Source organism: Lagopus muta, chromosome 4, assembly GCF_023343835.1.
Source record: "Lagopus muta isolate bLagMut1 chromosome 4, bLagMut1 primary, whole genome shotgun sequence".
NCBI classification, from domain to species: domain Eukaryota; kingdom Metazoa; phylum Chordata; class Aves; order Galliformes; family Phasianidae; genus Lagopus; species Lagopus muta.
The window spans coordinates 38261146-38333234 of record NC_064436.1 but is presented as its reverse complement, the minus strand read 5'-3'; the positions used below and the strand labels follow the sequence as shown (position 1 = coordinate 38333234).

Here is a 72089-nt window from a genome sequence, read left to right as displayed (position 1 = left end):
AGCAGAAACAAGGACAGGAGAATTTGACACTGAAGCCTGAAAAACAGCTGAGTATCCAAACTGTTTTCTTTCCTTATGTAATGTGTCAATCTGCCTCTTTGAAAATACTGTCATGTAGCTGATAACCCCCATGCATTTGGTCAGCTGAAGTAACTGGGTGAAGCACACAGGCATATCACCACTCACTGCAGTTGAGTTCAGCAGCAAAGCACTCATGGAGTCAGACTGCAGGCTGCAGCTGAGAGCTGACCTCTTCTGAAATATATCCCATTGTGTTCATAGAATCATAGAATCACTCAGGTTGGAAAAAACCTTAAGAATCATCGAGTCCAACCATGACCTAACCAAACTACCCTATCGACCCTCTACTAAATCATGTCCCTGAGCACCACATCCAAACGCTTTTTAAACACATCCAGGGATGGTGAGTCAATCACCTCACTGGGGAGCCTATTTCAGTGCTTTCTATACCCTTTCTATAAAAAAGTTTTTCCTGATATCCAGCCTGAACTTATCCTCGTGCAACTTGAGGCCATTTCTTCTCATCCTGTCACCTGTCACCACTGAGAAGAGACCAACCCCGCTCTCGCTGTAAGCACCTTTCAGGTATTGGAAGAGAACAACAAGGTCTCACCTCAGCCTCCTTTTTCCCGGACTAAACAGCCCCAGTTCCTTCAGTCTCTCCTTGTAGGACATATTCTCCAAGCCCTTCACAAGCCTTGTTGCCCTTCTTTGCATCTGCCCCAACACCTCAATGTCCTTTCTTTACTGAGGTGCCCAAAACCGAACACATTACTCAAGGTGAGGCCAGGGGAAGGATTACTTCCTAGTCCTGCTCACCACACAATTCCTGATACAAGCCAGGATGACATTGGCCTTCTTGGCCACCTAAGCACACTGCTGGCTCATATTCAGCCGACTGTCCATCAGTACACCAAGGTCCCTTTCCATCAGGCAGCTTTCCAGACACTCCTTTCCAAGCCTGTAGGGTTGCCTGGGGTTGTTGTGAACAAAACGCAGGACCTGACACTTGGCCCTATTGAAACTCATGCAGTTTGCCTTGGCCCATCAATCCAGTCTATCCAGGTCCCTTTGTAGTGCCCTTCTCCCCTCAGGCAGATCAACACCCCCTCCCAGCTTGGTGTCATCTGCAAACTTACTGAGGGTACCCAATCCCTCATCAAGATTGTTAATAAAGATATTAAATAGAAGCAGCCCCAGTACCGAGCCCTGGCGGACACCGCCCATGACAGGCCACCAACTGGATTTAACTCTATTGACCACAATTCTTTTGGCCTGGACATCCAGCCAGTGTTTCACCCAGAGGATCATACGCCCATCCAAACCACGGGCAGCCAGCTTCTCCACAAGAATGTTGTCCGGGGCAATGTCAGTAGTGATACAGAAATGCAAGCATGGGCTGTGCCTGTTTAGGAGTACAGACAGGATCCTCTGTATTTGTTTACATTGTCACTTGCAGGGTGAGGAAGTTATGGTTCTAAGTTCATGAAAAGAAAGCAAAACTCAGAGAAAAATATGTCAGTGCACACAGACCTGACAGCAGGTATGTGCATACAGTACACTGGACTGGAATCTGTTTCATCTATTCCTGGCTATAAAAACTGGCCAAACAGCAAACACTTTTCCTTTTTTTTATTGTCCTTCCATATTTGTATGTCAGAACAAACAGCTTTTTAAAGGCAGGAGATCCATGAGCTCTAAAGCCTTTAAAGTAGGCTTTTCCACTTCCCATGTTAAACGCAGCACTTCATTCCTGCCTCAAAAACTTGCTAGCACAGCTGAGAAAAAATGTTTGATAGAAAGGCATAAGCTCTAAAGATGGGATCAGCACAAAGCATATGGGACAGAATTAAGAAAAAAAAGCTTCTAAAAATATTTAAGGGAGACTCTTTTTCACTTTTCTATAAATGCCAGTTGCGAGCCTTTTTTTTTTTCTTGTTTATTTTGTTTGCATTTCTTTCATTAATTACATCTTTCCATCATTTAAATGGCTGCTATGTTCCACATTATTTGAGCACCTTTTCCTCTTTCTATCCACCTAATTTTTCTTATTTCATTTCCACAGTGTCCTTGCATTTTCAGATGTCCTTAAGACTCCTTAGGACTGCTCACACCCTGAAATGTTCCTGCCAGCCTCCTGCCCTGGGGGAATGGGGGGGGAGAGGAGGGAGGATGGATTTCCTTCTCTCCTCCCAGCTTCCCAACAGATGCAGACAGTGGTGGGTGAATCCTTCCTCATTTCCTTCTCCCCATTATTTGGTCATTGCTCACATGCCATTTACTGGTAAAAGCACCCTCACTTTGGCACTGACAGTATGGACACTTCCACTCACAGATGGTGAGAGAAAAAAGCCAAGCCACAGAGGGATTAGAAGTACTGTTTCTTACATAATTATTTTGAGATTTGAGCAGTTGGTGCAGCAAGAAATCAGCCACATGACCCCTTGCCTGTTGTTTTCCAAAGGGGCTTCTGCCTGGGTGCTGAGCACAACAACCTTATCTTCAAGCAGGAGCCTGGATTGTCAAGTTTCAGTGGGAAAAAATAAATATCTACCTTCTGTGTCCTTGACTGTAAAATAACAGTGTTTTGCAGGGCTAGGTGCAGAAACAGGCAGCCACTGAGTGGCTCTGTTTGTGGGACAACAGACAGCTCTTCCAGACACTCAGACCCTCTCAGCACATGCAGAAATACCTATAGGCTAGCATCACTCTCAGTGACATACAGCAAATGCCTTTACACAGCAAGTGTTGAACAGTGTGTTATGCAATGTGACATCGCACACATGCCTGGTAGAAGGGGTGAAAGCAAAAACAACATTGCAGCTGGGGCTTGTTTCAGCTGAAGTGGCAGAGAAGTGTGATTGGCAGTTCTCCCTGATGTGGCTGGGCAGGGACTGCTTGTCATTCTTACAGCTGGTGAGATGAACTCCTGTGATACCTCTTACTGAGGGACAGGTACCACACCTCAAGTAACATGCAGCTCTCCCTCTGATCAGATATTGTTATCATATTATGTAGATATGGATGTATCAGGCTGGACCAGGCTCTGAGCAACCTAATCTAGCTGGGAGGGAGGGAGTTGGACTAGATGATCTTCAAATGTCCCTTCCAGTTCAAACAGGGTTGGTTGATTCTCAGCTGAACATGAGCCAGTAGAGTTCCCAGGTGGCTAAGAAGGCCAATGGCATCCGAGCTTGTATCAGAAATAGTGCAGTCAGCAGGACTATACAGATGGTTGTCCTTCTGTATGCAGCACTGGTGAGGCCACACCTTGAGTACTGTGTTCAGTTTTGCACCCTTCTCTACAAGAAAGACATTGAGGCCCTGGAGTGTTCAGAGAAGGGCAACAAAACTGGTGAGGGGTCTGGAGCACAAGTCTCAGGCAGACGGCTGAGGGACCTGAGATTGTTCAGTCTGTAGAAGAGGAGGCCCAGAGGGAACCTTATCACTCTCTACCATGACCTGAAGAGAGGTGGTAGAGAGGTGGGTTCAGCATCTTCTCCCAGGTAGCAGTGATAGGACAAGAGGGAACATCCTCAAGTTGTGAGAACTTCAAGGGGAGGTTCAGCTTGGATTTTTGAAAGAATTTATTCTCAAAAAGAGTGGTGAGGTACTGGAACAGGCTGTCCACAGATGTGGTGGAATCTCCATTCCTGGAAGTGTTTAAGAAAAAGAGTAGGTTTAGTACTTAGGGACATGGTTTAGCAGGCAATACTGATGGTAGGTGGACAGCTGGACTAGAGGAATCTTAGAGGTCTCTTTCAACCGTAATGATTCTATGGTTCTCACCCATCTTTCCATCAGCTTAATTTCCCCATTGGTATCACCTGGGGACTTCTTCCTCACAGAGGCATATATCTTAGATCTGGAAGAAGTCTTAAAGTTAAAATTATGTTATGTATGCACTGTAGAGGTGGGGTTGAAATAAAAGTAGTCAGCCCAGAAATCCTACATGCTATCTTAACCCACACTTTCCAGTTAGTAGGAAGCAGCACTGTACATTATTGTAACAGTAAAAGGATAGGAAAAATTCAGAGTGGAATAAAAGCTCAGGAAACAGGCCAGCAAACAGATTCTTATTTTAAAGTTGTTCCAAGGTGTGCATACTGGGCTATATAATATTTGGTATAGCATCATGCAATGGGGTGTGCACTGAACTCCTTCCAGGCTGTGCTAGCACTCCATTACTAGTAGGTTTTACATGTTGATAAAGACAAATATACTCTGCAGTGATGACCTCTTGAACTAAGCAATGTTCAGTGGGCAGGACTGCGTTGGCACAAGGCAATTGTCAAAATGTTTCTCTGTCCTCAGCTGTCTAATTGCGCTCAGGGAACTGACAAAAAGGACAACTCTCATCAGCTGCTTTCTACCTAGCACAGAGCAGGCCTTCTCTCACCTGATAATTCTTGGTCTGTCTGGGGAAAATTAATTACATGAAATAATTACAATTCTACAAATCTCACCATTCACAGTTGTTTCTGCTGTGCTAGAACTCTAGAGTACCAGGCTTTGGGCAAATGCTGCACAGGAGAGGAACTGTCATCATGCCAAGCGAAGAATGTGCTTTATACCATCTCCAAAACTGAGAGTCATAAAACCAGCAGGAGACAAAGACTCACAGTTAAAATTAGGGCATTTACACATGCTTTGAAGTTCAGATGCACATTTGAAAAACTTAAGAACCCCTAAGTTCATCAGTTAATTCTTCATCCTTAATTCCTATTACATATGGAATATTGTTTGGTTTTGTTTTTTTTTTGAAAGCTCTCTACTTTGTAAACACAGATAAATCCGAAGTTACCCCACAGAAACTCCATTAGCGTCCAAACCCTTTTGAATCTCAGAAATTTCCAGTTGTACCACTTCATCTTTGTCTCTACAACTCATTAAAACCTGTCTTTATTTTCCTGAGAGTCAGGTTGATTTCCTTTCTCCTGTGAGTTACATACCAACAACCAGATTTGAGAGAAAGACTGAATTGTGGTCAGAATCTGCCTGGGACTCTGGAAATCAGCATTTCTGTTCTGCTTTACTAAAGGTGAGCTTTGTGATGTTGGGCAGATCATTTACTATTTCTCTGACCCATTTTCCTTCTCAAACCTGATGAAAATAATATTTCCATGCTTCACAGAAGAGTTATGAGCATAAATTAATTCATATTTATGAGGTACTAAAGGAATTCTGATGAGTACCATAAAAACGCTGACTTACAAATAAAGACCTCTCTGTGTTCTGGCTGTCCACTGATATAGCTGTTTTTCTCCACTTCTTAAAGTAAGGACTTCTTTTCCCAGAGTAATATTTTTCACTTGTGACACTTCTTGATTTTACCTCAGAACAATGAGTACTTGTACACTGCAGTTGCAGTGATTATTTTTATGCATGATGTGCTATATATGAAGTTTCGGTGTCCTTTATAGCCAAATAGAACAGAAGAGTTTCTTTTTAAGATTTATTTTTAAAGCCTGTGAAAAAGCAGCAGACTTGCAGCTGACAAGGGCGAAGCATGGCACCTTAATACAAAAAAGCAGAGGGAGGATGGGAAACAGAAAAGAGCACTGCTTATGATTGCCATTCAATCCTAGGGAGACTCCCATGATCCAGGATGTATAAAGTGCCCCTTCTTACTCTATCTGGAAGGCAGGTCTTTAGTGGGCTTCTGTAGTCCTTTACCAACTTTGTTGGTGACAACAACAACAAATAAATAAACCAGAGTGAGGAAGCAGAGAAAAGCAGTCTTACATTCTTTCCCTTTCATAGATGAACTTGAACCCCGTTGTTGGCACACAAGGTAGGAAATCTTTAGCAGAATCTACAATGCATACATTGCACCATAGTGCTTCCAGTAATTTGTGCAGTCCTACCTAAAGAAGGGCTGTTCCTATGGGGAATGAGCAGCAGTGCTGTCACAGCCTCCTCAAACCTGTGCAGTGCTTGGATCAATCCCATTTTCTATGCCTTGCCACAGGGAAAAGAGCAACGTCTGCTTATTGCTATGAAATCTGACTAAGGCCTATTGCAGTCGTGTTGAGTCAAGTCAGCAGAAAGGCTTGGGAAGGCTTACAGTAATGCAAAAAGTTTATCTTTCTCTCTCAAAAAACAGAACAAAGTAACAGTTTTAACATCAGCTTCCCAAAGGATATCACATATGCGAATTAAGATTTTCGTTGCTTGAATGCACTTATTTCTCAATGTATATTTATGTTAACATGCAAGTACTGTATAGGAGTTAGCTATACCATGCTATTTTGAAGTCTGCATGGCTAAAAGGAAGTCAGTATATGCGGGGAAAGAAGTTTCCCACTGTGCAAAGCAGCTTTAAAATGTCTTGAAAAAAGAAAGTGATTGAAAATCCTTCTCCCTATGCTTGAGCAGCATTAGGAATAATAGGAAGCTGTGGGGCATCATTCAGAAAAGAAGACTGTTGTGTAAGTAAGACCCTGGTAACAGGATTCAGACAGCCCTTTGAGTATTCTTGCCTTTGAATCTCCTCAAGCTGGGCGAGAGGAAGTAGACAGCATTTTAAGCCATATACTGCCACTTGCAGGTCAAACTAAGTTCACATCAGCTACACATGGCACAGATAGAAGCCCATAAATGCATATACATGTAGTTCAGGCTTTCAGAGAGGGATCTGACAGATGCACTAGAATTTGACATCCTCTCCAGACAGTAAATTTGAATGAAGCTTGCTTTTGCACCTGTGAGGAAGCCTTTAGAGGCAAACATCTCAATAAGTTGGATTGCATGCATGAGTTACTGGCGGAGGAGCAGAATCCCTAGATTTTCACAACATTGACATTAATGCATATTGAGAAAATGCTCTTGAACAGCCAAACCAATTGATATTATTACATGCAGCCAGTTCAGGACTGCATCAGTGTGAGTCCTGGTCTGGGGAAAAGCACTCGTGCTTTCACACCATCTCTGCCTCACGTCAGAGCACTTCTTGCACTTGGTGCACACCCATGCTGCCATTGGAAAGCTCTGCACTGCTCCAAGCAGCTACTTTTCTGAAAGAAACAACCGTGAGGCTACCTGTGCCAAGGGCTTGGCCAGAGGAGATGCAGCAGTTCAGGCTGTGGGCATTATCCAGGCACTGTTCATGTAGCAAGCACTGGATAGTGAGCAATCAGAGGGGAAGGAGGGCAGCAGACCTGTCACTCCCAGAGCATCATGCTGCTAAGAGATTTCAAAGCTGGCAGAAGGAGCCAGGACAGAGCCAGAGTGACACTAGTTCAGTATGTCCCAGTTGGCACGGACCCCAGGCTGAGGTTCAGAAGTGTCACCTTGAACAGCACTTTAAAGCCACTGGCTGAATTTGAAGGATGGAGGATTGGTGCTCTTCAGGGCCTAAGAAACAAAACACAGCAATGCTTGCCTCAAAGTCTTCAAGCCAATGTACATTTGAAGAGAATTCAAAGAGTTGGACCTAAGTGATCTTTGAGGTCCCTTCCAAACAAAGCCATCCTATGATTCTAAGGTTTTCGAGGGAGTCGCAGAGAAAATTAGGTTCAATGCAATGTATGTAAGAGGTGGCCCCCATCTCGGAGTAGAGGTGCATTCCTGTTGGTATTTTAAATTTGTAATTCATCAGCAGAGCCTAAATTACCCTGTAAAGATCATATTACCGCACAGCCATATTATGCCCGCATGACTTCATCACAATAACATCCCAGTCATAATTTGGGCTGCTGTAAAAAGTAAAAAAGTGTGAGATTATGAAAACATTAATTGCTTTTCAGGCAGCAGAGTGACCAAGCTCTGCACTCTTGACAATACGGGATCTGTTCTCTTGTTAGTGCACTGCTGTACTCTTACATGCTCCAACAGTTGGGAAAGAATTCTGTTAACCTGTGAAAGGGTGACTGAACCTGCTCATCTTTGGATTTGGAGTACACAGACAGCTTATATAGGGAAGAAATAGATATGTCTGCTGTTCCCACTAAGCAGTTTGAACAGCTGAAAAGCAAGGAAGCTTAAATAGCTGCACTCAGCAAATTAAGCGGCAGTGAGAAAACTGCTCTGGAATTAATTGGTTGTGGTAACTGAACATGCTCCTTGATGTAAAACTTAATTGCTCCACTTTCAATATATTATATGCATTTCACTGGACTTAAGCTCAAAGTCATTACTCCTTTCTTTCAGATCATTTCATTCTTGCATTTTTGTAATTAGGGATTTTGTCTGAAGCATCTTAAAGTAGTTAAAACTTGTTTACATTTGTACAGGCTGCTCCCTGACAAGTTTTAGTAAAAGGTTTTGCTAATTTGTACCACAGGCTAGGGGAAAAAAAAAAAGCACCTATTTTTCCTAGGAAAAAGACAAAAACAAAACAACACAGAAAAAAACTCATCTGTGAAAATATATGTATAGAAGTGTGTTATATGCATACAAATACATAGGTCGCTCTGAAAGTTATGCCTCATTTATTTCCATGTAAAATATAACAGATACAAAGAGCACAATAACACTATTGGATGGTGTAAATTCTCAGCTACAAAACACTGTTTTTTAAGCCTCTGCTTACACAATTCCACATCAGACATTAATCTGTCAGACTGCCCCTCTGCTGCCATCTGTCGCACAGTAACAATATGCAACGAAACAGTGTTGGGAAGGTTCAACTGCTGCTGCTGGACCAACAACATCCACCTCCGATGTCTTGGGCCAACATAATAAAACAAGGGGCATTAGTTTCTCAGCAGCTCTCATACATTTTATTCATTTAATGTGATTGTAGTATAGTATTCATATTTCTAAGTGTTTTGGCAAACTTATATTAGCAGAAGAATTAGCAGAATTAGCATTACAGCATCTAAACCTAAATAGTAGCATTAGTAACCTAAGCTTGGGTTCTTGATTTTCTACATTTAGTTCTTCTACAAATATATATATATATATATCCTTGGAATCTAGTGGGACAAATGTATTAAGCTGTTTAAAAAAATGAACAAACAAAAAACCCACAACATTTTAAGAGCACAGGAAAAGGATATTTGAATTTAAAAGCTTATGTATTTTTAATCTAGACCTTACACTCTGTTTATTCCTTCAAGTCTGTCAGCCCCTCAAAGGTTGAAACATCTGTAACTCAGTCAACTAAGGGAAAGACTGGAGCATCCTCATTGTAACTCATTGTAACAAAAAGTGCTGTATGCAGTATCTCTGATTAAGAGGGACACAAATTATGTAACCATAGTTGCTCAGCACACCACAAAGTTCCATTAGTGAGCTTTGGTTGCTTTTAGGAATCTCAGATCATGTCTGGTTTGATGTCACAGGTAGTGGAACAGAGTCTGATTTCCATGACCAAAGGAAAATGACAACAGGGTTAATTAAAACAAATCTTGCTCTGTAACCTGAGGATAAGTTTGCTTCCTGGTGCATGACTGAAGAATTTATTTCTCTAGAACCTGAAATTTCTGAAACTGTTTTTTACTTTTCTCCTCTTAAAACTTATTTTTTCTCAATCTGTTATTTCAGAGTCTAATACTGGGTGGCATTAATGAAGCAAAAGGAAAAATTTATAAGACAGAAACTGAAGGATTTTGAATCTTACAGTGATATGCGATTGAGGAAGTTTTAGGATCATATGAGGAGCCCTGAACACCTGGAAATCTTCTTTAATGTCCTTTGGTTGCTTATATAAATCAGGCACAACCAATCAGAAGAGGTTTATTTCTAAGGTTCCAGTAGAACAGACACATTTTTGAAAGATACACTGTGTGCACCTCAGTCTGTCACCTGCCATATTTCATCTGACCTCAGGTCCTGTTCAGCTCCCCACCCTTAGCACGGAGTCAACTGTTAACCTTCAAGGACACATCAGAGTTTGCAAGAACTCATAATTACAAGCTTCGGGTTTTGTGCCATTCATTCTCTCATCTCTAGCTTCAGACACTGCATAGAAAATACTCTACCTCAGTAGCCCTGTAACCTTGGAGCCATATATTTCTGTGAAGTTAAATTTCACAGGATTTTTGTGCCATGGAAGGAGGGGCTGCCACTGACTAGAGAATCTGAAGCACATGCACGCAGAACAAAATAACGTGTTGAACAGATTTTTGACAGAGGTTTTCCCTCAAAACAGACAGACAAACAAACGAACAAACAAAGGAACACCCAGGTATATGCTCCCATTTGTTACATAGATAAGTAAAATACAATATTTTTTTATAAAGTGGAAGAAATGCAGAGATTTAACATCAGAGTTCCCATTTGAACTACAGAGGCCACAAATCAAAACAGTGGATTCACCCTTAAAATTTTCTTAAATTCAGACCAAAATTATAAATATCAATCTGATCTAACATGCTCAAATTACATAAATGAAGGCTAGTGCCAAATAAAGATGCAAATAGGACATGCATTAAGAAAAAAATGTTTCTGAAGGAAGGTTTCAAAATTTCAATAAAATAGGCTACTTGGGTGAATATGCAAACAAAGGAGAAACGTCTTAGCCTCAGGGAAATGTTTCAGAGGCAATTCTTATGGATAATACATAATTTCATGGGCACTGTTTAAAAGTAATTAAAAAAAAATTGTGTAGCATGCAAGTGACATGAGAACTTAAAACCCTGGTTACCCGAGACTAGGAAGAACTATGGAACTCTTCCTAGATAGGTTAGGAGAAATATAATTCGTTCCTGTACAGAAAAGATCTAATGATTCCCTCTAGTTTTCAGTGGCTATAATAAGGTATCTGCATTTGTTGAACGAAAGAGCCACAAAAGGTAGGAACAGGTTTGGGTCAAGGAACAGCTTCATCCTTCTCTGCTCAATACAAAGACATTCTCACAGTTTGGTTACTCATTTCTTGGACATTTTAAGTTAGTTGTTTTACATCAGTTGTTACTTTGAAGACCAGTGTTTGGAACAATTAAAGAATTATGTTTTTCACAAGCAGTTCAATGGCAAAGAAGCATTCACAGTTGATAACTATCACACCTCCTGTGTTAGTAGGGCAAGGCTTTTTGATAAATATCTTCGACTTTCCAGTCAAAAATTTCATTAGTGTGTCAAGACAGAAGAGTAGAAAAAGTATTCCAGGACTGAGCAGGGTCGTTATGCATGCGGTGCTGGTCTTACTTCAAGGCTCACAAATGTGCTAGTGTACCAGCTCTTGCTAACAGGAATGTCAAGTTCAGTTGTAGTTTTTCTTGTTCAAGGGACATGTCTGGAATTTCATGTGCATACAGAAGTGTCTAAAGATGAAGAGAACATATCTTAAAATACTCGACTTTTTTGTGCAGTTTGGAACCTGACCCCTGGTATTTGAATGCTTTATTCTTCTGGATAATTCATGTAATTCATCTTCCTTGTAAGATTCTTCTGCAATGTTCAGAGGGCTTCCTGTACCCAGCAGAACAACAAAGCTGAGTTCAGGCAACACCTACTTGGAGAAGGGAAGAGCCAACTCCTCTGGATTATCCTCTTTTCAGTGAACATAAACACAGAGCAAAGACAAAGATATCTAATCACTCTGCACACTGAACCACGCTGAACCCAGCTGGATCTGTGTTGGCTTCTGAAGAGCCCATTAGGTACAACTCCACCACATCACTCTGGGTTTGCAATTACAGTCTCTAAGTCTGCTTTGGACCAATGTATCTTCATTCAGTAGCTGATAAGGATCAACTAGTTCCAACCTCTGCCTAGGCAAGATTGTCAGCCACCAGATGAGGCTACCTAGGATCCCATCCAACCTGGCCTTGAATGCCACCAGGGATGGGACAGACACAACCTCTCTAGGCAGCCTTTTCCAGCATCTCACTACCCTCTGTGTAAAAAAATTTCTTCCTAACATCTAACCTAAACCTCTCCTCTTTTAGTTTAAACCCATTACTCCTTGTCCTACCACTATCAGATCATGTAAAAAGTCACCCCCCCTATTGCTTGTAAGCTCCTTTCAAGTACTAGAAGGCAGCAATGAGGTTTCCCTGGAGTCTTCTCTAAGTTGAACAAGTCCAGTTCTTTCAACTTTTCTTCATAGGAGAGGTGCTCCAGCCCTTTGATTACCTTTGTGGCCTCCTCTGGACCCACTTCAACAGCTCCAGATCGTCCCTGTATGGGCAGCCCCAGACTTGGACAAAGTACTCCAGATGGGATCTCAGAAGAGTAGACTAGAGGGGGGCAATCACCTTCTTCTCCCTGCTGCCACCCCTCTTTTGGTGCATCCCAGGATACTGTTGGTCTTCCAGGAAACATTTCCCAATAACACGTTCTCACAGTTAACTGAAATTCCAGGGGTAAAAGGAGTGTATCCATATATTAATGACATACAGGAAATGCCACCTCTTCCTCTGACAAATATCCTTTAGCCGGATGTATAATTTTTCTCATTAGCAAACTGAGAAAGTATGTTTTTCTGTTACAAATGCAAATGTAACATTTGCGTGGATCAGTAAATATTTTTCCACTGCAATGCACACAGACCTGACAATTTGAATCTGATAGGAATTGCAGTGATAATTATGCAAATGCCATACAATACCAAAGGAAAGTAGTTTCTTAAATATTAATGTGGGAATTTTTATGTTACAATTATTATAGCAAGATGCATAAGATTAGAAGTGTACTGACCATAAAATGTCTCTGACCAATCAATTCTGCATGAGTGGTAAGGAAAAACTCAGCATCTTCTTTTGTAATTATGGCCACAGTATTTATTGTAAATCATTCTTATTAATCTGCCTCCAGGTATACAGCTATGCAGTCCATCCATGAGAGCTCCCACGGTTCTGTAATGCCCTGCAGACTGCAAATTGCCAGGATACATCAGTCTGCCACTATCACTGCACACCACACAGGGTTACTTGAGGCCGTTCTCGCTGTCAGTCTGAAGGAAAACATGTTATCTATAACAAGAGCACTGTGGTTTTTCTGTGCCATTTAAAGTGCTCAGGAAAATTTTTTATCGCATTTGTATGGCTGCAGATTAAAAAGGCTTCAAGTGCATTTCGTATCTAACAGTCAGTTCACCATAGAGTACAATGAACTCCACACTATGAATGTTAAAAACATAACAGTTCTATTATTGCAATAATAGACCATTTAGAAACTGATCTCTTGTGTGGCTGTCAGCTGCAGCTTGGTGCTGAGCACAGCATTAACTGCTTCTTCCTCAGTTCCATTAGAAACTCAGTTTCTTGTCTGCTCCTCAATGTTTAGAAGACCTGGCAAGTCACAGCAGTGCTCATTTCAACATTCATTACATCCGGGATACCTACTGAAGACGTGGAAACTGAGCATCCATTAATAATCCCTTTGAAGATAAAGTGAACGTTTTTTACTGAGGACCCTAGAAACACAAACAAGAATATTTACTCATGATTTGTTCTCTGACCCTATCATGCTACTATGATTAGGTTTCCAGCATTTTAGACCACAACTGACAGTAAGAGTTGTCACACTGTCAGGCCATTGCAGTGTGGAAGGCATCATATACTACATCATAAGTGGTGTGAAAGGTGCAAACGTGAGCTCTGCCTCAGGCTGTAAAACTCAGAGACAAGGATGAGAGCAGACTGACAAAGAAACTGACCCACGCTTCAACACTTCATGTAATCTTCCTGTTATCTAAATTGTCCTTCATCAAGGAAAACTGGCTAAAGGTTGTCATGACAAAGGAACAATAAAATAAATAAATCAATCATGTAGATGTTATTATCTTTACTGCATTCATTCTGTTAATAATTATCTCCCTGCCAGTTGATGTCAGCAGCAAGTTACAGAACATGGACAGATTTTTCATCTAAATCCTACTATTCTATTTATATTTCTTGATCACTCTTCCTGAACCATCCTACAAGCAAGATTTTATGGTTATCTTTAAGTTTTTAAGGCTAACCTGCACTGGCAATAAAAGTGATCCTTAATACAAAAGTATCTACGAGGGAGCAGGACATACTCTAAATTAAACTTTATAGCTTCCTTTAAATCTACACTACAGTTCTTAGAAGTACGAGACAATTTAATAGAACTTTCTGGTAAAAGTTCATACAGTATGAATATTACCTGGGTTAGACAGTACAGAAAAATTGATTTGACAAGTAAGATCATCCTTCTTTGCATCATGTAGGAAATATCTTCTGGCATGTTCAAGGTGAAAGTTTTCTTTCACCTTTTACAAAGGAGTGTGCTAGTCCTCAGCAATTTTCAGCAGGGAGTATACAGCCTGTGCACGACTCTGGCATTCACCTCTGCTCAGCTGTCTTCCTCCTCTTTGGATATCAATCCCCTACAGCAATGTCTGCTGTAGCCCCACAAGCAAATGGCACCCAGTGCTCATCACCTGTCCAAAGCACAAGTTTCCTGTGCTGCAGCTGGAAATTACCATCCCATCATTATTATGTCCTACTCCAGCCAGAGGAAAGCTGAATGGAGAGGGACGATATTTGCCAGTTCTCTTTGCAAGCCAGGACACAATATGGCACTTCAGAAGTGAGAGAAGGAAGATACTGCAGTTAAGTGATCTACTAGAAATGTATAATATAAAGAACTACACATGAAAATACGTACTGTAAATACCCAGATATCTACTTAGGCACTTCCCATCTCAAAATCCAATAAAATGCAGTAGCCTCACCTATTTGCTGTCAAAAGGAGTACAGAATCATATTGGAAAAGACCTACTTGTCATCCAGTCCAACCACCCAGCTAGCAAAAATAGTTGTCACTAAATCAAGTCCCTCAACACAACATCTAAATGTTCCCTGAACACCTCCAGGGTTGGTGACTCTGCCACCTCCCTGGGCAGCCCATTGCAGCATCTGACCACTCAGAAAAGTAGTATTTCCTAACATCCAGTCTGAATCTGCTCAGGCACAGCTTGAGGCTGTTGCCTCTAGTCCTATAACTGGTTACATGAGAAAAGAGGCCAAAGATGCAATAATAAGTGATAGCCTGCCATATTAGCCTGATTACTGTTATTTAAGAAACACATCTACGATAAAGAAAAGGATCACATTACTTATGTTAATAAAGGGAGGTACTTGCCTAGTTTCTCAATGTGTGTTAGTCTGACAGATTTCTATGTAAACATTACATGTTGCTGAAATCCTGAAAATTGATGTTTTCTGCAATTTTTTCAAGCTCAAATGGGATCTGCAACTGAGCAGCTCATAACTGAGACATTTTTCTGAGTTCACTTATCTCTTTAACTTTGAGACTGGACAATGATTTTCCATCTGATTTTCCCAGTCACTTGAGTTCAACAGTAAAGGAAAGCAATTAAATGTTAAGCTGTGGAGGGACCTTGAGGTCATGAAGGTATTGTCATTCATTGAATAGAGATAGAATAATGTTGTTTGAATACAGGTGTGCCTAATAGAGCGGTGCTGTAACAAATTCTTCACTGCAGCATCAAAGCAAGATAGCAGTCATGAGATTTGTCTGATTATGTAACTCCTTTTCAGAACACCCGAACTGATAAACGTGCTCCCAGGCACCTTGGAGCAAACACAGCAATATTAGCATACAAGAACTGTTGCCTCCACACAGCCAATAACAAATAAACATTTCTATTGCTTTTAACAACTTGCAGACAGGTGAAGGTCCCATTGATTCACAGCATTAAATCATACCAGTTTCTGTGAAGAACCTACATCTCTTTTTTTTAATAGAAAATTGATTCTAGCTTTTTACTCCTTGACAGAACTGCACTTCAACAGGAACTTTATGTTTATTGTTCGATGTTCTTGGCGTCTCAAGTGATGCAACTTGTGACAGCACCTGACCTGCTTTTATCGCAACCATGAGGCAAAAAATGCTCTTTGAGACATCATCTGCACTTCATTCAGGTGCCTTTTGATCGAAAGAATCTGAATTGTTAGATTTTATGGTATATGATGAATTTTTTTAGTGCTGCTGTAATTTAGAATAATGGGAATTACTCTTAGGGATGATTGTTAAAATCTTGAAATAAACTAATTAAGTAGAAGAAAACATATGCAAGGTCAGAACAAAACATAGAAGGTAGAAGATGAGAGCTTCTGTTTACGCTGTAAGAAAAGTAATTTGTCACCAGAAATAGATGGCAGGCGTCTCCTGATGCCAGAACTTTCAGAATACCAAATCCTGCTCCTGCTGATAAGAACCCCACTGTTTAGATATTTTTGCTCAGAAACAGTGGAACCAAACCATGGCATCAGCATTTGACCTTCCAATGCATATCTGCCCCTTCAGTAGTGAAGGTACAGACACTGAAACATTTGCAAACTCAGCAAAACTAGGCTTGAATATTCCAGCTCATAAAATAATTCTGACTAGGAAAGAAAAAAAGCAGGAAATAGATGAGAATGAAAATCATTAACTTTAATAGAAGGGAATTTGTTTGCACAGACTGAGTATAACACAAAACACACTTCAGAGGCTTGGAGTCCAGAACTGGAAATTTTAGTGACAGGAATAATAAAACAGGATGCTAGAGCCTGAAGAATAGTAAAACTCAACAAAGTCTGCTGTCTTTGGAAACTATTGCATTTAGTTCATTTCTAGTGGTGGGAAAGAACAAGGTAAGCAGTTAGGCTCTTTTGGAAAAGCTAGCCAACAATGGAAAATATATCCAACCTTCTTGTTAAGGCTAAAGCTGGTCTAACTTTTATTCACACTCACTATAATCTCTAGTTACAATCCTTTATGTCTATTAAGTAGTTGGCTGGTAATAAAGGCCAAGCTACTCCCACCTGCCACGTGAATGAGCAAGTGAGAATTAGGACAAGTCTTCCATTCTGTGCTACTTCTATTTAAGTAGTCCCAACATTGAACTCTAAGAAGAGACAGCCCTACAGATAAGATGGACATGAAGCAAGCACCTAATTGACCTCTTCAAATCCACATTAAAAAAAAAAAAAGTGCCTCAGTGCTCTATCAGAAATATCTCTTTTAAGGGGAAAGACTTTCCTCCAAGGGACGCTGAGATTTTGGTGCTATTCAAGAGGACTGTGGACTCATTTCTTTTTCAGGAAAGACAGTTCTTCCTTACATCAAAAGCAAGCTAATCCTGAGTCCAAAATGAAAACAAATAAAATAATTGGTGTCTGAAGAAAGTGCTACTTCTGAAACTGTAACTATTTTGTGGCTGAGCACAATTTTGTAATCCTTCTATTGGAGATGAAAGGCAAAGAGAATTTCAGTCTTAAATCTAAGATGTCTCCAAGTTGAAAAAATGCTTTCAACAATGACTACCTGAAATCAAACTCCAAGGCTATGCTCTTATAATTCATTTTATTGTACAATAAAACATTTTATTATTTTAATTCAGTTAACGCTAAACCTAGAGGTGTTGGTTTGTTTTTAAATACCTTGCATAAAAATGTCTCATCTCAGCAGAATCCTGGTGAACTGCAGGCCACCAGCAATAAGTGCTACATCTCATGAAGCTGCTGCAAATGTTGTGGAAAGAAGTATTAATTTGAAAGTCATGTCTTTGTACCAATTTTACAAGTGACTCAGAGAATACTCACTCCTCCTTTTATGATGTTAATGGGAGTGAGCTCTGGTTTGCTTCTCTGCAACAAGAAATTTGGCAGTGAAGGGGTTGGACAGAAGTTAAATACCATTCCAGAAACTTCCTGGCCATGGAAATTGAAGAATTGAAGTCTTGCATCGTGTCTTGAACCCAACCATTGTAATGACAGAAGAATATTTTGGAAGCACTGGATTTGATTTTTAAGAGTAACATCTTAACCTGTATTCACGTCTCCTGAATTGTCAGTATCCTCTTAATAACAATCAATATTCTCACAATAAGCTGATTTCTTCTCTTTGTACTAAAGCCAGTACATTTCAAAATGTACTGATGAGTTCTGAGCAAACAGTTAACCTCTTGCTACCATAGCACAGAAAGAACAAGTTTCCATTTAAGCAACAGCTGTGGCTCAAAATGTTGTAGATCTATTAACAGTAAAGAAACTGGACAGTGCCTTGACACCATCTGTGTGATCAGGCATATTCACTCAGGTTCCTGCACTGCCACCTTAACACAGATGCAACAACAACAACAACAAAATCCCACCACATCTGTTTTCTACTTATGAGCGCTAGGGAGAATAGGAGTATTGAATCCAGATGTTCTCAGGGCAGCATGGGAGGAGCATGCCCACTCCAGGTCTTCCACTCCAACCTGAGTGGCTGGGCAGCAGGGAAGTGGATTATTCTCACAGAGAAGCTAGTGAAAGGGAAGTGAAACAACATTAAATCAGGAGGAAATAATTTCACTCTCCACACCTGTTCTTCATTTTTGTGAGTGAAACATCTATTCCTGCTTATGAATGAGCAATGAGATTGCCACAGAATGAGACAATGGAAGCCTGTAGTCCTGAGAAACTTTTCTGAGATAGGTAGCAGAGGGAAGCTGCATGGGTTTCTACTTGCTGGAACTGGGAAGTAAATCAAACTCTGATAATAAAAAAACATCGCTCAAACCCACATTTCCATTGCTTTTTGGTCCCTTAGATTAAGTCTGTTGAAATTCAATTACCAAAAGCATAGAAATAACCCCAGATCTTTGGGAGCCAGCATAAACACAGGCCTGGTCCTGGCTGCTCTTAGACTGATGGGAGATGTACAGGAGGTACTGCACATGTAATGCCAGAATCAGGGAAGAAAACCTGAAGCGTTACACACCTGTCATTGAGTTATAAGATAATAAACTAGCCTCACTGACTGTCTGTTCAGGGTAGATTTCTCCATATATGTATCAATCCCTGACAGCAACTATACAGAAATCTCACTGGATCATGAGGCTACATGTCGGAAAGCAAGCTCCTTTCACCACCACTTCCTTTGGCCACTCTCTTGCAGCCTGCTTTAATGCAGAGCACTTGAGGCAGTTTCCTCTGCTTCCTGGTCATTGCCTGGCTTCACCCCTCACTTTCTGGGCGAGTCCAGTAAATCCCAGCAGATCAGGGGATTTGGAGTTGTATTTAAGAGACCAGTTCATCAAGTCCCTGGAGGGAAGGCAGCTTTAGTGATTTGTTGCATAAAAGCACTTTCTTTCCCCTGTGACAGTAATTTCTGACACTCCTAAAGCTGCAAACATGTTCTGGAATTCATTCAAGTAACTGATTTTTAGAATTTTCCACTGGAAAAGGCATCAACGGGTAGGGATCTTTACCAAGCACAGAAGAACTCAAAAAGTTTGAGGAGATGTATTTTGCACTGCAGAAATGAATCAGGTACAGTAGAAGCAATGTTCTGCCTGAATGCAGCTAACTCATGGCTGGCAGGCTGTTAGGACACTGTCCCACTTGACTGCTCAAAGAGACTATGATTCAGGGCTGGACTCAGGACACTTGCAGCACAGGGGAATCACTCTGATCCCCTTGCCAGGAGGCCTGCCCTGGGCTAGGCTGCAGGCTGAGTACCGCACTTACAGTCAGATATGAAGCACCAGCAGGTCATAGAAAGAATTTGCTGGGACATAAGTGTTTGTCACATACATCACCTGAAGCAACATAGAAGCTTTCCTCTCTGCAGCGCTGCTTTAGTGTACCACAGAAGACGAAGTCTTGATTGCTGCTGTACTTCAGGGCACGGCTAACATGATGTGAGCACAGACACCCAGTTCAGTGTGGAAATGGCAATAATCCAAGTGATCAGACAAGCATAACCAGAACTCATCTCTTTATTAAGATGAGGCTGTATTTTTGTCTGCAAGTACAGGTATAGTATAGATAAATTATAACTCTTTAGTAGGTCCCCAAAAGCCCAGAGTTGTACCATGTACATATAAGCCTTCAGTAAAACCTTGGAAAGCAGATACTGAAAATGTTCTACTTAACTTTAAAAAAACCCTGTTCTTCTTCACAAAGCTATTAAGTTTAAATTTATTTTTTTTCCCAAAGACTCAGAGCTAGATTAAGTGTTTAAGTTCACAAGCAAGCACTTGTAAAACTGGGCCACTTGTTGAAATGCTTCATGTGAATCTGAGAATCTCAGCTGAGTGTATGCCAAAACATTGCCACAGAACAATAGGGAACAGCCTGTGCAGCATGTTAAACTGTAGCAAGTCTTCTGGAAAGCAAGACTGTGAACATTCTCTCCAGCACTAAACGTACAGTTATTCCCTGTAGGAAGATATGACTTAGGAACACAATACTCCATCTCAGTAAAGCAGAAAAAGCTACTTCTATTGCTGCATCAAGAATATTTTGGTTTTCACTTGGTATTGTTAAGACAACACTATTGAAATGTTCCACATAGCATTCTAGACAAAAAAAGCCCAGAATGTCAACAATTTGGGTTGTCGGTCCTGGTCCAGGATTATGGCCAACTAGAATAAGCAGAAATAACTGGTGGATGGAAATAGGTTTTGGCATCTCTGTGTTGACAAGCAGCTATAGTGACAATACTGATATGAGTCTCTCTGATTTGAGATCATCTTTCACACCTTCTCCATTTTTTCCTTTCCTGCAGGCCATGTCTGAATATTTGAACATCTGTGTCAATAGCAGATATATTACAGACCAAGCTAGATGGAAGGAGGCTGCATAGCTTATGAAAAACACATACTGAATCTCCAACTGTAGTGAGGTGACTCAGACTTCAGAACTTGTGCAGAGATACCCTTCCATGATAGTTAATTTGATATATAATTTTTATATAAACTTAACTAAGTAATATATCAGAGTTTTTTTTATTCCTGTGCATCACTATAGCAGTGTATCTTCCTTAAAAAAATGTTATTCCCATTCAAAAAAGTTATATGGGGCTTAAAGTTGCAGAAGAAAATTAAACAGATTGAACTTTACCTTATTGCTTTATTCATATACTTAATAAACAACTGGTTTTTTTTGAAAAAAATTAGGTAAGGTCAGTGTAAAACTATGCCAAGCAACTTGCCCTTTGTTGTTTTTGATCTTGGGACTGACTCTGCAGATATAAAGAATGCTCTTGATTGCACCATAGATATGAATTCTGATTATTCAACTGGATATTGCTCTGAGAGTTCAGTACGTGCTCTTCTCAGATAAGAAGATATTTCAATAGAGTTATTTTAACTCTTTTTTAAGTGTCATTTGAAGGTTTCTCACCAACAGAATAAAAGCCTGCTATGCAATAAGAATTGCATATTATATGAGCTATGTGTTAGATTACAAACAACCAAGGTAAAATAGTGCGTATCTATCTGCCTATACAGCTATGCTGATACAACTGTTCTATCACATCAAAGCATTCTCCCTTTTCATTTGTTAGTGCCCTACTTTTTTGTCATGTCTAATACCAACAAATTTACTCTCTCAGTAAGGACCAAATTTCTATCCTAAAACCATTAGGCTGCTTTTGAATGCAAGCATATAAATAGAAAAACATTCTGTAGGAAGAAGTGTCAATCACCCTGTGTCTAAATCTTCCCTTAAGACTTGGCAATAAACATAAGCCTGAAATGTCTTAGTTCTTGGTCTCTCTGAAGAGAATGGAAACATTATTGACTTCAGAAGTAGGCTGAAAACAGCATATACGAATATTACTATGTGTTCCTAAAAGACATAGTTCCTAAAGGACATAGGCTGAGAAGTTGTCTTTAATATCCATTTTCTTCTATCATGCTTGTTGGTATTTTTGTGGCTTATATTGTCAGAACTTCTAGAATAGGAAAACTCCTTCTAGAGGTAAAACAAACAAACAAAAGAAAAACTGCAAAACCTACACCCCAATGTCAGAGGGGAAGAGTGAATTAAAATGAGAAAGGAAAAAAAGGCTTTGCAGGAAATACTTGGCTGTACAACAATATTCCATCCTATAAAACACTGATAGTTCAGCTCCTCCAGGAAAAGTGGAGACAGAAATCTTACAGATTTAAAAGTGAACTGGTACATAAAACCTAAACTCACCCAAGATCTGATGATCAGCTCTGATTATCAGTGGAGAAGATTCTGGACAAGGGACTAAAATCTTACACTGGATTCAGATAGAGAAAGACATTATTTGGTTATTTCCAAGTCTAAGCCTCTATATTCAACACCAAATGGAGCCAAAAAGTATGCAGCTCCTTAACTGGTTTTAGAAGACAAAGTATTTTGATCATCTGTGAGATATGGAATTCCTGGATTTCATCACTTTTGGTGTTGTTGGTTTTTTTTTCTGTGCAATCTTTACCAAGTGCTAAATTTTGCCTGTCTGTTATTCTATGCTCTTGGCAAGCTGTACTGCTACATACGAGCTCAAATGTTATATGTCTGAAGAATCTAGCTGTCTTTATCCCTGTGTAGAGACTTTGATTACTTTGGTTGCTGTTGCTTATAATAAAAGGATCAAATTAGATATGAGAAGTTAGCTGTAGGACAATGAAATTTTACTCCCAGGTTAGCCTGGGTTTGCTAAAATAGGATTATTTTAGAACATTTCTGCGTGAAAAAATCTGGCTAGTCATTGCTTTGAAGGACATGACTCTCAAATAATACCAAGATAAAAATAAGTATTACTCATGTCAAATTCCTCCTCCTAACATGACACCCCCTTCCAGGCAAGCTTGCTAACTAGTGCTTTAGTGCATACACTTCATCATCCCTCACCAGTTTGTGAAGCTGAATAATTTTGGAACTTCCTTGGGAATCAGTCAATCTACTCTACTCCTAGTTTTGAAGCCATCTGCTCTTCTAGGATTGGGCTGAGGAATTAATGCCCATAGCTTAGGGTTCCCAGCCTCTGGAATATTTTAACTTCAGAGGTGGATGGAATTACTAGGTTTTAGAGATCAAAATACTAAATAATGATATGACTAGGCATGTGTACCTACATAAACCTGTTACTTTAATATATCTTCTTACTCTGGTACAATGTCTTCAGGCTCTTCTAAGCCAACATTTATTTTGGAATTCCCCCCTCTGCTCTGTGATATCCCTTTACTCTAAAGGTCCCCCCTTTACTCCTTGACCTGCAGTTTACAAACAGAGTTTGCACCTTCCAGAAAGTCAAGCACTTCACAAGCTCTCAAGGAGCTTCGTTTTCACAATCCCAAAAGACAAATATCTTTTGATGTTGGTAATTCTGTTACTTCACTGCATAAAGAGATTGTAAGGATCCCACCCATACAAGTGACACCAACGAGTGACAGTCTTGATGATGGATTCTTGATAGTTCTGCATGCCATGATCATCCAGAATTAAATGAGGTGGATGATCAGTTAGAAGTCTCATTTAATAAAGAAAACTCATTTAACTGTAGAGATTTAAGTCTTTCAGAGAGAAAGGTTTCCTACATAAATACCTACATAAATATTCTCTATCTCTTCTTATATCTACTTCAAACAAAATGCATTGATTAATACCTTGCTTTTTACTTTTGCGCCCTTACCCCATCATTTTAGGATGCTCCCAATACTCCACCCATGTGACATAAGGGGTGAATCTCTATCTCATGCTCTACTCAACCTCTGTAGTGGCAGGGAGGTGAGGACTGATAAAAATTAAGCTAGTTCTTGAGAGAAAGATTCCATGCAGAGCAATACAGATTGAGTAAATGTGATTGAAGCTGCAAAGATGCAGCTTTTTCTATTTCTATTTTGCAGACAAATAGATTTGTTTCAAGGGGAACAAGGGAAGGTAAATATATATTTAATTGTTGACTTTCTTTCATCCTCTAATCTCAATTCATTTTCAAATACTTTAATATAAGCACAATCCCTACAAAGGAGAAAAAGGATTATTACTTTTTAATATGATAGCCAAATGAAAGCTCATGCCATTGCAATCGTTTTCTTTTATCAGTTTCATTGCTCTGGCCGAGAAAATGAAACCAAGGACAAATGCAGATGTAACAGACTTGCAAGCAACCTAAATACACACAGACAGAATTCCACTGACATTATAACTCCAACTGATTAAAAATTTTAACAGTTGTTTTCTCTACTGCTAACTTGTTTCCTTTTACAACAATCCTTTTGCACCAGAAATCACGCCAGCAATTTTTCTGTGACTTGGCACAATTTCTGATATCTCATCAGCAGCAAAGGGCCCCATGAATCTATGCAGCAGAAGAGATCGGGCCTTCTCAGTTCACTGTTATGTGTACAGTGGCTTGCACGAGGGGGTTCAGGAACAGCATCTGTGACCCCTCACTATGAACGCCACAGGTGTGATGCAAAATTACTAGGAAAGATTTTCTTCTAATCTGCGTTAAACCCCTGCCTTTGAAAGTTGTATAAATCTCCTAGATAGTATGGAATAGTCAAATTATCTTAATCTAAGACATCTTCTATTTTTACAATTATCATATCCTATTGTTCTTTTAGCAAACTTTCAAGCACTGGCCTTGAGAGTGCACAAAGCTGTTAAGAGCACAATTCCATGTTTTAATCTCTTCTAGTGATTAGAAGGATGGTTGATCTTTCTAGTCTGTCTTGCCAGTTAGCTTAATGCGCTTTTTAAGGTCCCCTCCAACCTAAGACATCTTACAACTTCTTTCATTTCCATGTCGTTGTTTTTTTCAGTAAAATGAGAAACCCATAATTTGCTATATGTTAAAATACATCATCATCTGATAATATATTTGCCACAGTAGACTCCATCACCTGCTCAGTGAAGCTAGTATGTTACTTGGGTTTAGAACTGTCACTGCATGCTGAGCAGACATCCTTACAGGCCTGGTTAATACTTTCCTATTTATTTGGCCTCCAGACTCCCACTGCTTCTAGAAGAGGGAGACACATAAATGAGCCTGTCTTAAAGGTTAACATTTTCAAGCTGTGGCTAGTTGAGGTAGGAAGGAAATTTATTCCTCTGCTCCATTAAAAGTGCTTTTCTTCTTATGCCCTGCTACCTAGACATACCAGCAGATCAATATAGCTGTGTTAGATGACACAGCAATGTTCAAGGGCAAAGGTGGCATCTCAGGGAACTGCAACTCTTATGAAATAGATTACAAGTATTTCCCTGAACTGCATGCAGGGGGAGAAGGTCTAAGGTATCATCCTCACTCATAAAGAAAAGAAAGCAAAAGGAAGCAAATTCCTAATGCTAGGTAGATAAAATGACTGCACAAGTTCATCTGTGGATTTCCTACTGAAAGTTTCATGTTTTCTTGTGGGCCTTTCAGTCTCCCAGCATATTCTACCAGTTAAGTAAACACTGTAAATTCCCCTTTCCTATCTCTTTTCTTTTTTTTCTTATTAGGAATTTGTTAAAAAGCTGTACTAAATGGCAGGAAGATGTCTTATTAAGACAGTTTGAGACAAATGTCCATATAAGTTTATTTGTATTTTGTTGATCAGTAGAACTCGCCTCAGGCCATTTTTAAAAAGGAAACTTCACATTGGAAGCTAGCCTTCCAATTGCAGACCTGTAACTTATTTAATAGCCAGTGTTGATAAGAAATACAGTTGTAAGGGGTAACTATAATAAAACACACTGGAACAAGTAAGGATTAATCATATTTATCAGAATCCCACATTATGTTATGGCTTTGTATTAGATTCATGATTTGACTGAAAGAACCCAAGCAAGCTCACCTTGTTAGAAAGGCAGTAGATGATTAAATAACACTTCAGAGCAAAGCAAATTGAGTCTCAGCTGCCTTCTGAACACAAAGTATATAGGATGATGTTCATGTTTCAGGACATAGAATCCAAATCCAGAAATTTGAAACAGAAAGGAGGGGGGAAAAAAAAGCAATTCACAGTTGCATTCACTTCCTTGTGAAAAGGCATTGAGATAAACCCTTTCAGCCTTGATACAAATGAGAAGTAATACATCCATCACGAGCCTGCTAGGGGAAACAAGCAGAAGGGATGGTGAGACTGAAAGCAGCAGGGGGTAACACCCTCCTTCTGAGGTTCCACAGCTGTCAATATGGCACAACTAAGGCCAGCTGTCAAAGGTTTTACTGGGGGAAACAGTTGTAACTGTACAGCCAAATGTACCTCTCAAACCAGCTTGAAACATTTGTATTTCCACACAACACAAACCTGAGAGTTAAAAACTGTCAACGAAAAAGCTGAGTGAAGCAAGGATCACTCTAAGCCAGCAGTTACTAAGATCTTTCTGGGGGATTCATAATTGCTAGATGATATTCAGAGCTGAATATGGAGACAAGATTAATCATTACAGGCATAAGAAAATAAAGCATAAGGGAATTACTTCTGGTACAATTCACTTCTGACCTGGGGGAACGTCACAGTTTCACATCTCTCATGTTTTGAATGTTCTTGGGGGTAAGGAGCCACAGAGGAGAAGTCTACAAGTGCAGTTCTGACAGAAAGCAGTCACTAAAGGAGATTGCTTCATGCTTTCTTTTTTCTGCAACCATGGATTTAATTAAGAGTGTTGGTTTAGTGTAAAGAGAGCCAAATTGCTCCTGATGGAGGCAGAGAGGCTCCATTTATTACAACAACCCATAATTTCATAGCTGGGGCAGCTCAGGGACAGGCAGGAAATCAGAGGTTCTTTGATTCTGCTGCCCTCATATCGTCTTAATGTCTCTGGACACAGGGAGCGAAGATATCCTTGGCATAGGCCCAATAAGTACTTTGTGTTATTCCAAGGATGGACTTGGCTTGGGGGAGTTTCATTTGTTGTGATTTGTTGCAGAATTTGATTTTTATTATTATTTTTAATATACTTTGTTTATTTCCATGTCTTTGACACTTTCCAGAGCAGCTCTTTGCTCATTGTTGGTTTAAATCAAGGATTTCCTGGGTCTGTGTCACTTCTCCCTGAAAGCCTTCGGCAGGCCCATGCTAACGCTGCTCTTGGCAGTCACCTGTGGAAATCTTATTCCATTTTCTAATCTTAAAATTGGAAATGCTCTTGGAAAAGAGAAGCTTACCATTTGGAGAATAAAATTTAGGATGCATTTACATTCCTGGCAGTTGTCTGAAAAGATGTTTGGATGTTGCTCCTGTAGCGATGTACATGGCCCCACCAGCAATGTCAAGACAGAGCAGGGTGACATTATACTCTTCTTTTTCAGGTAGCCAAAGGGGCTGGGCTAAACTTGTGCAGTAATTCCAGTTCAGATGGAGAACTAAATCCTAACTCAAGGTGAAACTGCTTCAATTAAAAATCACAGGATCACAGAATCACAAAAAATCAACATGAAAGAAACGTCTAGTATTGTCTAGGTGACTAATAATATTGTTTTAAACTCTTTCCAGTTCTCTAGAAATTAAACTAAGCCAATTTGTAGCCCTCCAGCGTTAGACAGCACTTGCTAATTTTGAACTAGACATGCTAGTAGTTTATGCAGAAGTGGCTTGGGGTGAGCTTTCTTGTCACTTTCCGTATTCATCATCTTATACAAGCAAAAATATCTTCAGCGTTTTGATGAGGGGCCATGGTGCTCATCTGCATGATATCCTCTCTGAAGAGGCAGATGATCTAGATAGGGTAAGCCAAGGCTGGAACACTGGCACTTCCTTTGAGCACTCTGTCCTTCCTTATTGCTGCTGTGGAACTAACAGTTCAAGCCTCATCCATCCTTGGAAATGCGTATTGGGTCATTGCTACCTAGATGTCTTGGCATCTACACAGCTTAGCACAGCTGCTTGCTGTTTCTTCTCTCACTGCACCATAGTGCCAGCTAGGAACAAAGCATATTTCCAATGCAGAAGAGATCAGCCTACACTTAAACTATCACTATCAGAAACACATTACACTTGTTTTTGGCTACAACTAGGCTTGAATCACAGTTTTTGTAAAGAGATCAATACTGAGTGTGTGTATAACTGCTACTGCTCTCAGTTGGCAGAAGACACCAATAATCTCTATTACTTGTCGAGCTAATACATTTGTCACTCCTCATTAGCTTGTAATAGCTTTTACTGCTACTGGTTTTTTTAAGGCCTAGGATGGAAAATATATATATTTTTACTACTTAGGAACAACTCATCTAGACATGTTTCCTAGCTCTTCCTGGAGGAGGTAATTTTTAACAGTGGAGAAAAATGCAAGACTCTTCGTAATTAAAATAAATAGCTTGTTCTGCAAACCATAGGCTTAGATAGCATTTTTAACCTTCAAATTAAAAATGTAACAAAAAACCTCTTGACTATGGAGGACGAAAATCAGACTGATGTAAAAAGTATGCTTGAAATCAAGACACATTTAATATCTCATCATTTACAGTCTGTTTTGGCTTAAGATGTCTTATTTAAAATCTATTCTCTTTCTGTTTCCATGTCATCTTCAATCAGAACAAAACAAAGGCAGAAATGGTTTTAAATGTTAAGATCATGATCTTCAGTGCTGGCTTTGTTGCTAGAAGTTAAACTCTTACCCAATCCATTAAAGGGCATCGGTTTCCCTTGTCATATCTAGTTTTGATCATGAGAAAGAAATGGGAAACAATAAAACCAGATATAATAAGAAACAGATTTTCAGCTTTCAGCTTGTTTTTTTTTTATTATTATTTTATTGGCTTTTCACTTTTGAAAATATTTGAGTAAGAGTTAACTTGATGGTCTGAAAAAAAGAAAAAAAAAACCTTTTCTCAATTCATGATGGAAAACTTTGCCTTTAAAACAATAAGTTATATAAATAGTAGTGTGCTATAACAATGCTGATGTGGATGAGGTGGCATAAGATCCTGGTGGCAGCTGGCAATATTTCAAAGGGAGACTTACAAAGTTTGCAAGCAGATTCATTTCTAAAAAGACAGTACAGACTGGGATGAAGTCTAGCCTGGATAGGCTCCTTTCCTGAGCTAGTTTGTCTCACTGAGAATGTACGTTCACTGAGTCCAGGTCCTGAATTTCCCTGTGCTTGTGAAAATTTATCTGTCTTGAAAGAAAAAAGAAGGAAGGAAAGGAAGGAAAGGAAAGAAAGGAAGGAAAAAGGAAGGAGAGGAAGGAAGGAAGGAAGGAAGGAAGGAAGGAAGGAAGGAAGGAAGGAAGGAAGGAAGGAAGGAAGGAAGGAAGGAAGGAAGGAAGGAAGGAAGGAAGGAAGGAAGGAAGGAAGGAAGGAAGGAAGGAAGGAAGGAAGGAAGGAAGGAAGGAAGGAAGGAAGGAAGGAAGGAAGGAAGGAAGGAAGGAAGGAAGGAAGGAAGGAAGGAAGGAAGGAAGGAAGGAAGGAAGGAAGGAAGGAAGGAAGACAAAAAGAAACAAAAAAGTGTCTAAATAGTCAGAGAATTGTAACTGATATGAAGAGCAGTGTTATCTGTCCCCTTACAAACTAGGATAGGAGACATGGATAGGAGACATGAAGCCAAAAAAGATGTGCCTGGTTTAAAATCTTCTGAAATGGGTTCTGTAAGTGGAGGAAAAGGGTTAAGAAAACTGAAGTTTCCATTCTACTTTGTTCTCCTTCTGTTCAGTGTCAAACAAGGTCAAGACCTATGCAGATTGGTGTTGCATTAGCAACACCTTGCTTGCAGGCTTAGCAAGGCATTCCTTACAACATGGTTTTCCAGACAGAACTGGACTCTATTCAATTAGTTTGTTTCAACAAAGTACTACACTATGATGGCATGCAGTAAATGCTGAATTAGATCTTCAGTGAATAAATCACATAAGTGCATATTTAGAAGTATCTCCCTCAGCAAGCATTCACAGGCAGCACCACAATTGCACTGAACAGGCATATCCCAGGCTGCCTGAGTGTGTGCACAGTAATGAGCAATCTCCTGGAAAATTGGCCCTATGAGACAAGGAGAAAAATTGGACATATTTTAAAGTTTAAAGTTGGTGATCAAGTTTGACCATCCCATTGTGCATTCTTCTGTCCATGACTGCCTCAAATTCCTCAACAAAGGTAAATGAGCCTAGAAAGAAGGAGAATGGTTGAAACTGCCTTGAAAGATGTATGTGATTTTGCTGGATTTTTGAGACTTTGGAGGTGTCATTTCACAAACTATTAAGGGGAAGTTCGAGGAAATCTTTGCTAGTAAAGGAAAAAAAAAACCTAATCATAAAAATCCAAACAACACATAGCTCAGAAGACAAAAAAAAAAAAAAAAAAGGTAGTGGCAAAGGTTGAGACTTTGGAGCAGTTACACCTCTAGCTGTGAACCCCTTCAGAAAGCTGCTGACAGAGCTTTGGCATCTGATCATCTCCTAACTGCTGATTAACATAGCACTGTTTTATATTTAACTCAGGCCAGTGCAGGAGGGGCTGGGGGTGGGGTTGTGTTGCTTAAAAGGGGAGTGCAGTAGGAACAATGTTCTTCTGTGTTGGTTCCCTCGGTCTCTCTGCCCCGCTGCATGCCTTTTGATCATTCATGTTTCCTCTAAATGCATGTTTCCTCTAAATGCATGTTATCTTTAATTAATTGAGTGCCTTGTGGAAAGCAAGGTGGGGGAGACAGACAGAGAACAGCTACAGCTACACAATTAATGTGCAACCCAAGTCTGCTAGTTTACTGAAAGTAAGTGCTGAAGTGACTTAAAAGCTTTAAACGATTCATGTTTTGCTCTGAGAACAGACCTGGGAGCTGAGATGGAAGGCATGGATTTTGAGGATAAGAAGTCCAAGAAGTACTGCATCAAGACAAAGCACGTGGCTATCATCTGTGGCGTTGTTGTTGTTGTAGGTCTTGCTGTGGGTCTTGGTGTGGGATTGAGCAAATCCCAGCAATCTCCAGAGTATACAGACCAGCCGGATCAGCAAGCAACTTCTCCTCCCACTGTGGATGCAGGTCCCTGTCCTACTAGAAGTGATGATTCTGGAGACTGGATAAATTTCAGGCTACCAACCTATGTGAAGCCTATCCACTATGACCTGGAAATGAAGCCTGAGATGGAGGCAGACATTTACACTGGGACAGTCAATATTTCTATTGCTTTGGGAGAGTCTACCAGCCACCTGTGGCTCCACCTGAGGGACACCAAGATTACAGAAATGCCTACACTCAGGAAATCCTCAGGACAGCAAATTGCTCTGACTGACTGTTTTGAGTATGAGACACAAGAATACATAGTGATGAAGGCAGAAGCGGAACTTACTGTCACTGATGAAAGTGATCCCTATATACTCACCCTGAAGTTTCAAGGCTGGATGAATGGTTCCCTGGTTGGCTTTTATAGGACCACCTACACTGAGAACGGAGAGACTAAGTAAAGCAGATTTTATTTTATTTATTAAACTTTATTCTCTATTCCTGCTTTCTAAGACCTGCTCTTTTTCTGTGTCAGCTTTGCAAACTTGTCTCTCACCAACTTGCTGACATTTCTGAGCTATTCTTTCTCATTCCCCTAAGGAAGATGTTGTATTTAAGCCTTTTGGCTGTTGACAAGAGTGGGCAAGAGAGCTGGGAGCTTTATTTATTATTTTCAAACTACCAGTCCAAGGTTGTGCTTGAGATTTGCAGAAGGCTCCCTCAGAGAGACGGAGGCACTGAGGCCTGTTTTTTATCTCTGTAGTCCAATAAATAGAATATGGCTCTCACCACTCTCTCCTGTCATTCCCCAACGTAATAGTTCTGGTGTGAAACATTCTTGTGATAGTTTTCCTGACATCATGCTTCCTTGATGTTGCAAGCTTGAGGAATGTCTAAATTCTGTCACTCCTGCAGCTGGTTTAAATTATGAGTTAGGGAGATCCAAACTATGATGATTATACTTGACTTGGAGTTTCTGTGCTCCATATCCCCCTTCTTTTTTTTTTTTTAGGAGCATTTAAACCTCATTTCACTTCCCAGATTTGAAATGCTTCAGGGAGATCCTGAAGAAGCTATTGTTCATGTTGAGGCAGTCCTTCTCAGTATATAGAGAGGACACAATGCCACCCATTTTACAATACTTACATTTCTGACGTGATTTATTCCAGCCTTTACATTTAGAAGATAAACTTGGCTAGACTCTCCTAGGGCCCTCTAGCAAGCCAAAAAACCATGGTCTGTTTTCCAGACACTTGTTTGCCCTCCTGGGACAATGGTGTCATGTGTGAGAGTTGCATCAGTTCCATACAGCTGCTGGCAGGCAACACTGGAAGCAGCAGCAGTGATTGGCACCAGCAGCAGCAAATCCAAGAGGCAGAGGAAAAAGCAAGCACTCATTTTTTATATGTAAACATGGGTTATCAGATCTGGGAAGCAATCATGTGGAGAACAGTATGAAACCCCACCAATTCTTCTCTTGCTCCTCCAACTACTACCTCAGTGTTGTTCTGATTCAAAGTTGCCTTGATTTTATACAGTGAGCAACTAACACCTTCACAGCAGTTTTAAAGTGTAACCTGTTAGAATTTTTATAAACTAGGGTATGCTACTTCCATCTTGTTGAAGAAAACCTTGATATTGGGTGAATTATCCCATGTTTGTCACAACAACAGAACAGCAGGACCAGAATGCAGGTCTCCTGAGTCACAGAGCAGTAAGGCGATTGTCTATTCCTCAGACAGTGTAGAAAGACAAGGACCAAGCATCTAAGGGTAGAAAGAAAGGAGATCTTAATAATCTAAAAAAAAACCTTACAAAGTGAGTATACTTCATTGAGTTCCTACTCCTTGACCTTAGCAAGAAGTCTGAAAATGCTCAAGACAAAAAGGAAGGTGTGTGAGGTTGTTTCTTAAGCTCTAATAGGAATGTGTGAATGCTGATTTCTGAGATGCTTTCAACATGGTTAAGTCTAAGTAGACTGTCTCTGAGGCAGAAGAGACCATGTACATGCTAGTGGTAAGTACAGCTTTGAAATGAGAGCAACCACCAGCCAGATTTCAAGCTGCTACTATTTGGCAGCAGGGTCGGACTTGAAGATCTTAGAAGTCTCTTCCTGCCTACATGATTTTATGACAGGTTAAGGAAGGATGGTGAGGAAAATGTTTTCTTATTTATTAAAAATGTGTTTTGCCTTGGCTTTCTACTCAAACCCAGTGATGACTAGCATTAAATTTTTCTTGACATTTGCCTGAAGCAGATAATTACCTTTGAAAAATTTCAACCCAAATGGGTACAAATTGGATCAGGTGATAGCAAATTTCAAGGAAATCCACCAACAGTGGATGCAAGAGAGAAGGGAGCTGAGGTGAAAATCAGAGCCAATTGTAATTAACCTATGCCCCCAGCCTTTCTGGGACAGTATTAGAAGCAGTGGGACCTTTTGAGAAAATTAGTGGTCCTGGAAGTCAGCTTCCAGGATAGAGCTATCTATTTGTAAGGACAAAGGTTTGCCAAAGCATTACTGTAATGCCTTTTGTTTACAAAGTGGGCAGAAGTCCAGACTCTTCTGTTGCTTAGATTCAAATCTCCCATCACGTTTTGTGGAAAACATGTAGGTCTGTGATGAATGTGCCTGCAAGCCTAGGAACCTTGAAGTGGATTTGCAGATACCTTGGAAACACAGCTGCTTAAATTGACATGGAAAAGCAGGTAGGGAACAGGAGAGCAGAAACTTTGAGAATGAAGGTTTTAGGCATAGACCTGCCTAGATTCTCCTGAGGGTGCCTGAATCCAGTTGTAAGCACTAAAGTCTTTTCCTAAAACTACTCCTTTGTCTCTGGGCACTTCATTCCTCACTGATGAAAGGGGAATGTCTTCACCTATTAAAAATAATGTAGTAAGTATAAATATATCACAACTGTGTTGTTTTCAGATACTGGGGAAAAGCACAAGAGTTTTTTGTATTATTGATTCTTTTAACTCACCAGCTTCTGTCAGTGAATGTGCTAAAATCTGTTATTTTTTCATAGATATTACAGAAACAGAAACATGTCAAGACATCTGATTTTGATTTGACATTGCTATTTGTGGCAGTTTATGGTTTCCTTTTCATATGAATTCTATCTGTCCTTCATAAGAGTGGAACAAGAAGCTCGTAAATGAATACTCAGTTGGGCACATCTCTAACATATAAGAGGATCTGCATTTAGAACTTTATTGATTAGAGAAAGGCAAAGTTTTGTTGTTGTTGTCGTAAGGAAGTGACACTCATGTTTCTGGCTCAGAAGCAATATTTTCTCGAAAGAAGCAATGAATATGAACTTAAGGAAAGGCTGGTAGAAAAAAAAAAAAAAAAACAAAAACAACACTCCTCATTTAGCTCAAGGGGGGAGCTTTATATACTAAAACCTTGTGTTTTGGAATAATAATTAAAAAAAAAAAAGAAAAAAGGATATTAATCATAGTTCTAAGTGCAGCACTGTTCTATTTTGGGAACAACAGCTGGATGCAATCTCAGATCTTCATTCCTTTTTACTACTGTATTTACAACTGCTACCTCCAGTTCATATTTAAAGTTCTGAACATCAAAATCAAGTAGAAGGGTGGAAGCCACCATGCAGACAAAAAAAAAAAATCTTATCTAAGATCTACATGACACAGCTTGAAAGGAAATTGCATCATCACATGTTTTTAGTGCTACTTCTGTGCAGACCATATCCTGGATTTCTCATATAGAAACGGCAGCGCTGAGATTTTGCAATGCTGATATCTGTTTGCCTCCACAAATATATGAGGATAGATAATCACCTTCTAGATCAAAAAAGCTATCATAGTGTCATCAATCTTTAGGAACAAGATATAAATGTGCCAAGATATATAGCCAAATTTTTAAGCAATAGATGTGAAGCGTTGCCCTGAGGACTTGGCAGTTAATTTCATTGTGAAATAGCTTTCTAATCCAACCAAAAATAAAGAGTGAGATCAAACAGTTTACCAAGCAAGTGAAATTCTACTGAGACTGAAGGTGAATGTTCATTTTCTGACCATTAACTTTAGTTACTATTCCAGTGAGCATAAATGGTGAAAATGCAGATCTTATCTCCAACAGGCTTGTAAATGAACCTTGTTGCTTTAAGTTCCTAATGACCAGTTTAGTATTTAAGCAACACAGAGAAAAGCCAAAGGCAACAGAAAAATTGAAAGCTTGGTTGTAAAGTGAGCCTGTAGTCTAACTGCAGATCTGTAATTTACGATGTACACTTTTAATTACTTTTTGGAAAGAAAAACTACCTTAACATATTCAGAGCAGCTGTAGAATTGCTGTCAGAAAATGCCCAACATTCCAGATTAATTGAAGAAGCATCTGCATTCTCTTTCACCATTAATCACTGGAGAACACACTCTGCCACTGAACAGTTCATTAATGGGGGAGTCTGATGCCACTGTGAGAAGCAAGCATACAATACGAACTTTCATAACCTTCACCTTATTTTTTTCCATGGCTCCTTATTTCCTCCAGCAGTTTTTGCAAAAGTGAGATTTCTTTCTAAACTCACCCTACCACAGTGAACACAGCGTAAGTTCTGTGCTAGGATGTTTACCTAGACTTTCCATGCTTTCCCCAGCATTTTTCTCATTGGAGTCAGGCAAATGTAACAGCAGCAGGAGATAAATGTATTTGGTAACTATAGAGAAAGAAACACATAGGCAGGGTGAGATTTCAAGGGCACTTAGGAAGGTGTCTTCCTGGAGATGTTCAACACTCCAATCCCAAGATTGGTGCAGAAAACAGTGGGAATGCTCAACAGAAAGGTGAGCAAATTTTTTTACCACCTGGAAGGGGTCATTTGTCTCTTATTTCTGGCTCCTAAAAATATTCCTTGAAGAGTAATTGTCTTTAATTTTTGCTTTAAACCTAGAGGATGTTGATGACAGATTTTGTGGTACACGTGTTCCACTAGCCTATATGGTGTTAACTTGTGCATTTGTGATATCACTTATTTTTATGAATGGGCAAGTACACAAAAATATTTGTATTTGGTTTTAGTTCATGAAGTTGCTAAATACTTATGCATTGCAGATAAGATTCAAAAAGAATGCAGCAAAGGCTTAGAACAATCTGCCAATCTGTTGTTTGTTTAAGGAGCATTGCAGCTACTGATCATGAGCCAACAGATGCACGGAAATCATTTCCTTGCTTTGACGAGCCCAACAAAAAAGCAACTTACAATATATCTATCATCCATGAAGACACTTATGGAGCACTTTCAAACATGCCAGTACAGGTATGTATTTCCCAACTCTACTGCCTACAGGGAATCATTCTGTAAAGCCAGGGGATCACGAAGCCCTTGTATGTTTACAGACTCTATCACCTAAACACAGTAAAACAAATGGTTAATAAATATTCCATAAAATACAAGTGGTTGTTTGGTTAGAAATCCCAGCAGCCAGTCAGTACACTACGTAACACTATAGAGCCACATTCAAAGCAGATACGACATATATCTTGTCTTTAGCTAGCTGGCCCTTTCCTCAGATAGTCTAGATGAGTAACCCCTACTAAGCATATGCAGGTAGTGGCAGGTTCTTCAGTCAAACCAGGTGGACTCTGAGAAGAAATACTCAGGAATACAGCAGCTTCCTTTGTGGGGAGTCCCATAATAATCACTAACTATATAATGTTACAAAGCAAAGACTTGCTGATCACAACCACGTGGCAAAGGAAACCATTAGCAGGAAAGTCTAGTACTGTTACACTTAATATCACAGAATCTAAAAATCCCTCTCAGCTCAGGGCTATGGACACTTGTCAGTCCACCCCAACAGTAATTTTCTAAATAATCTATTTCTGGAACTGCTGCATCAAATTCCAAACTTGGAATGAAATTCAGTGGCATCTATATCTGGGCACTCTAGAAGAAGACTGAATGGCTTTCAGCAGAGACAGCTTCAAATGAATAGCTTAACTGAATGCGTAGTCCAGTGTGCAATTTCTAATGAATGTATTCTGAAGTGGGAGATAAAGTGCCAAGTACAAACAGAAAAGAAGAAAAAAAAAAAACACAAAAAAACCACCCACCAGCTTCCAGCCTTGGAGCTGTTGACATTTGCATCTTTCCAACCGCTCCCCATCCAAAATACAAAGGTCTGCTTTGCTGTGTACTGTTTTACTTAAGGAGTTGCCCAAATCTTAACTATGCACTTGCAGTGCAGCTGAGAGAACTATAACCAGTCTGACACAGCAGAGACTCACAGACCTCCAACCTATTTAAATCTCCAACCTATTGTTATTAAAAATATTTTTAAGATACCTAAAAATAAGAAACACGTGCTTTGGTAAGCAGCACATGTGAAAGGAGAGCATTTATGGTAGCTTTCCTTAAAGACCTCAGATAAGTGAGGGCACCGGCAAGGGATGTAAGGGCGTAAAACCAGATGTTTTCAAGATTTAGTAGCTTTTAAGATTTACTTTAAATCTTAAAGTGTAGATCTTGTCCCTAATACAAACATTAAGCTTTCAAAGGGCTAGGTACCACTTGTTAATTAATTTGCTAAAATCCAAATACAGGCAGGGAAACATGATGCTGCGCTCACCCTAGGGTATGACTAAAAGACAACAGCAGGACCATTTTTCACTTGGTGAGATTAGAAGGTCAGTTGCTCAGGGATGAGGGATCTCTGGAGAATCAGTTCAATAGACATAGACACAGGTGTCACATAGACACATAGTGCACAGGACACATTGTACATTATGTATTCATAACAGCTTTGGTTGTATAGAGCTTTATAATCCATGTGGCAACGTCAATTCAGCAAAGTCAGGACCATGTACAGTTCATTTTTATTTTTCACCGGAGTGAATTTTGTTTAACTTTTTTTCAGTGAGACCCTGACTTTGTTGAAGGCAGAAAATACAGTAAATCGGAGTCCAATAGTGAAAAGTAGATTGTGAATATATCTGTGAAAAAAAAAAAATTTACTCATGAAATCACATTAGTGGTAACATCCAGTTTGTATGCTTCGTTTCCATTGCATTTATAACAAATGAACCTTATGAAGTACTGAATCTCCAATAGACTAGTGCCTTTTATATATTTTGCCTTTCTCCTATTTTAGTCATCCAGAGGCTCAAAAAATTATCAGACTGTTCATAGTAGATAATGGATAGCAGAAATTAGTATTCAGAAAATGAATCGCATAAAAAACATTTATGAATTTGTTCATGTAGTTCAGCCGAGAAAACCTAGAGTGCTTTTTAATTAATACACGAAATAAAAGCTACTATCATGTCTTAAACAACCCACCAATTATCAGTGCTAACAAGTTCAAGATTTATTAGTGCAGACTTTAACCTAACTCACATCTCTGCACTCCCTGATGCCTACATGTTGCACAGATTTAAAAGAGGACAGAATCCAGCATTTCCTCTGACCTGTCCATAGGGATATTATTTTATGCAACTATTTCAAGATGCATAAACTTTCAATAACACAACATATTGAAATACAGTGTAAAACTCATGCTGGCAAAATTCCTATGCATGTGAATGATTTCAAATCATTGTTGCAAAATTAGAATCAGGTAAACTTATGTAACAGAGAAAAACAGTTTATTTTTGTGTATTTTGTCTGTTCTCATGCCATCAGAAATGGGATGCCAAAAAGAGGTAAATTTGCAGAGGTGATTTATCGTATCTATGTAGTCTTATCCCTCATAAAAACATTATACTCTCTTTTGCCTATGTTTGCAATTTCAGACTCAATTCTTTTTTCATTTCTGCAGGAAACTGTATCACTGGGTAATGGCTGGAATCGGACAACTTTTCAGAAGTCAGTTCCCATGAGCACTTACTTGGTATGCTTTGCAGTGCACCAGTTTGAGTGGGTAGAGAGAAGATCTAAGAGCGGAATACCTGTAAGTTCTATTACAGAGCAAACAACAATTCAGATGACAGATATACTGTAATTTGCACTTTTATTTTTAATGAATCAGCTCTTTTTATAACATAAGCAGGATTTCTTCCTTTCCTATAGTGTATTTTACATGGTAGATCAAACTAAGTGTTCACAGTGTTCCCTCCAGTCTTCTTTGGCCCCAATGGATTCCTCTAGAGTTTAGCTATTTCAAAAACAAGAATTTCACAGCTGTAGAACCATAGCATTATTTGGATTGGAAGAGGCCCCCAAGATCAAACTGAACACCAGTTCCCATCACTAAAGGATGCCCTTACTGCCACATTTACATGGTTCCTCAATATTCCAAGGATGAGGCCTCCACATCTTCCCTGGGCAGTTCATCCAACGCTTGACCACACTCTCCCTGAAGAAATTCTTCCTAATGCCCAATATAAACTGTCCCTGGTGCAACTTGAGACACTTTCCTTATGTCCTATCCTTCGTCACCTGAAAGAAAACTGAAGAGAACTTCTGTAGAAAGTTTTAGAAGTTGTTCAGTGTTGTAGAAAAAATTGCAAAAAAGAATTGCTAAAGACAAATGCTGAATAAGGCAGAAAACTTTGCTTTCTGGATATAAAAATTCACTTACTAAGTGCTCATCCATGCCACGCTCCAGATTATGGAAGAGTATGGATTTGCTTAGCTGAGCAATGAGATATTCAGATCTGTTGACTGTTGGGAAGAACATTCCATAGTTTGCTATGTAAACTGGTAGCAGCAAATCATCTAATGGAAAGTATCCACAATCCATATATTTCTGTCATAAACAATAGCATGTAACTCACTCATGATACGTTATTTAAAAACTCTGCCATCGGCCCTGAAAATCATTTCCCTAGCAAAGACCTCAACAGGATCCATGGTGGAAAACATGCCCACAGCTGGAAACAACTCTCCTGATCTAATTATCTGTCAGGTACCAAATATCTGCTTTGGAAATAACAGAAGAGATTACAAGAAGAGATTTGAAACTCAAAATCAGTTCTACTGCACACTGAAGGTTTGGAACCCATTAATATGAATCAGTTAGTGGACTGAAGACTGCTAAATTGGGTAAAGAGCTTACTGAAGTAGAAATTACAGATTGTAATTGCGAACTGACCCTGAGGGAAATCCCTTGGCTGGGATGGATTCCCAATTGAATTTCATAAGCTTTTTTTTGTTTCTATTTATTTATTTATTTATTTTTAATTCCTTTCCTATTTCTGATCACTTTCTCATCCTTCCATTGGAGGAAGTGTAATTTCATGGTATTGAGACCAATGTGTTGTCAGGCTCAAAGAAGGCTCCTAGTGTAGGGCAGCTCCTTTGCTCAGTTGGGATCCTAAATGTCTGGCTGTTAGACAGGACCGAGGAGAAAATAAGCCACACAAACACAGCCAGAAGAATGTGGCCCATTTATCAGAGACAAAGAGCCTACAAAAAGATGTACCAGCTATCCCAAAGCCAGAAAATTCACTCAACACCACAGACATTCAGGGACAGGAAAGAGGACAGCCCACAGTTCCTGCAAGCACAGCACTGCAGTTCAGCTCTGGGGTTATATACCTAGGAGTACTTGGACAAAGAAATTTAGAGGGGGAAAAATAAACGGCTCTTCTTGAGTTCTGAAGGGAAACATTGTCTTTCCAGCATGAAGATAATGTCTCAAAAAGCCTTTTCACACTGTAGGACTACTCATCATGGTTATGGATACCGTAAGGACTCCTAGGCTCAAGGTTTCCTATTATTTGACAGTGACAGCCAAAGAAGCCCCAAAGCAGCACACCAAATCCAAGGGTGGAAAAGCCAGCACTCAAGACATCATTTTTTGCCTCCATCAAAGTTCAGATATGCAAAAGGAGCATGGAAATGATCTCCCCCACACAGAGATAAAAGATGTGCCTTCTCAAAGGGATTTCCAAATTAATGAACAGATCAGATCAAGAGGATTTCCTTCAGGATACTTGTGCAGATATCCTTCTTGAGAAAACAAGGCCTTAAAGAAGGAGAGGCTGGTAAAGCACTCAGGCCCTCACCCAAGCTTTGGAGTGGGGAGATGGCCTTTGCCAGCTGCTGGAAAGAGGTCTTACCAGTTTTGCAGCGTGCTCAGATAACATTGACCTTGTCTCTCTTACGTATGAGATTTGAAAAAAGTATATATCATTTGACATTTAAAACAAAATGACATTTAACTTTTTTTGAACGTCAGGAGATAGAATTCAGCATTCAGAGAGCAGTCTCTTAGAGAAAAAAATGCAGTGCTATGTGTGTGCATGTTAAGTTATTTTTCAATGCTTGCTACCTTCTGGTTCCTCTTAACTGAAGACTACTCTAACTGTCTCTCTATTTTACAGCTGAGAGTTTACGCCCAGCCACTGCAACTACACACGGCAGAATATGCAGCAAATGTAACAAAAATTGTGTTTGACTACTTTGAAGAGTACTTTGATTTGAGCTACTCTCTTCCAAAACTAGGTGATTATTAGTACTTACATTTTTCTTTTTGCTAATTCACTGTCATTATCTTTCTCCTACTATTCCCTGTGCTTTGGTGGAAAACAGAGCATGAAAGTGTTTGGTTACTACATGCTAATATTCTTTCAGGATGTAAAATTGTACCCATGTAATTCTTCAATATCATGGAAAGAGAGTCAGTGTCAGTAACAGTTCAGTTAGTTCTCACAGATGAACTGATCCTGGCACAGTTATTTTAGAGTGACTTGTGGAAAATTAGAGGAATCACTGGTGACATCAGCAGAGGAACATGATGAGCTAAAATAAAGCCAGATTAACTTTGAGAAAAACATGTATCACTTTCACGAGGATGTCTGGAAAAAAGTCAGCCATGAGATAAGTAAAAATATAAACTGCCAGAGTGTATGTCATACTATTTACTAATCTCAAAGTGGGTGTGTAACCACATCTTAGAAAGACGAATGTAGCCCAGTGTATAATTCAAGTTGCTACTGCTGGACTGACAAAAGACAGAGCAAAACAAAAGCAGGTAAAATATCAGATGATTCCCATGGTTACAAAATAAGCCAAAAAATAAAGTACCATTGGGCATCCTTTAGCTTGGGCTATATGGACTGTGGACTTGATTTATGTAGCTTGAAGTAATAAGGTCAGGAATGTAATCTGAGCTGTGAAAATGCATTGGAAACATCCCCTCCTAAAACCTCCAAAGAGGTTCATAAACTTCAACGTTTTTTTCCCCCTAGCCTCTTAACTACAAATAAACACATCTAACATTACTTTAATGATAGATACTTACCTCCTTTCAAAATATTGGAGGAGTTTACTGGTTTACAATCAATGAATATACAGATGCTATAGTATATACAGGAGTTCAGCTGATGTAATTACTGTACTAGAGTAGGGAAAAAAAAGGACACTCATCCCATCCTGGGCTCGTGTGGTAAACTCCAGTGGAGTGGATCTCCAGAAGAGATCCTTCCCCCTTGGTAGTCAGCTGTTAAATGGGTCTAGGAGAGGTGGAGCCAGGCTCCACCCCTTCCTGCATTGCTCGCCTCAGGTGATTAATCAGGCTGTGATTCAGCAACCCCATACAACTGGAAATATCAGTATGCTGTCATTTTACACACTGGTCCCTATTAATAGTCGGGACTATATCTCATGCTGCATAACCAAGCTTCCATTTCCATAAATGCCTGATGATTTTGCACATGATTAGAGATCTGTTTGCATTCCAGGGCTAGAAACACTAGGTAAGCAGTATCAGAGGGAAGATGCTTTTGTGATTTTTCACAGAATGTCTACTTGTTGTATCACTATTTTTGATTTAATTTGATTACTGCATTGTTCCCTCAGTATTAAAAGTCATCTAAATCAAACCTGATGAGATCAAATTTGGTTCTGCAAAGCGTTTGAGATATTTCTACCTGAGTTACAGCTTCTGTAATTGCCATTCTCCTTGCAATCCTCACTTTAACACTCTGTGAAGCCCCTGCCAGACTATTGCCTTTGATTCTATTATCATATTGTTTAAATTAAAATTACTAATTTCTGTTTTCTATTAGGGTGGAGTGATGGCTGTTTGTTCTATTCAGTTTTAAATCCATCCGTACTTTTTCCACTCACTTGAATAGAAAGGTAGTGGTCATTATTTGTAGAAGAAAATACCAGTCCAATTTAATTCACAATTCTCATTTAAACCTGTATTGATTACTGACCATGAAGGAGTGACCCTCACAAATTGTCAGGAGTAGAAGCAGATGTTGTTCACTGCATGGGGGATTTACTTCAGTTAACGCATCAATAAATATCTTTAATACAACAGAGTGACAAACAATGACATGCCTCAGTATGCCACAGTTAGTTTCAGGTGGTTTACTGCCCACATCCCCAGATAATACCATTAATTTCTGGAGCCAAAATTAAGTAAGGTATGATATGCATGTTCTCAGGAGATGGCATAGCATCCTGTCTCAGGGCAGATTCTCAGCTAGTGTAACTGATTGTAGCTCTGTTAATCCCAGAAGAGCTTAGGCTCTTGCTTTCAGCTTCTATAGGCCAGTTCTGTGCTTCTTAAGCAAAGATTATGGACTCAGTCCATAGCAGTAAGCCAGAACCATACATGCAAAACATGCATAGCATTTCAGAGCAAAACAGGCTATGAAAAAAGCAGAAAGAGGGTAATTCAGCTGACTTAAAAGACACAGTAGTAATCATGTTCTCTTTCTTTCCATGCAGATAAAATAGCTATTCCAGATTTTGGAACAGGTGCTATGGAGAACTGGGGACTGATCACATACAGAGAGACAAACTTACTTTATGATCCCAATGAGTCTGCCAGTTCCAATCAACAGAGAGTGGCAGCTGTGATAGCCCATGAGCTTGTTCATCAGGTATGTTTTAGGACACAGTTCATTTTTTAAAGTGTTTTAAATGTGCAGTAGCATTTTTTTTTAATTGGGAAAGTTGTATTAATTAATCACATCTCAGGATACTCTTCGTGTGCTCACACTTTGATTGCAAACATCATATTAAAACCACTCCCTGTTAGAACTTCACACTACCAGAACTACTATAACTGCCCTTGAATTTTTCTCAGGAAATTAAATGCTTGGGTCCATACGGTGAACCAGCTTATGAAAATCTGTCTGAAATGTCTTAAATGAACTAATTTGCATGTGCAGATGTCTCTTTTGGGCAAGCAAACAGGAACAACTACACACTCTGGAGGCTGTCTGAAAACGTATCTGTACAAGCACAAATCATCAAATCAAGAGGAAGTAACTAAAAATATTCTCATGGCATATGAATCATTAGCAATCTCCCCAGTAATATGTAATTTTATAATAAAAAGTAAGTTTTTAACATCAGGCAAGGACTGAATTCCAACTTAAACCCCAGAATTAGGATAATTTTCATCTGGCAACAGCAAGAAACGTAAACAAATATGCTACGTGAAGATGTGAAATACAGAAATGTACATTTAATACTCAGCTACTTCTTCTTTCAATGTTTATAATTACAGTGGTTTGGAAATATTGTGACGATGGACTGGTGGGATGACTTGTGGTTAAATGAGGGATTTGCCAGCTACTTTGAGTTCCTGGGAGTAAATGCTGCAGAACCAGAATGGCAAATGGTAACTATTTCTGTCTAGTAGAGGGATAACAGGGGTGGGGGAGCATTTTGGAAGAGCGCACATACTGCTATAACGCGATGGAAAGCACAGCAATGATAGCAAAGTAGCAAAGTCGTAGGCTAAAAGAAGTGAGGATATGCTCAAATGCAGCAGACACACAAAAAAAAAAAAAAAAAAAAAAAAAAAAAAAAAAAAAAATCTGTTTACCCTTGGAAGGCCTTTGATAGGCAGAGATCTCCAGCAGAACACCCTTCCCTCCACTGCCAGCACTTAAATGAGATCTGAGGAGTAGATCCTGGCTCCATCCCTTCCAGTTACTCAGGAGCATTGCTTGCACCTGAGCTTCCCTGAGGCTGGCCCTGCCTTCTCACCGGGTGCTCAGTCACTGGTTCAAGCCATAACTTAGCATTTCCACTACAGCATAAAAATAAGGTAACAACGATGACAACTTAAAATATATTGATTAAAAAAAAAAAAAACCACAACAGCAGTGTGGTACTGTGCAATATAAAGAAAAGGTTTGATCAAACATTTCTACCTCCCTATGTTATAGTCTGAAACTAATCAAAATAAACTTTGTAAAATTTTAGTCCACTGAGAACAGTTATTCCTTCTAACAAGTGAAGTATTTAGTTATTATTTTGGCAGACGATACCTACATGGATTCTGTGCAGAGCCTTAGAGCTGTTGAAAGGTTGTTCAAATATCCAGCACTGGAAGATAGAGAATCTCATTTATTTAGGTTGTTTGGCTGTAGTAACTCTTTACAACTTGAAGTGCCTCTAATCTGCACAATGTAAAGTTAGGCAGTGACAGTGAATGGCCTGTGGTGCCAGCTGTAGCAAAAACAACAGTTGCTTCCAAGGCTTCCAGAAAAAAAGAGTAGCTTTAAATAATCATTACACTGTGAGGAATGATAGCAGTGTGCAAGGAAAGTGAGGTTTCTGCCAAACAAATGTGATGGCACATGGCGTTCATATTTCCCTTAGTCATCCAGGAGTAATGACATTATATATACTAGAAAATGTACAACACATACCCTGGAAGGAAGTGGGTAGGTGCTGTAAAGATTAACCCCATCATCAAGACTAGTGATGTCTGGAGCAGGCAGCACCTACCGGCTACTCAAAAAATATCTGAGGACAAAAATCATTCTTGCACTTCTTTTGGACTTTGAAGTAGGAGATCTGTTGTGCTGCTTCCATAAGAAATAACAATTTTCATTATTGAGCCTAGAATTTATAAGTCCTTTTCGTATGTAAATGTCATATTCATTTTAAGACTGAGCACCATTTCAGCATTTTCATCCTATGGAGCATCAGTAGAGAAAAACTAAATTGAAATTTAGTCTTGTACCAATATTTATTAAGAAGTAAGGGGGTTTTGCTTACAGGTTATTTTATCCTTTAAAAAATTATAATTACCAGTACAATGGAGAAACCTCCTTCCCTCTCTCCCAGCTCCATTTTAGCAAGAGGAACCCCTAATGCTTTGAGATATTGTCACACTGCTCAAATCTATAACAAAGACTTCTTTTATGCCTACTGGGGGCTATACTGTGATATGATACACATGGGAAATGGGATTTGCAAAAGGTGATTTATCATAGTTAAGGAAAAATTGTATCCCTGCCATCTCAGAGGTAAAGTATGAATTTGCAAGTCCTCTTTATAGGATATGACATTTCATTCCATTTCCAAATGCCTCCCCCTAGAGAAGCTGCAGCTCAAGCTACTTATTTTGTGAAGTATATAGTCCTGCTTTGTTAATCTTCTAACACTTTCTCTTTGTCAGCTTGAACAGGTTTTAATTGATGATGTTCTTCCAGTACTGGAGGATGACTCGTTGCTTTCTTCCCATCCAATTGTGGTTGATGTATCAACCCCAGCTGAAATCACCTCTGTGTTTGATGGGATATCCTACAGTAAGGTAAGACATCCTCCTGCAGTGACTTCGCCTGCAAAGAAAGTGGAGGCTTAGGAGAGGAGATAAAAGTCAGAGGAGTTCATAGCCACAGTTCCTAAGCCAGCAGGGGCTGTGTTTGCACAGAGCTTTTCTCTGGGATGTTCCCTGTTATCACTGATGATTCAATCAAAAGTGATGGTGAGAGTAGTCACTGATACCAGCAGGATCTGCTACTAGTAATACTAGAGTTTGAATTAAATTAAGCCAGTCACTGAACAGCTCCCTCTCCCACCACCTTATGTGTTGATGCAGCCCAGTTAAATCAAGACGCAGTCTAATACAAGGGCAGATGTCCATATGTCCACTCTCTGTCTTCCCTGGGGCAACTCTGGGACACCATAACTTCTATTTTTAGGAAGCAAGGCAGGGAATCAAGCAGTGAAAATAGGAAAATAATTTTTCGTCCTTTATTGATCAAAGGATCCCAGGCACCCTAGAAGTCTGAACAAATATGGCCTATCTCCAGACTCTACAAGCACTGTCCCTAAACAGGAAGATGTTAAATACACAGTTCATTGAGTGCTGCGGAGCTCAAGCAGTCATCTCCCATACCATATTTCTTATGATGCTGATAAACATGGTTGTATTGACAGCTTCCTTATGATTATCTGTGGTTTCTATCTGATGTTTTCACTGAACATGCAAAATCCCCCATTGTTAAGTTTCACTTGTTCCTCTCCAAGTTCTCATTCCAACTAGAGAAAAAATATGTATTTCATTGATTTTAGCTTACTCATGCTTCAGCTAAAATCTATAGCCATAGGTATTACTTTTATTAGCTAGACTTGATCCATCCATTTCCATCACTTTTCTGTTCTCAACTGTTAAATCCTCTATCCAACAATACAATCAGTATTTATTGCATCATAAATTCCTCACACACAAATCATAAACCATACTAAAACCTATGTTGTATAACACTGACGTTCTTAAATCAAGCTAATGAAAATCAAGAAAATGTCCAGAGTTAAATCAAATACACAGGACCAAAATGTATTTTATTGCCTAAGCAAGAGGCACATCTTTGCGCAGTCTAAAAAAAAAATAATAATAATAATTGAGAAAAAAAATCATAGCTTCAACTCATCTCTTGTGCCTAGATAATTGCCACATGATTTTTTTTTTTTTTTTTTTTTTTTTTAAGCAAAAACATTTGAAGACTCTTGCATTGTTTGGGAACATTCTGCTTGGGATATAATTTGGCTTAGGATATAATTTGGCTTGAATGAGAAAGTCTTCACATAGATTTAGCTCAAATTACTGTTGGTATTTATATATAAATGCATGACAAAATTAACTTGTTTTTCTGTTTGGTCTTATTTTGGCTTCTCTTTAGCATTTTTCTTAGAAAAACAATCTCCTCATGATAATATCCATCAATAAACAAACAAAGCATAATTTGGAATGTTCTGTTAGTTTTACCATAGCAATTACAAGGCTTATATGATCCTAGAAGTCTAATGAAATGCCTCAGGATCTGTGGAGCAATTGTAGTGTGTTCTGTAAATGAACCTCTAGCTTCTGCATGATCAGGACGGCATTATGCACTAGAAAAACCACACTGGAACAGAGATGGGTGAATGCAGAATTGATATAAATAATTGTGTTCCAGTTTAATCATCCCTCTTAATGCAGAAAGTCTTGTTAAAATAATAATGATTTTTTAAAAAATCTTTGTAATTCAAGCATTGATTACCTTTCTAGTAAACAAACATTTAAGAGTTCTGCTGGAAATTCTCTCTTGGGAGCCCCACAGTTTCAGAACCTCCCAGCCAAAGAAGCTTAGGATTAAAAGTTCCACATTTCCACTACACGCAGTCCAATCATATGCTTGGTAATCACTCTAACTCAATCAAAGAAGCAGAGATACCATCAGATGTCAGCTACTCAAGTTACGGTTGTTTTCTTGCATCTTCCCAAATATTTGAAATATAGAGAAGAAAACACTGGGGTTCCTATAACTAGTAATTTTGTTAGCATGGGTTTTTCCTCGTATACGCTCTGTTATTAACTTCAAAGGATGGACATGAGAAAAAACCAAAAAGCAACTGTATTAAGATACATCAACTAACTATGCATTGCAATTTAAAGGAAAATAAAACTTCACGGGCCTCAAATGCTTGCACAAGTGCTTAATTCTCCTCTGACTTTTATTATAAATGGGAGGGGATGGTCTGTGAGAGGTTATATCACATAAGAAGTGGCTCATAGATAAAGCTGAGATACCCTACAGCACACACACAGCCTTATGATCACTGTTAATCATCAGTAGCCTTATGAAAGAACAGATATTCATTAGTGGCTAAGTTTCATTCAACCATTTACTGAACATACTTTGTGTCAAATAGATTTGTTACTGTATCAGAAAAAGTATCATCTACTAATCACCTTGACTTCACAACAACAGTTGGTTCTGAGGCATACCTCTTCAGTTACTTTCCTTAGATGAGTGCAGCCAAGTTTTTATTCTCAGTCACATAAATAAAGGAGACAGGATTTACCAAGAACTCATATATAACATTTATGTTTTCACGGGACAACTGGATTTTTAAACCATTCATAGTATTAGGCTTTCAGCTGCCATTTGATTTAGTTGGAAAAATGAAAACACAGTAATCTCCAAATCATATTTTGCATTTTAGATTTGTGTTGCATTGCTTTTCACTTTCCTCATTTTTTGCCTACATTGTTCTTTGACCTGCACTGTTCTTTGCTTCTTTCATCTGCATTCCCTCTGTGTCTTTCTTCTTTCGAGGTCCTAATTATTTCTGTGACACCAAAGTCAGTCTCTTCTCTGATTCTTGTTCTACCCTGCTTCAGAAACTAAGGCTTTTGCATCAGTAATCAGCAAAATTCATTCTGAATGTGGAGTTGACATCCCCACTATGTGATGCCCCCAGAATTGCAGTGTGTTAGTTCCCTATCTGCTGAGCATACAGTAGAACTTGCTTCCTTATTCAAGCTGTGGCTGGATGGGACTGGCTCCTATTTGAAGTGCAACAGGGAGCCCTACTTGTACTAATAGGCAGAGTGGCGGCATAGTCACCCCCAGCAGCAGGCATCTGATCACTGCTAAAGACCAACTCTCACATGCAGAATTAGTTTTTTGTGCAGGCAGTGCTGCAAAGGAATGAGATAAAACACATCCTTTGTTAGACGGATAGTTTCTACTTTTGCTTTATAAAATATTCATTCATATGTTGCTTTTCAGGTGAATGTAAATGCGATGTTAAAGCAGTGTGGAATGACCTTCTTCCCTTTCCCCTCAGGGTGCATCAATTCTCAGGATGCTTCAAGACTGGATTACACCAGAACTCTTCCAGAAAGGGTGTCAGGTATGAATGGCACCAAAACATGCCAGGAAAGCAGCCCTTCCTCATGGAGCAGTAGCAAAGTCGTTACTCAAAAAGCGAATACGAGAAATTCTGCTATTAGTGGGAGAAACATTCAGCTTATTTCAGTGCTGAGTGGACAGTGTCAAAGTAAAGCTCCACTCTCCCACAAAATAGGAACACAAACTGCAGGAAGATTTGATAGTCTGCCAATGAGAACCAAAATTTATGACAGCTCATAGCAGAGGAACTTCTTAAACTGTTGGGTTGATCCTGTTGTCAGCTAGAATTCCTGCATTCAGCTGTAAAGCATATCTGCAGCTTCATGAGACTAGCCAACCCCAGCCAGCTTTGTAGGAAAATTCTTACGGATGTAAACTGCTCCATGTCCTGAGACCTGATGCTGGAGCACCCAGCCCAAGGGAGCAGAGGCAACTGGGAGTAGAAAAGGGAGACATTGTCCAGTTCATAGTTATCTCTCTTGGAGAAAAAAAAAAAAAAAAAAAAAAAAAAAAAAAAAAAAAAAAAAAAAAAAAAAAAAAAGGTGCTACTAAACTACAGAAATTGAAAATAGCATAGAGAAGACCATCCAGAAATAAGGTTATCTGCTCTTTCCATTGAATTAACATCTGATGTCTCTGGAAAGTTACAATGCAGATTTACCAAATATGCTTTTAATTCCTTCCCTTCTGGAAAGCACATCTATGGGCAACTACAGGAAAGTTGTATTTCCCTTGGTTTTTCCTTTCATACATTCAGTCAGGACAGTCCTATGATATAGGAAAACAACTCTGTCCACAAAAGATAACAGCTTCTTCTTTTCCCAGCTTTCCAAACACAGAGATGAGTAGCTGCAGCTAACAATGAGACAAACAGCACCATCTACTGACTAAATCTCACGAGGTCCACTTGACAGGGTAGGAAAGCACGCATTAAACTGACAGAAAGGGCACAGGATAGGAACAATGTTTAAAGCTGGCAGATACAACATTATTTCTTATAATGCTATTTTTTTCAATTCCATTTTGACCACAGCTTAGAGGTGACCAGACTTCTCTGCTTCCACAGCTAGAGAAATCTCCTGAAATAGCTTCCCCATTAGAACAACCTCTTTCGTTCTACAGAAAATTGCAGCAGAGCGTGCTGCTATCCATTCAAATGAAATACAAAGAACACACAAAAAGTGCTGACTTTCAGCATTATGGGATACATAAAAAGGAAGTTTATCAGATAAATATGAATCCATTTAATCATGTGGTAATACGAGATGGATGCATCAAGGGGCTTTACGCTCTGACAGAAACATCTCTTCAATGAACAACTTTATCTTCCCTAATGTTATTTTTGACTTTGCTGGTTTTCTTCTTGAGATGGATATACTTAACAAAATTGATCATAAGATGTGAAGTTCTCGTCTGGAAAATATGTGTAGATACATATGTAGGAGTGTGTATATCGATAAATAAATCATAATATATTATGAGTGATTTAAAGTATTTCAATACTTTCCCACCTACAACATTATCACTAGAAAATGCTTCTTTTTATTTAACAGACCTTTTCAGTATTTCTGAGGAACTTTTCCATACTTTCACCTTAGGCAAAGCTAGAAGCATCGCTTAAAGCAACTGTTTGCTTCCTGTACTCATGAAATTAAGGCAACAGATCTCCTTTTTTAGGACAGCCTAAAACATTCCAGGGGTATTGTGCAGGAGCTCTGTTGTGGCCTGTAAAGATGGAGAAATAAACCAGTGTACAAACAGCTTAAGGTCTCTCCAGGTTCAGTAAAATGTCACCCACAGATACTCCATGCAACTGATCCTATTTGAATACATGCACTGTTTTCATAGGAGACAAAGAACTGATAGTATTTTCACAGTCTTCTGCCTCCCCCTAGGACTATTTGAAGAACCACCATTTCCAGAATGCCAAGACACAAGATTTCTGGGAAGCTCTAGAAAACGTATGTATCCAAACTCTCACTTATACAAATTCCTCTACTGATTTCAATTTCCTAAACATTCTATATTCTATGGCTCTTCTGTCAATGAGAGATCATAAGCTAAGCAACCTCCCAGCATATTACAGCATAACTTATTTCTAGGAACTTTACGTTATTTCTTTATCTTTGGCACAAGAGTTTGGGGAGTGGAATAAGAAAAAAGAAAAGAGAACTTGTTAGCAAACAGCCTGCTTCTGAAACTTCCCTTCTGCATTTCACACTCATTTGATGGGTGAAAACATTCCTCATTCACCACAAACTTACACACCACATCCTCAGTCATCTCTAACCAGATTCACGTGTTTGAAAGCTCTCAATATTATAAATCACCAACTAATTTTGGTGCTTGTCTCCATCTCCATTTTCCAATTCTCAGCGTGCTTGTTTTGTGCCACAGCACTTTCTGATCTTTCCCTTTCTGTATTGCTGACCTGTTTCTTTCTGTCTCATTATCCTTTAGAAGTCTACCTAAGAACCAGGTTCTTCCCTAATGCTATTTCCTTTCCCTCCCTTCATTCAGGGTGGACACTCACCCAACCCAAGTTGCACCTGTGTCCCCTTTCTAGTTCCCTTTTTCTTCTTGATCTCATGCTTCTTCCTACTCAACTACAAGCTCTCTCTGATTTTCTGCATCTTCACATCACCAAGTTTATCTAAAAAAGGATGCAGAGCATAACCCTTCCCTCACACTCAGAAGTCTGAGAGGCAAAAGCAACTTTCTCCAGCTCCAGCCTTTTGAACAGAAGTTCTTGGTCCACAGAACAGACCAATCTTACATTAGTTTAGCTGCTGGTGATAACAGCGGCTCCCCATTCACACTTGAAACAAAGCATGCTGCAATGCAACTTCTAGCTTTAGGAAGTCTTTTTATGTCCTTCCTATCCTGTTCTATTACTTAAAAAAAAAAAAAAAAAGAGAGAGATCTTGCAGCTTGCAAGAGGCCTCCTTCAAAGAGCCCTCGGTATTTCTTGCCCACGTTACCAGCCAGTCTCCTTCCCACATACTTCTCATTTCCTCTGTCTGAGTTCAAGTTTCTAGATAATTCTTTCTGCTAGAGATTGTTTTTCGTTGTTTTTTTTCTCTTTGGCCTGAGTTTGCTTTTGCCCTGCAACCGTCTCCCATCATTCACAGGCAAGTAATAAACCTGTGAGTGAAGTCATGGACACATGGACAAGGCAGATGGGCTACCCTGTTTTGGAGATGGGAAGTAATTCAGTACTCATACAGAAACGTTTTCTCTTGGATCCCAGTGCAGATGCTTCATATCCTCCTTCTGATCTTGGGTAAGACCCTGCTGTAAATACCTGTCCAAAATATACATCCTCTTACTGACATACAAATAGGCAGCACTGTGCTCCTTCTTAGTAAACTTAGAGCTTGTTTTTTGGTTTTTGTTTTTTAATAGCAGGAATTTAGATGAAATATTACAAATTTAGGACAGCCTCAGCCCTTTGAATCCGGGCTTCATCATCAACCACCATAGAATGAAATTGGACAGGGTCTCTCACAAGACCTCATTTCCATATGCAAACATCTCAGATGTTTGCAAGATACCTGCTGAATTACTGCAAATTACAGTCTGTCAGAATAAAGAAAACTGCCACAAAATTGTCTCTACCCAGAAATCAGATGTCATGATCCAGGTATTTTATACTGTACAAACTTATTCCTTTTCCTACATGATATAGGATGTATAACGTAACACAATACAGGATCTTCTCTACATCTTTTAAAAGCACAAATTACTGTGAAATAGTTAGTCATTAATAAATAATACTGAGTCTTACCCAGAGCTGTTTTCTTTCTATTTAGCTCAGGCTAACATTGTTAAACTTAGCCTTACTGCACTAAGATCTGGGATAGCAGACTCAGGAATCCTTTTGCCTGAATTCAAGACTTGGAGTGCCTTGCCATTTGTTATTTCTTGAGTAGAAATCCCAGCATGGTTCCTGCTTTAGCCTGTTGGGAAGCTGAGCTTTATACTGTTATACCATTCCTAAAGTGAGGACGGAATCTGATTTTGACTGTGTAATGTTTATAAATTACTTGAAAATAAACTGCAGTAATACATATATCCTAATGCTGATATTATCTATCCTGGGACAGACCTAACCTCTTGCCTAAAAGACGATCTACTGAAAGTCAGTACCTCCCACTTACAGCCTCACAGATGAGGATGAGGAAGGTCCTGAAGAGATTCTACACCAAAATGGGACAGGCCACTTAATGTCTGGATGCAGGGTTTTGATTTAACCAGTGAAAACTATTAAGTCTTGTATATGCTTTATCCTTGCAAGAGGCCTCCCTCAAAGAGCCTCCCTCAGTATTTCTTGCCCATGTTACCAGCCAGTCTCCTTCCCACATACTTCTCATTTCCTCTGTCTGAGTTCAAGTTTCTAGATAATTCTTTCTGCTAGAGATCGTTTGTTGAAAATTTCAGGTGTGGTATCCTGGTCTGCCTGTTTGTTTCAAGCTTGTTTGGCTTGAAAGTGACCTCCCCTAAACGCTGACACTCAAAAGAAAAAGAAGTTTGAAATCTTGTGCTTTTAAAATAGTGCTACTGGGCAAATACGTAACTGCACCATAGCACATCAGGAATGTGACCTCAATATGCACAGCTGGGAGAACACAGCTATTATATCTGATGCTCGGAAAAAGCATGTCCATGTGCAATCCCAAGACCATATAATGAAAACTAAATAAAATCCCTCCCCTATTAAATGCATTTGCAAGCCATTTTAAAAAAAAACAATCTTTTACATGCTTTCTCTTGAGGAAACTCAATACTGAGGCTTCTGGTCAAAAAATAACCTCTCTAAATTCTATTGCAATAAGCTATATAAGAGGACTCGTAAAAACTCAACGAGTATAAGTCCCTTTAAATATATATATATATTTTTAGAAGATACAAAACAATAGCTGATGTTTCTTCATGGAGACAACAGGGCATACAATCATCTTCATTTTTGTATTTCCTGAAAATTAACAATTAATCATTTAATACACAGTTGTAAACAAGTTTTCCTATTATCGTACTTGTCACAAAGGTGTTTATATAGAAGAGAAATCTCCCTGGGTTGGACTGTAATATGCTAAAATGGATGCTAACAGCAGGTGACTACCCAAAAGGGCTTAATAATTTTACCAGCACTATGTAGGCAGTTGTGCAAGCATGCTCTCAGCATGCTCTGCCATCCTCTTCCACTGACTGCCCCTTCACAGTCTTGGTCAGGCTGTGCTGTGGCTCTCTTACAGCCCTAGTGTCTAACCTTCAAACTATTCTCAACACATTTGGATATAGGGCACAGCCCAGACTGAGAAGCCTGCATCTAGCCACTGTGACTACTCACAGATGTGAAGAGTGAGAAGTAAGGTCACATTTGGTATTTCAGTTTTCTCATCTGTAAAAAAGGTTTAATAACACTTAACCACTTGTTAATAACACTTAGCCACTTATTTCAAGTGAGCACTGTGAAGATTAACTAGTATCTGCACAGAGCCCTGGACATATTAACACTGACATGAGTCATCCACGTACAATCATCTTTTACTAAATTAATTGCTGTGCTCCTTGTTATTATCTGATGTGACATGAAGATGCTACTTAAAAGAGCTGAACGTTCCAGTGTTATGGTAATAAGCTACACAGCACAGCACACCAGAAATTCATCTGCACAATCTCTGATTATGGGTAATTACCCTCTCCAGCACAGTTACCAAGAGGGGGAGGCTGTATTCAGAAAGATATGGCCCTAACACTTACACTGATACCCTTAGGAGAAAAAAAAAAAAGGATTCTCTGTAGGCACATGATCAACAAAGTACTGCAGTAACTTAGACTAACACATCAACATTGGATTCTGGACAAAACCACAGTCCAACAGATGCATTTGAGAACTTTCTATAAATAGGAAGTATGAGAAGCTATTTCTATTCTCCATCTCTAGAACATGAACACACTCAGACATTTCACGCTTTTTACTTTACTTTTCAGGGAATATAACTGCCCCAATCATACCACAGCAATGTCTGACATTTTGTTCTCTGAATAGAGTATCACAGTACAGAAATGTCTTTGTAACATAGACAACAGCTATTGGTAAAAAGCCAGGGAGGGTGAATTATAAGGGATATTTGGTAGATGAATATATGCACAAACACACAGTTGCTTCATAAAATGTGATGTACACATTTAGCCCAATAAAAGCATATGCTGGAGTCTTATTTTTAGTATTTGATTTCAAATATAATTTGATTCTCTTTCCCTTTAAATAATTTCAGTTACAAATGGAATATACCAGTGAAATGGGGACTGGGGAATTCAACAAGTTACACATTCTACAACGTCTCTGATTCTGCAGGTAAACTTCCTCAGCTCTTTCATAAGTAATAAATAGACAAAGATTTTCAGTATCCTTCTTCAGTCTAATCGCAGAGGTGTCCATTTTAAATTTAACAAACCAGCTGCCCCAGTGTAGCTCACCATTTTAACACAAGTGTTGATATCCAGTTCATAATGCCCATATTAACTAATCTTTAATCAAAGCCATTAAAAAAAAAAAAAAAAAAAAACCCTAAGTTGAGGCTTAGCTCTTATTTTGATATTCATTAAAACCAAATATTACTTTTGGAATCAAGGTATCTCCAGTGAGTTCTGTGTTATTTAAGATGCACTGACTAATCACTGTTTGTTTGTTTTTCAGGAATTACAATAACATCACCTGATAGTGCCTTTCTGAACATTAATCCAGACCACATTGGATTCTATCGTGTCAATTATGATAGTCAAAACTGGAACGAATTGACGAATCTTCTGGTCAGCAACCACGAAGTGAGTGCCACAATATTAATCTATCTGGTTGGTCTCTAACAGAGGTTTATAAAGGCAGGTTGTTTGTTTGTTTGTTTGTTTGTTTGTTTGTTTCCTGCAAATAATCCATGTATTCTTAATGACTCTCATCCTCTTTTTGTATAGACTTTTTCAGTCGCTGACCGTGCAGGGATTTTGGATGATGCCTTTTCCTTAGCAAGGTAAACTAATTCCCTGCAGAGTTCAACAGAAGTTTTTCACTTTCCATTTTCTATTAACTAGAATCCAGTGGCCAAAAGATAATTTCTGAATTTGTCTTGTTTTTCACCTTACGTTGCCCTCTAGAAGGAGCAAATAAGAGCATGTATTGGTAACTTGCAGTATCAACATAGTCAAGAGAAATGCTCCCTCTCTACTTGGTGGAGGAAAAAAACCTCTTTAATTGCAGAGGTTTCAGAAAGGAGTACTTTTATCACATAGAAAACGATGATAGAAGCACTTCAGATGAAGTTATGCATTCTGAAAATCAAAGGTAATGCCTACAATGCACAGCATGGCATTAGGAAGTAACTACCACCTCAGATATCTTTCTTAGAAATGTGCTTGGAAACTCGTAGCTCTTGTACCCACACTCACTGATATAGATAAACTTTGGGTGAGCTCTGTAACAACCTCTAAGTCTGAAGCTCCTCAGCGCTTCAGTATTTCTACAGAACTAATGATTTCTTTTGTATGACTGGACTTAGTGTAGTCAGTTAGGGGCTACTCACTTCTGGGAGCTCTGGGCCCCTGCATAATATGGGCAACTTCCTCATTACAGCAAGAGCTCCTGCAATTAGGCATTGACCAAAAGTGATTCTCGGTGGTGTCTTTGAAAAACACCTCCCAGATTCCATTCCAGACTATTTTTCTCCTCCTAAAATTTATTATTTCAGACCTTCTAAAGTGAGTAGTATTCCGGCATCTTTAAAGAAGTAAGTTCTCCAAATCCATCAAAATAACACAAGTTCTGTTTTCTCCCTTCTCAGAGCTGGACTTGTGAATTACTCTGTTCCCCTGGAGCTCACAAAATACCTAGTAAATGAAACAGATTATTTACCTTGGCACAGAGCTATATCAGCTGTGACTTACATCGCAGACATGCTCGAAGACGATACAGATCTCTACCTCCTGTTTCAGGTGATGAAGCAAAAATATATTCCTGCATGGGATCAATGGATCTGACAGTTGAGAATCCGTAATGGCAATAATATTGAAGTTTGATTGATTTTCAGTGTTGCTGAGCTATCAGTAATTAGTTTTTGTTACTCTACTCTTAAAGAAATGCTGAAAACTGCTTAGCACTGATTTCTGAATTACCTGAACTGCCAGCTCAGGTCTATGCATTTGGAGGAAATAAATTATGCCTGCTTATTCTTATAATCAATCACCATAAGTCACAGTACAGAGACTTGTTTGTCAAGGCTGTCCTGCATACAACAAATAAGAATGTACAGGGCAGCAAGAGCTCTGGCACCTGTCCTCAGCACAAAGGATGACTGTATCTCAACGTGGCAGTCAGAAGATTTGACAGTTGACCTGAAGCTGAACATGATTTAATGGTCACTAAAATAACTATGTCCTCAAGTCAAGATTACCCTTGCGAAAAAGTTATGGCAGTGTGCCATTGCTATGCCCTGGCTTTCATTCTGGGGCAAAGACAAAGCTGGAGAGAAGCAGGGTGACTTTTGTTCTACTTGCATATCAGTGTTGCAAGAAAGAATGCATAAACGTGTTCAGATTTGACATGTCATGGTGAGCTGAAAAGATCATCTGCATGTGTGTTTGTATCCCTTTTCATTTAAGATATGGTAGTTCTTGGAAAATGAAAGGGAATAAATTATAAATATACTGCTATTTAATGAAACCTATACAAATAACCATCTCTCTTTTTCTACCTCAGCAATATTTTCAAGCTCTGGTAAAACCCATTGTGAATAAACTGAACTGGACTGATTCTGGAAGCCATTTGGACAGGTTGAACAATATTTTTACTATTTTTTATCATATTATTGATGGATTCAAGGAGTGCTAAGGGAAATCTTTCTTTTTCTTTTCCTCTCTCTTTTAAAGGCTTCTTCGTGCAGCTGTTCTAGGCTTTGCATGCCGTATGAATGATGCAGAATCTCTTAACAGTGCTTCTCAGCAGTTTGAGCAATGGCTACAAGGACAAACGTGAGTTCTCATGGGTCCTGGCAAAGTGACTTGGTCACAAATCTCCAGCAGAAAAAGAAGGAAGAATATTAAAATACTTTTTTTGTTATTCTAGCATTGATGTAAATCTCAGACTCCTGGTATACCGCTATGGGATGCAGAATTCAGGCAATGAGTCATCATGGAATTACATGTTCAAGACATACCAGGAAACTTCGTTAGCACAAGAAAAAGAAAAACTCCTGTATGGCCTGGCATCGGTGACTAACATCACCCTTTTGGACAGGTGATTTCAATGCACAAGGATCATTCTTTCCCTAGAGCTGCAACTATTCACTGTTTACTCTTTCATTTCTCCTCTTTCTTGTGCATTTTTGTCATATTACAGCATGCAGAACGCAACACATTTTCAAGCATCGTTATTTAACACCCACCTCTGAGACTGCATTATAGTAGAAAAAAAGCCTTGATACGTTAGTGAACAGATATTGAACACATGGTAACTTCTGCAAAAGATCAACAGCCCTCAGCTTTCCCAACAATGCCCTGTGTAACTTCAGCTGCCTAATAGTGAGGCATCAGGAGAAGATTCTTTTTCTACATTTCCTCTATAATTAGAAAAGAAAGACATGACTTCCAGAGCACTGTTCATCCCAGACCAGGAACAGGAACCCATCAATGGGGAAAATTGCATTCAGCAATAGGGAATCTGGATACTGTACTGTTCTGTGCAGCTGTCAGACCAGGTGAGCATCTCCCCAGGCTGCCACTCTGGGATGCACACCTTGGTTTGTAGCTGTACCATACAGCAGAGCTTCTGGCAAATGCCCTCACTGGAGCCATTTACCTCTTTGTAGGAGCCTTGTTTAAATACCACAAAATGGAGCGGTCTGCTTGAAAGAGTTCCAAGTTCAGACAAGATGGAATAAGGAAAGAGTAAATATAAAAGATAGTTAGATTAGTGGTAGTAGGCAACTCTATTCATAATTTTTGTAGCCATAACAGCCATAACCTAAAGCCATTTGATAACTAATCACTGTCAGGATGAGGACGTAAATTAATAATCTAGATCAACCTAAATTTGCAGAAAATAAAAAATTACTCTTAAATTAGGGAGAATGTATCTATTTACTATTAAAACAATAAAGGAGGGAAAAAGAGCAAACAGGTTGAGAAAATTGTTCCTGTCACTAGCATATAGGAAAGAAAGAAAGAGCCTTAATCCCAGCACATGACAGCCAAAGGGTGGTCTTCTACAGCTGCTGCTATGAAGCTAAGACCATGCTCCTCATCGCCCTGCACATGTGCATCATAAGGGTCCCCTCCTCTGTCAGTCAAAATCATTTCTGCTGTGAGTGGGAGAATAACTGCAGCACATGCAGACATGCTGTGCCCAAATTAATTCATTTGTGTGAATAAGGATTTCAGAAACAAAGCAACAGCCCAGCTTTCAGCATGAGCATGTGTCCTCATGGTTCCTATAAGCTCTTTATAGCTTGGACCACTATTTTCTGATGTTTGGACGGGTTGCTGGCTGCTCCAACTTTGTTTTCATTGCATGATTAAAATACTGAAATACTACTGTCTTTTAGGTATTTTGAAGAAGCTAGAGATGCATAAGCTCTGCTTCTTTTCTCAGGAGATGTCTAATTATTCAGTTTTCTTTCAGTATTCTATTATCTCTTGATACAGTTTTCAACAAATACATTCTTACGGGATTTCTCTTAGGTATCTGAAATACATTTTCAACTCCAGCCTCATCAAAAGCCAAGATGTGTTCACAGTTGTGAGATACATTTCCTATAACACCTATGGAAAAACAATGGCCTGGGACTGGATTCGTCTTAATTGGGAATACTTAGTTGACAGGTATGCTAAGGAACTCATTTGGAATTTTAGATCTACATCCACCTGTGTATCTTCTCATATGCCAGGTCCTACATTTTCACTATAGCTATAATCATTGCCTTTTTTTTTTCTTCTTGAAAGATAAAGTTTGTGATCATTCTATAGTTTCTGTAAAAGCAAGCGGTTCTTATAGTCAGCTTCTTTGTATTATGGAAAAAAAGCATATTCAATACAATCATGACCACCTGCAATGAAAAAATATTTTGCCACTAACTTAAAAAACATTCTTTCCCTAAATGACCACTACCAAGAAACTGTGATTTAAAAAGTATAAAAAGTTCTACCAATGTGTAGAAATCTTGTAATTGGATGGAAATACTCTGCAATAGTTGTGTCTCCACTCTGATGTAGAGTTTTCTTTTTATGGATTTCATAACAATAAATTGGTGCACAGAGAGGTGTTATTACAATTCCTTCTGCTGGTGATAGCAACCAGCATAGGTGAAGATGAGCAGCTGAATTAAGAGTACACTGTTTAGTTTTACTCTTCTCTCTCCTTCCTTTTAAACAACGTGTGAAGGCACAGAAGCCAAACACACCTGATAGTCTAGAGCTGTGAACCAGACTGCATTTCTGTTGCTCAGCAGTTTGGTTCCAAAACAGCAGGACGTCCTGGGAGGAAAAAAATGTCTTTAAATTATTTCCAATATGAAACAATAAGCTATTGGCTGTAAAATTAAAAAGCAAAGCAAAATAAAACAAACAGAAAAGATCATTCCATTAGTAGAAGTATTTTAGAACAGTATAGATATTCTGTAGGAGCACTATTTTTCAAGTATTTCCAAAAACACCAAAATCTGGGTGCATGTTCTGTTGTACTGCATTTAGAAGTTTAAGCTTCAGATAACTGATTGTGCCCTTTATTTTGAGCAGTTTTACATCAAATGCTGCTTGATGTTTTGTTTTGTTTTCCTAGATTCACTATCAATTATAGAACCCTTGGTCGCATTGTAACTATCACCCAAAACTTCAACACTGACCTCCAGCTTTGGCAGGTACTGTGCCAGCATCTCTCTTGGTTTTATGTCAGCATATTTTGTAATCTACTGGTTGGAAAGCTGACAACAGCAGGACTAGGGGAAATGGTTTTAAGTTGAAGGAGGGAAGATTTAGGTTAGATGTTAGGGGGAAGTTCTTTACTAGGAGAGTGGTTAGGCCCTGGAACGGGCTGCCCAGGGAGGTTGTGGATGCCCCGTCCTTGGACGTGTTTAAGGCCAGGTTGGACGGGGTCCTGGGCAACCTGATCTGAATGTGTATGTTTGGTGGCCCTGCTAGGCAGGGGGGTTGGAACTACATGATCCTTGGGGTCCCTTCCAACCCGGGTGATTCTGTGATTCTGTGATTCTGTGATTCTGTGAAAGCTTGTTTTTTTATTCACCAAGTGTGTATAGCAGCATGGATTACTGTAAAACTATTCCAGTACTACGAGTCAGAACTTTAACGTTTCACTTAGACAAAATTGCACTTATCTGGTCCCCGTAAAAACATACTTGCTCAACACTAGTGTTATTTTTTTCATGTCAGTTCTTTCTTTCTTTTCCAGATGGAGTATTTCTTTGAGAAATATCCTAATGCTGGAGCAGGAGAATCGTCCAGGAGTCAGTCAATTGAGCTGGTGAAGAACAATATTCAGTGGCTGAAAGAAAACAAGGAGGAGATACGAGTGTGGCTAGAGGCACAAAGAGGCCCTTGAAGTCTTTGTTAAAAACATCAGGCACTCATTCTGGGCATGCACATCCTCGGATATTTAGCAATGTGGATTTCGCAACTAGGCAACTTAGAGGACCAAGGTCTAACATTTTTTTCTACAGACATTCAGGAGACTAGTGCCAGAGCAATGTTTGTGTAGCTGCTTATCCTGGATCCTGCCAGTGAACATGAATAGCTTTATATTTTGAAATATTAATTTACCTGAACAAATATTTCAAGTTATTCAAGGCAGAAGTGATGGCAGAATTGGGGTCCTTTGTGATCAAGCTAGTCTCAGATCTTCCATGAACCACTCTGAAAATCTACTTCTTGGTTCACACAGAAGTATACCTACTACACTCAGGGATTCCTTTCCAAGTGCACCTTGTGGGACCTTTGGGTATTAAGCAAAAATATTAACTTTGTCTGAAAATCATCCCTTATATTTATATCCATAAAAATTTTACATTTGGAATTTAGCTCTGCGTTCTTATACTGCAAAAAGGCCAGTTAAGCTTCTTTCTGCACTGATTCTGGAAGTTTAACTACAGATACACAAGTAATCAATATTATCAGCTTCTTTTTCAATGTTATCAGTTGAGATTCTGTAGCTTAGGAAAGCAGTTGTCTCAGTTATTTTTGTCTTATTTCTAAGTCTTGTCAAAAGAAGAACTTACGGCAGCCGTTACTGCAAACAAGACAGATGGTACTTCATCTCTTTTCTTAAGGAAAAATAAAATTTAAAAATCTACCTGGAAAATTGCCTTTTTCTAATAAAGGGGAAAACATGCAGAAAAGCAGCTATTTCATAGCCCAGCTATATGATACATACATCTGTAGTGACTTCAAAGGGGGAAAAATTTTTTACTGTTTCTTAAGAACTACAAAAATACAGCAAAATGAGGTAGAGGGAGCAATGCAGGCCACTGCAGAAGCAGAGGAAGAAAATAAATGACTCTCCATTCCCAGTCCCTCTGTCACTGCTAGGCACTGAGGCATCTCTGCCTGCTTGCCCTTGGTTGTGCTCTGGCACGGCACAGATAGCACACATCAGCATCAGCACCATCCTCATAACCTTCTTCCCTGCTCTTCTGAGTGGAAAGGAGCAGCAGGAGTGAGTCAGCTTGAGCCGGCTCCTGTCTGAGTGCCCTGGGAGCAGGACTGTAAGCATCTTCCCCTAAGTATATCTGAGAGAGGTGAGGCACAACTGTCTGGAAACTACAGAGGGATGGGATGATAGAAGCATGGAATAACACTTGTTTTTCCTTCATCCATTCCAAGGGATAGCATTGAAGAGATGGTTCTAATGCACAGAAAGTCTGGGATACAAGAGAAGCATATATATGCCCAGTTGGAAAGACTTTACCCCATTCCTCCAGGAGATTTCAGGCTGGTAAAAATTTGGGCCTCTCCCAAGATACCCAAACAGTTTTGACAAGCCCAGACAGATCTGGTGACCAAGCCAGTCATTCCGTGAAAGGAAAATGTCAGCAGCCATTTACCTCGTGTAAACAAAACACGACAGGGTGTTGACTAACAGTGGTAACAACTTAATGTAGATGCCAGCTTCTCTTCAAGGCAGAGTCAGCAAAGGGACAAGCAATTTCTTCCAGCTTTCCTTACCACTCACCCTGACACTCAGAGAACTGTAAGAGTGAAGCAGCTACCCAGATGCAAACCACCAGCAGATCAGGATGTGGGGAGAGGTCTGGACCTGTTCAGCTGCCTGCTCAGGAAGAGATATGGCAATCCACCTTCACTGTTTCCTTCTTTCAGGGAGTGAATTGAAAGAACAGAAGGCACCTGTCTTGGTTTCAAGGTCACAAACTGGTTTGGTTGCCCCACACTGTAATACTATCAGCATGTTGTAATGCTGTGACTCTATATTCAGAAATTTCTTTTGTACTACCAGTGCTGTAAGCTCTGACTGAAGGTTTTTAACTCCACCCAAGCATGGCATGTAACAATACAGCACTGAGATGAAGATGCTCAAGCATGTAGATCAGTGGTTTCCCCTTTAAGAAAAGACAATTAAATTTGGCAGAAATGACTGATCCTACAGCCTTTCTTATGCTTCTGCCACAATTCACTATAGGAAGAAATGTATGAGACATTGTGAGAATTAGGTAAGATTAAATAGTTACTTCCAGAGATTTCTATCCTTTGTTATATGTAGATCCTACTACCACAGAGGGGGATCAAGCTTGCCAACCTTGTTAGCTACAGTAGGAAGCTGTCATCAGGGAAAGCAGTCAGGAAGATTTACTGCGGTGTTGGAAAGCTCTAGCAAAAGCAGCCTTCAAGCAAATCCCACAGACATACCACTGGGCACATATTGGCAGTATTATGTATCACTGTTGTAGAAAAAAAAGCAAGTCAATTGGAGAGAGAGACAGAAAAATACCACCAAGGTAAAGTGGGAGCAGGGAGCTGAGGACAAGCCTGAGCAAGTACTGAGCATGTGACCTTGCAGCATTGAAAGAGAGAAGGGGATCTGAGGTAGCCAACTAAGCAATGGCCTCTCACCTTCAAAGTCCTTCTCTACTCAAGCAAACAGGGGACCGTGTGCAGTGTTTGTGTCTGACTGGTACTGGATCAGAGAGATGTTAGGCGAGTACTTGGGTGCTTTTGATGTTATAGAAAGGTTTGTTGGATGCCTGCATTGATCTTAAGTGGGTAGGTGAATGTGAAAGTAAATCCAAAAGCCCCAGAAGAAGGCTGCTTTTATAGCAGGATAAAGATCCTGTCAATTTTAAATAATGTTCTCTAGATTATGCAGTGCTCTTGCTACCTCTAAATGGTTCATGGAGAATGTTCTGTATGGCATGTGTCTCTTTCAGACTGTTTGTCCTAGATGGATAACAAATCTGGTACATGCTAAATCTTTCGGTCAGGAACTAGTGCATTTACAAATGGTCTGTGATAAGCTTAAGAACGCCAATTTGAAACTGAATCCAAAGAAATGTGAACTGTTTTAAAAAGAGATAATTTTCCCTTGGTCATTCGATCAGCAAGGAAGGAATTTCCACTGATAAAGTCAAGTGAGGGAGTGCAGAACTGGCTGGCCCCTTAGACCCACAAAGATTTTGGAGGCTCTGCTGCTCTTATTGTACCAGAGTGAAAACTATTGTACACAGAATAGAGAAATGCTTTGAGTAACCTAAGTGTGGTGTGGAGTTTAAGAGGGGCCACTGTTGTTGTGACTGTTCCAGTGTTGCCTTACCCCGGCCTTACAAATCTTTTTCATATCAGCCACAGCTGCGTATCCTATAAAGCCTGTGGCCTCAAGAGACCATAAACTTGATAGGCACATGAAAATGCTTTATCTTGATGATTCAGGTAAAGAAATAACTGAAACCCCACAGAATTATATTACCTCACAGAAGAAAACATAAAATGAATAGCAACGATGAAAATTCCACGAGGTCTACAACTCCTCAGCTGAGCCAGTTTCTAAAACAGCAGTTAAGATCTCTACTGTGTATTCAGACATAAAGAAATACCATATATCTATGTCTCACTGTTGAAATAGGTCATTATTAGGAAATATCCCTACAGTCATCCTACAGTGATCAGAGCTATTTCCTACCTACCCCCATTTTGGGTGATGGCGTCTTCCAGCAGCTTTGAGGATTTAAGATGAAAAAAAATCAGTTTGTGGTGTGTATAGGAGAGACCAGCCCAGCAGGGTCAGAAGGATGGGGTCTCACACCATTGCTATCAGGGGCAATACTGTACTTCCAGGCTAAGACTTCATTTTGTGCTATGTGTGCCCACTGTGAAAGTTTGTCAAACATGGCTGTGCTCACTTCCCCTACTATTTAGCCAGAAGCCAGCTGACATGGAAGTATCCCAATTTCACACCCACATTTTCAGCAGCTGAAATGTACACTTGTGCACTTCCTGGTTCAGGAAGATCGAGCTAGATCAGACTAAGGAAATGTCCTCCAGCTCACAAGCTCATGTGGGTGCCCAAACGTCTGAACATTTCCAAGATGTGCTCTGGAAAAAAATACAAGTCTATTTACAAGAACACCTGAAATGCATTTGGTTTGGATAAATCTGAGAGGTTTTGTATTCCTGGAATATATTGTAAGTTGTGAGTGAAGAACAAATCCTGAAAAACAAAGCCATGACATACTATCTGAGAGATCCTACTCTTAAGTATTTGTTCTAGTAATCCCTCACACACAGAAAACCTTTCCATATCAACTCTCTCTTCTTCACACATTGATGTCCAGGGATTGCTCTCAGCTGACACCTGCCTACAAATGATTTAATGATGCTGAAGCAATGTGTACAGGTGGTCTCAAGAAGCAGGGAAAGGAAGAGATTCAGACAAGAGAGAAGACTGGAGCCTAACTCTGCAAGAGGAAGGCTGGGGGTTCAGAATTTTTCTTCTTTTTAAGCCTCAACTTGAAATAGATGCTGCAGTTGTATACATGATATGCACTGTACAACTTTCACTCGAGCTTAGCCATCCATGCTAGCTTTGCTTTGGAGATGGATAAAATGACCTCTAAACATACTTCCCAGTACCTCTGGATTTTTTCAACAGTTTACGGTGGGTAAGATACTGATCACTGATAACATTTTCTTCCAGGGAGTGCAAGGCCAAGTGCATTTGAGGTGCTGTCACAGCAACTTTCCCATTCTGTATTGCCTGCTGTTAGATGCACTCACAAACTGCAGTTTGGTTAGTAAGTCAATCCAATCAGGAACTACATATCCTAGAGCTACAGATCTCGTATCTGTAGCAGGTCTGCATCTTGAGCAGAATGCTCTCCAGAAAGTAGACAGCGTAGCCATCAGCCAGAGCAAAAGTCTGACAACATCATGGTAGGAACTTGTTATGCCACTGGTCAAGTTCATATGAGCTGAAATAGTTGCTATGACTATCTAGGAAGCAAATTTTGCAGGTGTATGGTGGGTAGCCAAGTACAGATTTGATTCATTTATTTTAGTAAATAGTCTCTTTCATCAAGCTGAAATTATGGCCACCCACATTTGTTAAGTAACTTCAGATGGAGAAAACACTGTGTGCTTAAAGGTACAAAATCACAGATGAAAAGTCATCAGCTGGAGCATTTACAATAAAAGCAAACAGGTCAAGGCTTCTTTGTCCTCCACGGAAATGCACATGAACTCTTCTACATAACAGTATACTGAACCTGGTCTTTCAAATTCCCACATGGTGCTTAAATAATAGTCAGGATTAAAAGCAAACAAATAGCTCTCTAGTTTGGTCTGACACTGAGCATCTGAAAGCACAGGAGCACCAGACTCTTATATTTTATCATTACTTTAAGAAAAGATGGATGTCGTTAACAGAGGTGCTAATAAGCTCAGATCTGCATCAGTAGGCCCTAAGCAATTAGGAATGTTGAGGAGCAAAATTCTATAGCACAGTGGTTTGAGCAATAGCCCGAAGGGGAAGGCACGTGGTTAAAAACTCTCTCCAGCAGAAACAATAATTCACCACCTCCCACTCAAGGTCTCCAACCGCTGCATGTAGCGGGTGTTCCTCTGCTCTGGCACTCTGGTAAATGCAGCCCTTCTTTTGCCTCACCACGTCAGGGACGTCAAGCCAAAAGACTCGGTCCTGTGGAAGGAAACATTTTTGTGTCAGGCTAGACAAGATCTCAGCCTTTCATTTCCTCAACACAAAACAAAGCTTCATTCAAGCTGCACAGACTTACTCCCCTCCTCCCTAGCTCAGGAGAAAAACAAACAAACAAAAATGTGCTCCCCCAGCAAGTGCCCCAAAATAGGCTTTGCGCACAGGCTGCTGAGCTCCTCAGCCAGACTGTGAGAGAGGAAAGACAAGCTCCAGGCGGGAAAGTGAACCAGTGCAAACTGCACCCTCAGGTATTGCCCTAGCCACAAAACAGAAGCATGCCATTGCACAATTTGAGAGAGGCTGATGCAAGTAGGGACTGGTTCTAATGAACTCTGAATCAGTCACTCCATTATTACAAATACAGAACAGCCAGCAGAGCCAACAACACACGATTAGCATTGAAACAACATAACCGACGGAAAGGTCAGCCATGGCAAAGATCAGATTGCAGGAGAAGGAAATCAGGTATGTGGCCAAATAGCATGTCATAGTTGGCACCAGAGCAGCTTGGCCAGAAAAGTCAGGGCCAGGATTAAGAATGTTGTTCACGTGAGCATGCTGCTATGCTGATGCAACAATGTGGCTTCCAAAACAGAGCATCCTGGACAGACCACTCCCCACAAACACTTCTTTAGAGGCATGGCTAAAAGAGAACAGAGCAGAGAACAGATGTTTGGCCATCTGTGTGTTTTGAAAGCCTGGAGAACACTTCCTTAGCCCAAAACAATCTGCTCATTCTGATCTAATGGATGAGCAGTTTCACTCAGGAAAAACAAACAAACAAACAAACAAACAACCCTTCTGGAGTACCAAATGAATGTGGAAGCAATGTGCAGGATAGGGTACCAGAAAGGCATATAAGTTGCCAAAGTAATTTGATGTACATGTCCTGATGACATACATATCCTACCCTGGGTATTGCCTATTTTAGATGTTAATAGATCCACATGAGTTATTTTAGAGCTCTCAGCAAAATACTAATATATTTTTCATATTATTTTAGTTGTGACTCCTTATGCAGGAGATGAATGCAGTTGATCAAAGACGAATCAGATGGGGAAGATTAAGGGTGGAAAACAGCAAGCATCAAAACACTAGAAAAATAATAGCATCCAGTTTATATTACAGGCAAGGTATTTCTCCCCCCACAATATATAAAAACATAACTACTATAATTAGAAGCTATTGCTCAAATACTTCTCAGTATGCAACTTAAAAATTACGATGGAAAAAAACAAATATTGATGATCAGGAATATGCAATTTATCTATGTTTTGCCTAATCTCATCAGAATGTAATGTCTAGAATGATTTTATGGTTAAAAGTGTGGAAATAACTATGCAGAAGCATCATGGAAATATAAATGAACGTTTTGTTTCCTCATGAAAGATAGAAAAATCAGTCTCCTGTGTTGGAGAGAAGGGAATGCACAGAAAAAAAGGTTTCCTAGTTTTGCTTCTCCACAATGTATTAAGAGCGTCCTCTAGTGACAGTTAGCAGTCATTGCATTAAATTATCGGAGCTTCAACACAGTGTACTTCATCGTTTGAAATACATCTTAATCGTTTGAAATACATCTAAGAAAAGAAATTTGTCTTAAGGATCTTAGGAATAACACCGGTTACTGGACACGTGGACACTGATAAGGTGTCTGAATAAGACTCTTAACCTAAAATTAACAGCTATCATTTAGCTAAAATTTGTAAGCGTGTAAAAAAAAATACACAAACAAAGCCATCAGGTCCTCTGTCACTTTTGAAAATTTTGTTTAGCCATATGAGTTCTTAGGAACTGCTAAAAATGCAAGTTACGTTTCAAAAAATGCTAGGCACTGCTATAAAGGATCAGGAAGTAAAACGCTCAGAACTGGAGACAGCCATAAGATGCACACCTGTACTCAGCAGATACACTGTTATTCAGGAGTGATGGTTATTTTACCTCAAGGAGTTGTTTGCAGCCAAAGAACGTTGGGTTTTTGTTTCCATTTCTGTTTGTTTGTTTGTTTTTTCCAAAAACAGCCATATGTGATTTGCAACAGTCAGAAATGCACATGAACTCACACCATTCTGCACCATGTATTTGTAAGCTCTTTCCACTTATGCACCTGATTCCTTAAAAAGATATTACCTTCCTTGCAAACTTGAGTTTTTTATAAACATTCACACAAATGTGTTTCAAGGAGCTGTGGAAACAAGCAGTTTCCCTTGAGCTTACTAGATAGCCTCACTGAACTCAACAAAACACGATGGAGCTGCAGCAAGAGCTGTGCTGCAGTCAGGATGGTCTGTGGAATGGCAGAGCCCAGGTTGAGGAGCCACGTCCTCCCCCAAAGGACATCTCTGTGCAGAATCATCCTGCTCACCTGACAACAGCCTGCAACAAAGCTCTTCAGTCTGGGATCAGTATTTCCAAGACAGGCTTGTGTTTATCTTGTTTAATCCACTGCTTTTAAGACTGATATATTCTTTTATTCTTCAATGAAAAGAAGTTAAGAAATATTTATTTAAGATAACTTGCCATCTGCCTTTAAGTTGTTACAGCATTTACAGAGGGTCAGCTATCTCAGTCCATGGCTGTTGTCCTCCCACAAGTACACACCTGCTTTGACCTCACTATCCAGGTGAGCTGAGCTTTGATTGCAGGAAGTAGACTAAGGCTTAACACCACTTCTGCAGTTCCCAATGATCCCATGAGACCTTCACATTGTTCAAAAGGGGGGACGGAGGAGCATGAGAGAGGCTGGCAGTCTGTGGCCCATGGGGGAGGGCATCCAGTTATCAGTCACCCATCCCCGCAGCATGGGGCAGTGGGGCTTTGTCACAACAATGCAGAGCCTTGAGGAGAAAGCCTTGTCCCTCTGTGTGGTGGCAAGGAGGCAAGGAGGGGTTTGGGGAATTATTTGTGCTGCATGACTCAGTAGAGGGGGGGATTGGGGGGGGGGTGAGTCTGCCCTGACAGGAACGGAAATATGAAGGACAATTCTGCTACGTATGGACATGTCACAACCCCTGGGCCTACTTCTGTGAGGCAGTCATCTCCTAGTCAAGAGTGGCTGCAGCTTCTTCCAAATTCTTGTCTTATTCCAGCTGCGCCACACAGAGACCATTTTTTTTCTCTTTTAAAGAAAACGCCTCTTCTGAGAGCACAACCAGGGTTTGGCCCTGCTGCCCATGACAGCCTGGCAGTGCCATAAGAACCTGTGTGTGCCAAGGCAGAATCACAGAATCACAGAATCACAGAATCACAGAATTGTAGGGGTTGGAAGGGACCTCCAGAGATCATCGAGTCCAACCCCCCTGCCAAAGCAGGTTCCCTACAGCAGGTTGCACAGGTAGGCATCCAGGCAGGTCTTGAACGTCTCCAGAGAAGGAGACTTCACCACCTCCCTGGGCAGCCTGTTCCAGTGCTCCGTCACCTCACTGTAAAGAAGTTCTTGCGCATGTTTGTGCGGAACTTCCTATGCTCCAGTTTCTGGCCGTTTCCCCTTGTCCTGTCTCCACTCACCACTGAAAAGAGTCCGGCCTCGCCATTCTGCCCCCCACACCTTAGATATTTATAGACCCGGATCAGGTCCCCTCTCAGTCTCCTTTTCTCAAGGCTGAACAGACCCAGTTCACTCAGCCTTTCCTCATAGGGGAGGTGCTCCAGGCCCTTCACCATCTTCGTGGCCCTCCGCTGGACTCTTTCCAAGAGATCCCTGTCTTTTTTGTACTGGGGAGCCCAGAACTGGACGCAGTACTCCAGATGAGGTCTTACCAGGGCAGAGTAGAGGGGGAGGATCACCTCCCTTGACCTACTGGCCATGCTCTTTTTAATGCACCCCAGTAAGCCATTGGCCTTTTTGGCCACAAGGGCACACTGCTGGCTCATGGCCAACCTGTCGTCCACCAGGACACCCAGGTCCCTTTCCGCAGAGCTCCCCTCCAGCAGGTCATCCCCCAACCTGTACTGGTGCATGCAATTATTCCTCCCCAGATGCAAGACTCTACACTTGCTTTTGTTAAACCTCATCCGGTTTTTTTCTGCCCAGCTCTCCAGCCTATCCAGGTCTTGCTGAATGGCAGCACAGCCTTCAGGCGTGTCAGCCAATCCTCCCAACTTCGTATCATCAGCAAACTTGCTGAGGGTGGCCATTATCCCCTCATCAAGGTCATTGATGAAGATGTTGAACAAGACCGGACCCAGCACAGACCCCTGAGGAACACCGCTAGTTACAGGCCTCCAACCGGACTCTGCACCACCAACAACGACCCTCTGTGCTCTGCCAGTCAGCCAGTTCTCAACCCACCTCACTGTCCACTCATCTATCCCACACTTCCTCAGCTTTGTTATAAGGACGTCATGGGGAACAGTATCAAATGCCTTGCTGAAATCAAGAAACGACCTCCTGCTGCTTACCATGTTGAGGAGAGCTCTCTGCCAGGGGCTGCCCAGCCCATGCCCAAACACAGAGACTTT

The 72089-nt window shown here is 39.8% G+C and overlaps 1 protein-coding gene across 1 annotated transcript; it reads left to right on the top strand.

The window, feature by feature from the left end:
• Positions 1 to 30125: 30125 nt before the first annotated feature.
• On the top strand, positions 30126 to 62762 carry LOC125692197 (glutamyl aminopeptidase). The gene is made up of 20 exons (XM_048942398.1): positions 30126 to 31015; positions 35702 to 35843; positions 38344 to 38475; positions 40853 to 40973; positions 43212 to 43366; positions 43999 to 44112; positions 45907 to 46041; positions 49347 to 49412; positions 51307 to 51372; positions 52543 to 52694; positions 55693 to 55772; positions 56115 to 56242; positions 56387 to 56442; positions 57250 to 57400; positions 58164 to 58237; positions 58334 to 58435; positions 58530 to 58700; positions 60143 to 60283; positions 61239 to 61317; positions 61866 to 62762. The coding sequence occupies exons 1-20, from the start codon at positions 30399 to 30401 to the stop codon at positions 62013 to 62015; spliced, it is 2832 nt and encodes a 943-aa protein (XP_048798355.1). The 5' UTR covers positions 30126 to 30398; the 3' UTR covers positions 62016 to 62762.
• Positions 62763 to 72089: the final 9327 nt, after the last annotated feature.

Bases quoted from the DNA above. Each gene is read 5' to 3' on its own strand.
- LOC125692197 (XM_048942398.1), top strand. From the start codon at position 30,399: ATGGAAGGCATGGATTTTGAGGATAAGAAGTCCAAGAAGTACTGCATC. The intron at 56,443-57,249 runs GTAAACTAATTC...CTCCCTTCTCAG, and splicing joins GATGCCTTTTCCTTAGCAAG to AGCTGGACTTGTGAATTACT. The intron at 58,701-60,142 runs GTGATTTCAATG...GATTTCTCTTAG, and splicing joins AACATCACCCTTTTGGACAG to GTATCTGAAATACATTTTCA.